Source organism: Chiloscyllium punctatum, chromosome 37, assembly GCF_047496795.1.
Source record: "Chiloscyllium punctatum isolate Juve2018m chromosome 37, sChiPun1.3, whole genome shotgun sequence".
NCBI classification, from domain to species: domain Eukaryota; kingdom Metazoa; phylum Chordata; class Chondrichthyes; order Orectolobiformes; family Hemiscylliidae; genus Chiloscyllium; species Chiloscyllium punctatum.
In genome coordinates, this window is record NC_092775.1 from 4,428,900 (window position 1) to 4,500,988 (window position 72,089).

General features: G+C 48.1%; 1 long non-coding RNA gene across 1 annotated transcript; it reads right to left on the bottom strand.

Moving 5' to 3' along the window:
* Positions 1 to 15,320: 15,320 nt before the first annotated feature.
* Positions 15,321 to 58,536, bottom strand: LOC140463210 (uncharacterized). Its single transcript, XR_011954629.1, has 2 exons — positions 58,448 to 58,536; positions 15,321 to 15,818 (listed from the first exon to the last, which is right to left on the bottom strand). It is a non-coding gene; the product is annotated as an uncharacterized lncRNA (long non-coding RNA).
* Positions 58,537 to 72,089: the final 13,553 nt, after the last annotated feature.

Here is a 72,089-nt window from a genome sequence, read left to right on the forward strand (position 1 = left end):
AAGGACTGATTAGGGATGTGCCTGGGAAATCATGTCTCACAACTTTGATTACGTTTTTTGAAAGGTTGACATTGTCGATATGGACTTCAGCAAGGCCTTCAACAAGATTCGCATGGAAGACTGGTTAATAAGGTTAGGTCACATGAAATCCAGGGAGAGCTAGCAATTGGATACAAAATTGTCTTGAAGGTTGGAAACAGAGAGTGGTGGTAGAGGATTGTTGTAAAACCTAGAGATCTGTGACCAGTGGTGCTCCAAAAGGATTGGTGCTGGGTCCACTCGTGTTTGTCATTTATATAAACCATTTGGATGAGAATATAGGAGGTATGGTTAATAGGTTTGGGGATTGTTGCCATAGTTGGTGGTATAGTGGGCAGTACAGAAGGTTGTCTAAGAGTACAGTGACATCTGATCCACTGGGCCAATGGGCCAAGGAAGAGCAGATGGAGTTTAATGCAGATAGATATAAGTTGCTGCATTTTGATAAGTCAAACCAGGGCAGGATTTACACAGAACCCTGGAGAGTCTTGTCAAACAGAGAGACCTAGGGGTTGCAGGTACATAATTCCTTGAAAGCAGTGTCACAGGTAGACAAGGTGATAAAGAAGGCATTTGGCAGTGCTGGCCTTCATTGGTCAGAGTATTGAGTATAGGATTTGGGATCTCTTGCTGAAGATGTACAAGGGAATGGTAAGGCAATGTTTGGAGTACTGTGACCAAATCTGGTCACCCTGCTATAGGAAAGTTGTTATTAAATTAGAAAGGGTACAAAAAAAGATTTAAAAGGTTGTTACTGGGAGTTGAAGTTTTGAGTTATTAGAAGAAGCTGATAGGCTGGAACTTTTCTTCCTGGAGCGTCGGAGGCTGAGGGGTGACCTTATAGAGGTTTGTAAAATCATGAGAGGCATGGATAGGATAAATAGACAAGGTATTTTCCACAGGGTAGGGGAGTCCAAAGCTAGAGGGCATAAGTTTAAAATGAGAGGGGAAAGATTTAAAAGGGATCCTAGCAGTAACTTTTTCACACAAAGAGTGCTGCATGTATGGAACGAGCTTTCAGAGGAAGTGGTAGAGGTGATACAGTTGCAGCATTTATGGAGTCATAGAGTCATAGAGATGTACAGTATGGAAACAGACCCTTCAGTCCAACCCATCCATGCTGACCAGGTATCCCAACCCAATCTAGTCCCACCTGCCAGCACCCAGCCCATATCCCTCCAAACCCTTCCTATTCTTATACCCATCCAAATGCCTCTTAAATGTTGCAATTGTACCAGCCTCCTCCACATCCTCTGGCAGCTCATTCCAAACACGTACCACCGTCTGTGTGAAAAGGTTGCCCTTTAGGTCTCTTTTATATCTTTCCCCTCTCACCCTAAACCTATACTCTCTAGGTCTGGACTCCCCGACCCCAGGGAAAAGACTTTGTCTATTTATCCTATCCATGCCCCTCATGATTTTGTAAACCTCTATAAGGTCACCCCCTCAGCCTCCAATGCTCCAGGGAAAACAGCCCCAGCCGGTTCAGCCCCTCCCTGTAGCTCAAATCCTCCAACCCTGGCAACATCCTTGTAAATCTTTTCTGAACCTTTTCAAGTTTCACAACATCTTTCTGATAGGAAGGAGACCAGAATTGCATGCAATATTCCAATAGTGGCCTAATCAGTGTCCTGTACAGCCGCAACATGACCTCCCAGCTCCTGTACTCAATACTCTGACCAATAAAGGAAAGCATACCAAATGCCTTCTTCACTATCCTATCTACCTGCGACTCCACTTTCAAGGAGCTATGAACCTGCACTCCAAGGTCTCTTTGTTCAGCAACACTCCCTGGGACCTTACCATTAAGTGTATAAATCCTGTATTTGCTTTCCCAAAATGCAGCACCTCGCATTTATCTGAATTAAACTCCATCTGCCACTTCTCAGTACATTGGCCCATCTGGTCCAGATCCTGTTGTAATCTGAGGTAACCCTCTTCACTGTCCACTACACCTCCAATTTTGGTGTCATCTGCAAACTTACAACTGTACCTCTTATGCTCGCATCCAAATGATTTATGTAAATGACAAAAGGTAGAGGACCCAGCACCGATCTTTGTGGCACTCCACTGGTCACAGGCCTCCAGTCTGAAAAACAACCCTCCACCACCACCCTCTGTCTTCTACCTTTGAGCCAGTTCTGTATCCAAATGGCTAGTTCTCCCTGTATTCCATGAGATCTAACCTTGCTAATCAGTCTCCCATGGGGAACCTTGTCGAATGTCTTCCTGAAGTCCATATAGATCACATCTACCGCTCTGCCCTCATCAATCTTCTTTGTTACTTCTTTAATAAACTCAATCAATTTTGTGAGACATGATTTCCCATGCACAAAGCCATAGTGACTATCCCTAATCAGTCCTTGCCTTTCCAAATACATGTACATCCTGTCTCTCAGGATTCCCTCTAACAACTTGCCCACCACCGAGGTGAGGCTCACCGGTCTATATTTCCCTGGCTTGTCTTTACCGCCATTCTTAAACAGTGGCACCACAGTTGCCAACCTCCAGTCTTCCGACACCTCACCTGTGACTATCGATGATACAAATATCTCAGCAAGAGGCCCAGTAATCACTTCTCTAGCTTCCCACAGAGTTCTTGGGTACACCTGATCAAGTTCTGGGGATTTATCCATCTTTAACTGTTTCAAGACATCCAGCACTTCCTCCTCTGTAATCTGGACATTTTGTGAGATGTCACCATCTATTTCCCTACAGTCTATATCTTCCATATCCTTTTCCACAGTAAATACTGATGCAAAATATTCATTTAGTATCTCCCCCATTTTCTGCGACTCCACACAAAGGCCGCCTTGCTGATCTTTGAGGAGCCCTATTGTCTCCCTAATTACACTTTTGTCCTTAATGTATTTGTAAAAACCCTTTGGATTCTCCATAATTCTATTTGCCAAAGCTATCTCATGTCCCCATTTTGCCCTCCTGTTTTCCCTCTTAAGTATACTCCTACTTCCTTTGTACTCTTCTAAGGATTCACTCGATCTATCCTGTCTATACCTGAAATATGCTTCATCCTTTTTCTTAACCAAACCCTCAAATTTCTTTAGTCATCCAGCATTATTCCCTATGCCTACCAGCCTTCCCTTTCACCCTGACAGGAATATACTTTCTCTGGATTCTCGTTATCTCATTTCTGAAGGCTTCCCATTTTCCAGCCGTCCCTTTACCTGCGAACATCTGCCCCCAATCAGCTTTTGAAAGTTCTTGCCTAATACCATCAAAATTGGCCTTTTTCCAAATCAGAACTTCAACTTTTAGATCTGGTCTATCTTTTTCCATCATTGTTTTAAAACTAATAGAATTATGGTCGCTGGCCCCAAAGTGCTCCCCCACTGACACCTCAGTCACCTGCCCTGCCTTATTTCCTAAGAGTAGGTCAAGTTTTGCACCTTCTCTAGTAGGTACATCCACGTTGTGGTTCTGTTCGCCGAGCTGGGAATTTGTCTTGCAAATGTTTCGTCCCCTGTCTAGGTGACATCCTCAGTGCTTGGGAGCCTCCTGTGAAGCGTTTCTGTGCTGTTTCCTCCGGTATTTATAGTGGCCTGTCTCTGCCGCTTCCGGTTGTCAGTTCGAGCTGTCCACTGTAGTGGCCGGTATATTGGGTCCAGGTCGATGTGTTTGTTGATAGAGTCTGTGGATGAGTGACATCCACATACTGAATCAGAAAAATTGTCTCATACACACTTAAGAAATTTCTCTCCATCTAAACCTTTAATGCTATGGCAATCCCAGTCGATGTTTGGAAAGTTAAAATTCCCTACCATAACTACCCTATTATTCTTACAGATAGCTGAGATCTCCTTACAAGTTCACTTCTCAATTTTCTTCTGACTATTAGAGGGTCTATAATACAATCCCAATAAGGTGATCATCTCTTTCTTCTTTCTCAGTTCCACCCAAATAACTTCCCTGGATGTATTTCTGGGAATATCCTCCCTTAGTACAGCTGTAATGCTATCCCTTATCAAAAATACACTCCCCCTCCTCTCTTGCCTCCCTTTCTGTCTTTCCTGTAGCATTTGTATCCTGGAATGTTAAGCTGCCAGTTCTGTCCATCCCTGAGCCATGTTTTCGTAATTGCTTTGATATCCCAGTCCCATGTTCCTAGCCATGCACTGAGTTCATCGGCCTTCCCTGTTAGGCCCCTTGCATTGAAATAAATGCAGTTTAATTTATTAGTCCTACCTTGTCCCTGCCTGCCCTGACTGTTTGACTCACTTCTGTTATCAACTGTACCAGTCTCAGACTGACCTCTTTCCTCACTATCTCCCTGGGTCCCACCCCCCCCACCACCTTACTAGCTTAAATCCTCCCAAGCAGTTCTTGCAAATTTCCCTGCTAGTATATTAGTCCCCTTCCAATTTAGGTGCAAACCGTCCTTCTTGTACGGTCACTTCTACCCCAAAAGAGATTCTATTGATCCAAAAATGTGAATCCCTCTCCCATACACCAGCTCCTCAGCCATGCATTCATCTGTTCTATCCTCCTATTCCTGCCCTCACTAGCTCATAGCAATGGGATTAATCCAGATATTACTACTCTTGAGGACCTCCTTTTTAAATTTCTGCCTAACACTCTGTAATCTCCCTTCAGAATCTCAACCTTTTCCCTTCCACTGTTGTTGGTTCCAATGTGGACAATGACCTCCTGCTGGCCCCTCTCCCCCGTAAGAACATTCTGCACCCTCTCTGAGACATCCTTGATCCTGGCACCAGGGAAACAACACACCATTCTGATTTTTCTCTGCTGGCCACAGAAACGTCTGACTGTACCTCGGACTACAGAATCTCCCAACACAATTGATCTCTTGGGAGCAGATGTACCCCTCGTTGCATTAGAGCCAGTCACCAGACCAGAACTTGGCTGTTCGTGCTATGTTCCCCTGAGAATCCATCACCCCCTACATTTTCCAAAACAGCATACTTGTTTGAAATGGGTATATCCACAAAAGACTCCTGCACTACCTGCTTACCTCTCTTACCTTTCCTGGAGTTAACCCATCTATGTGACTATGTCTCAGACTTTCCCCCCTTCCTGTAACTGCCATCCATCACATACTGTTGCTGTTGCAAATTCCTCATCACTTCTATCTGTCTCTCCAACCGATCTACTCGATCTGATAAGATTCGCAACCAACAGCATTTATGGCAGATATAATCCGCAGTAACCCTTAAACTCTCTTTAAACTCCCACATCTGACAAGAAGTACATATCACTGCAAAGGCCATTTTTGCTCCTTCACAATCTACAGACCCAGAAAATAACACCATCTTATTCCTCTACAAACACTGCCCCAGGTTAAATTAATAGCTATGGCTTGTATTTTCAGTTTAATCAAGAGACTTATTTCCAAAAACATATAATCAAGAAAGAACCCACTGTACTCACGAATACAGCCTTTCTCTTGGACAGACTTAAAACAACAATTAACTTATCTGATTCTATGTTGTGAACTTCACCCAAACCAGTTCCTCCAAGGTTAGTTGTAAAGTTCATTGTTTGTTAATTTTCTCAGACGCACTCCGATGTCCAGCGACACATGAATTCAGAAACAGCAAAGGCGGTAACTGTGCAGGGTCTCTCTCTCTCTCTCTTTCTTGCACTGTCTTCACCATGTGCTTCCTTTGTCTGTTCTTCTCCCTTTTAAAACTGCTGTTGTTTTGATTTCTTTTTCTAAAGTTCCGAAACAATGCAACAGCATATAAAAGAGGAATTGCTGCTCCTGGAATTCGAGGAAATCACCTCCGGCTCCTAAAATACTTCAAAAAAAGGAGCAGCTCTTACAGTCAGAAATTTTTCCCGTCCTCCATCTTGGATCACCCAGAATCCTTAAAAGCTATAAGGACAGATACACGGACAAGAAGGGTTTAGAGATATATGGGCCAAATGCAGATACATGGAACTTGTTCAGTTTAGGAAACCTGGCTGGCATGGATGAATTGGGCCGAAGGGCCTGTTTCTGTGCTGTAAGACTATGACTCTCCAGGTGAGCTTGATAGATACATCACCTGGAACCACTTCATTCCCTTTGCTGCCTTCAGAGTGTCAACAATCAGAAACAATGCAAGCAGCAAATTAATATTAGCCACAAACTTTTGACATCCAAAATTGTGCGTGTTGACTTTTGCCCTTCATAGAATCTTGCTGGTTAGACTCACTTCGGTTTCTTGTCAAATTGATTGTACTTTCCCTGTGCTTGCAGAATTTTCATACTGATTATTCTGAAAGATGTCAACACTGGGGATACAACATTTTTACTTGATGTTTGCCATATATTTCAAACTGTCTCGGGATGTTTGTAGCTCGGCTTAGCTTGTGCACGAATTAGCTCAAAATAAGGCCATGCAATATTAATACTGAATTTTTAATATATTTAATGGACTGAGCAATGTTTGTAAAGAAAGCAGATAGAAATTTCATCTGGAGAAATGAAGCCTGATCTTCATTCCTGAAGCTGCCTTTGAATTTCTCAATCATCCAATCTCAGGTGGATATCTGCCACGGTGCTGAATTAACTTTCTCTGCAGCAGCTATTAACATTTACTGGGATTGTTGAGTGAGTTCATTTAAACCTAACGCCAATTATTGTCATATTGTGGCCAGCTCCTTCAGTGCTACTTCAATGGTCCATCAACCAAGACAGTGAGAGAGTGAGAATGGGTACATGTGTGTGCATATGTCTTGTGTGGGTGCATTTGTGTCTAAGTATATGTACATGTGTTAGAATGTGCATATTTGTGTGCATGTGTGTATATGTCTCTGTGTGTACATATGCATGTGTACATTATTGTGAGTGCATGTGTATGTAATAGTGTGAGCTTCTGTGTGTGTCTGTTATTGTGAATGTGTGAGGATGAGATTGTGAGTATGTGTGAGAGAGTGGGAGCCTTTGAGAGAAAGCTATACACGCGGCCATGTGAATGTACAAATTGGGATTAAGAGTAAGCCTATTGAGCCTACTCCTCCATTAATATAAAGGTCAAGTTGGTATTGTCAAAGAACATAGAACAGTACAGCACAGCAACAGGCCCTTCAGCCCACATGTTGTGCTGAACATGACGCCAAATTAAACTCATCCCTTCTGCCTGCCCTTGGTCCATATCCCTCCATCCCTTGTATATCTATGGGCTCATCTAAAGGTCCCTGAAATACCCGAAAGTATCTGCCTCCATTACCACCCCTGGCAGCATGTTCCACACTCCTACCACTCCCCTAGACACTTCAACTCTGGGAAAACTCTGACTGTTAACCCTACCTATGCATCTCGTAATTTTACAGACTCCCCTCAGCCTTCACCGCTCCAGAGAAAACAACCTGAGTTTTTCCAGTCTCTCCTTATAGCTAACACCCTTTAATCCAGGCAGCATCCTTGCAAACCTCTCCTGCATCCTCTCCAAAATCTCCACATTCTTCCTGTAATGTGGTGACCAGAATTGAACACAATACTCTAAGTGTGGCCTAACCAAAGTCTTATAAAGCTGCAACATGACACTCTGACTCTTGGACTCAATTCCCCGACCAATAAAGACAGCATGCCATACACCTTTTTTAACCATCCTATCTCCTTATCTGGCCACTTTCAGGGAGCTATAGACTTGAACCCCAAGATCCCTCTGTCAGCTTTCCATAGGGACTGTTCCATCCGGAACACCCTTGTCCACTCCTCACTCCCAATACCTCTCCACAGCTCCACGGTACCTTCCCCGCAACCACCGAAGGTGTAATACCTGCTCATTTCCCTCCTCCCTCCTCAGTATCCAAGGGCCCAAACACACCTTCCAGGTGAAGCAGCATTTTACCTGCACTCCCCACAATCTAGTCTCCTGCATTCACTACTCACCATCTAGTTTCCTCTACACTAGGGCAACGAAGCACAGGTTCACTCCGGTGACTGCTTCACAGAACGTCTACATTCTGCCCACAAAAAAGACCCTGAGCTTCCAGTTCCCTGCCACTTTACCACCCCACCCTGTTCCCCGGCCAACATCTCTGTCTCAGGTTTGCTGCAGTGCTCCAGTGAAGCTCAGCACAAGCTGGAAGAACAGCACCTCATTTTCCACTTGGGGACCCTGCAGCCCCACGGACTCAATATCGACTTCAACAATTTGAGGTCTAACACCTGCTTCCATGTCCTTTTCCCCACCCCCATCCCCCAGGCCCCGTCAACACATGGGCTGCTTTCAACAACCAACCCATTCTCACCTCCACATGGTCCCCATTAGCAGCTTTTCTGTCTCCCTGGCTCCCCATTATCACATTTGTAAGAGGAGCATGCAATAAATCATAGATGGGAACGGGCTTTTGTACGAAGGGGCTTCAGCCATGGCCAGGGATACCACTGGCTCCAAGGGGGACACAGTGAATGGTCATACCTGGTACAGTCACCACGTGTGCCGGGATGGGGGTGAGGGCGAGGCCTGTCTTTCTCACTCTCTGGGCTCCAACTCTGCCTATCACACACGATGGGAGGTGACAGTGAGTGCTCTCATCAGTAGATTCCAGCCTCTGCCTGAGTGTGTTCAGTGAGACTCTGAGTTTCCAGACTCCCTCCATGATAGCCCTTCCTGTAAACCTCTCTGTGATAGCCCTTCCTATAAACCCCTCCCTGATAGCCCTTCTTGAAAACCCCAGAGCCTCCATACCCCTCCAGTCACCTCCCAACCCATCCACTTGAACCTTCACCTCGCCCTCACCCCCATCCTGGCACACGTGGTGACTGTACCAGTTATGACCATTCACTGTGTCCCCCTTGGAGCCAGTGGTATCCCTGGCCATGGCTGAAGCCCCTTCGTACAAGAGCCCCTTCCCATCCATGATTTATCGCGTGCTCCTCTTACAAATGTGATTGCCCCTTTCACTATTCTAACGAATCCCCGCCCCCGTCCTATCCCACCTTTAGTTCCCCAAACACTCCTTCACATGGTGTGAAACCACTCCTGGGAGATGTTAAGACAGTGCTGTTTGCTTGCTGCATACACAGAGTGTGTTTACTCTGTGGCCTGTTCCTGGCACATGGAGCGAGTGCCCCTGTGCACTGCTGCTCAGTAAGATGTTCCACCCACCTACCTGAGGGCTGCAGCTGCTGCTGTTGCTCAACAAGGCATGCTGCCTGGGAGCGTGACTGCGCTAATGGGTACACACAGACAAGGCAGGGATGCTGTCAGCGTGCAGGTAGGTGCTGAGCGAGTGAGTGAGTGAGAGCTGACAGAGCAAGGGAGCAACTCTGAGCTTCAGCATGGCCCAGTCGATGAGCTGGTTGCAGGGCCCAGACTATGAGCTGGGTGTTGGGTCTAGACTGTGAGCTGGGTGTTGGGTCTAGACTGTGAGCTGGGTGCTGGGCAGGGTCTGTGAGCTCGGTGCTGGGTCCAGTCTGTGAGCTGGGTGCTGGGCCCAGTCTGTGAGCTGGGTGCTGGGTCCAGTCTGTGAGCTGGATGCTGGGCCCAGTCTGTGAGCTGGGTGTGGGCCCAGTCTGTGAGCTGGATGCTGGGTCCAGTCTGTGAGCTGGGTGTGGGCCCAGTCTGTGAGCTGGGTGCTAGACCCAGTGTGTGAGCTGGGTGCTGGGCCCAGTGTGTGAGCTGGGTGCTGGGCCCAGTCTGTGAGCTCGGTGCTGGGTCCAGTCTGTGAGCTGGATGCTGGGTCCAGTCTGTGAGCTCGGTGCTAGGCCCAGTTTGTGAGCTGGGTGCTGGGCCGAGTGTGTGAGCTGGGTGCTGGGCCCAGTCTGTGAGCTGGGTGTGGGCCCAGTCTGTGAGCTGGGCACCTGGCTCAGTCTGTGAGCTGGGGTTTGGGTTCAGTCTGTGAGCTGGGTGCTGAGTGCTGGGCCCAGTCTGTGAGCTGGGTGCTGGGCCCAGTCTGTGAGCTGAGTGCTGGGCCCAGTCTGTGAGCTGAGTGCTGGGCCCAGTCTGTGAGCTGGGTGCTGGGCCCAGTCTGTGAGCTGGGTGCTAGGCCCAGTCTGTGAGCTGGGCACCTGGCTCAGTCTGTGAGCTGGGGTTTGGGTTCAGTCTGTGAGCTGGGTGCTGAGTGCTGGGCCCAGTCTGTGAGCTGAGTGCTGGGCCCAGTCTGTGAGCTGGGTGCTGGGCCCAGTCTGTGAGCTGGGTACCTGGGCCCAGTCTGTGAGCAGGGAGTTGGGCCCAGTCTGTGAGCAGGGTGCTGGGCCCAGTCTGTGAGCTGGATGCTGGGCCCAGTCTGTGAGCTGGATGCTGGGCCCAGTCTGTGAGCTGGGTGCAGGGCCCAGTCTATGAGCAGGGAGTTGGGTCCAGTCTATGAGCTGCAGCCTGCCCCAGTCTGTGAGCTGGATGTGGGCCCAGTCTGTGAGCTGGGGGTTGGGTTCAGTCTGTGAGCTGGGGGTTGGGTTCAGTCTGTGAGCTGGGTGCTGGGCCCAGTCTGTGAGCTGGGTGCTGGGCCCAGTCTATGAGCTGGGTACCTGGCCCAGTCTGTGAGCTGGGTGCTGGGCCCAGTCTATGAGCTGGGTACCTGGCCCGGTCTGTGAGCTGGGTGCTGGGCCCAGTCTATGAGCTGGGTGCTGGGCCCAGTCTATGAGCTGGGTACCTGGCCCGGTCTGTGAGCTGGGTGCTGGGCCCAGTCTATGAGCTGGGTGCTGAGCGCAGTCTATGAGCTGGGGACCTGGCCCAGTCTGTGAGCTGGGTATGGGCCCAGTCCGTGAGCTGGGTGCTGGGCCCAGACTGTGAGCTGGGTGCCGAGCGCAGTCATGAGCTGGGTACCTGGGCCCAATCTGTGAGCTGCAGCCTGGCCCAGTCTGTGAGCTGGGTGTGAGCCCAGTCTATGAGCGGGGTACCTGGACCCAGTCTGTGAGCTGGTTGTTGGGCCCAGTCTGTGAGCTGGTTGTTGGGCCCAGTCTATGAGCTGGGTACGGGCCCAGACTGTGAGCTGCAGCCCGGTCCAGACTGTGAGCTGGTACCTGGCCCAATCTGTGAGCTGGGTACAGGCCCAGACTGTGAGCTGGGTATGGGCCCAGACTGTGAGCTGGATGTTGGGCACAGTGTGTGAGCTGGGTACAGACCCAGATTGTGAGCTGGGTGCTGGGCACAGTGTGTGAGCTGGGTACAGACCCAGATTGTGAGCTGGGTACCTGGGCCCAGTCTGTGAGCTGGGTACCTGGGCCCAGTCTGTGAGCTGGGTACCTGGGCCCAGTCTGTGAGCTGGGTACCTGGGCCCAGTCTGTGAGCTGGGTGCTGGGCACAGTGTGTGAGCTGGGTACAGACCCAGATTGTGAGCTGGGTACCTGGGCCCAGTCTGTGAGCTGGGTACCTGGGCCCAGTCTGTGAGTTGGGTACCTGGCCCTGCATTAACAGTATCCTTGCCTGTGCCCTGCTATAAAGCTCTATGCTCCCTAAGCATCTGTCATGTATATTAGAGAGATTCCATGAGGATCCTGAGGGTTTGGCAAACACCAAATTTCAAGGGGAGTGTGCTGCATTACTTTATTTCAAAAATATACTTTATTCATAAAAATATCTTTATATGTCTAAACATAGTCACGAAAGGAGTTTGATTCTGTGCAGTAGCATACAAAGAAACAAACATCATAGTTTAACTTTATCCAACAAATAAACCACAGGCATGTTTTACTTTACAAGATTATAATTACAGATATTTCAGGTGTCGGGACAGGGTCCAATAACAGGTAAGGCCCCAATTTAACTTCACTGAGCTGGTGGTCTTTCCCCACTGCCCGTTAGCAGCAGCTGCCCCGAGCTTTAGTGCATCCCTCAGCACTTAGTCCTGGACCTTGGAATGTGCCAGTCTGCCACACTCAGTCAGGGTCAACTCCTTTCTCTGGAAAACCAGCAGATTTCAAGCAGAACAAAGAGAGTCTTTCACCAAATTGATGGTCCTCTAGGTGCAGTTGATGTTTGTCTCAGTGTGCTTCCTGGGGAACAGGAGGTAGGGAAGGGAGTCCCGCACCACAGAGCTGCTTGGGATGTGCCTCAACACAAAAACATACCACTGAGTCTTCCTCCAGACTTCCTTTGCGAAGGCACATTCCCAGATGGAGATGTGTGACAATCGGGATACACGCACGCACGCGCGCACACACACACACACACACACACACACACACACACGTACACGTACATACACACACATACACACACGTACATGTACACACACACACGCACACATACACACACGCGCACACACATGCGTACACACACACACACTCACACGTACACACACACATATACACAAACACATACATACACACATTCACACATGTGTATACACACACGTACACACACACATACACGTACACACACGTACACGCACGTACACACTTATGTATACACACACGTATATACATACACACGTACACACACATACACACAAATGTACACACACATACACACACACGTACACACATGTACACATACACACACGTACACACACTCTCATACACACACACCCATACACACATACACACACACCCATACACACATACGTACGCATACACACACTTACACATACACGTACACACATGTACACACACACGTACACACACATATATACACATACACATACTTACACACAAATAGACACACACGTACACACACATGTACACACACACATACACACGCACACGTACACACTCACACACACTCACACACACACGTACACACATACACACACACATGCACACGTACACGCACACACACAACACACACGCACACACATACACTCACATGCGTACTCACACATATATACACATACACATACATAGACACACACATACACACACATGTACACATACACACACATGTACACACACACCTACACATACACACATGTACACACACACGCCCACCCACACACACACCCCCCCACACACACACCCACACCCGCACACACCCACACCCACACACACACATACACACACATGCACACTCACACGTACACACACATACACACACACATACATGTACACGTACACACATGTACACACACACATACACACACATACATGTACATGTACACACGTGTACACACACACATACACACACACATGCACACACACGTACACACACACGTTCACACACCCATACACACATACACACAAGCATTCACATATACACACACAAACAAACATACACACACTCATACACACACACACGCACAGGCACACACACAGACACACACATACTCATACACACACATACACACACACAAACAAACATACACATACACACACAGAAATAAACATACACACACATACACACACTTACACATACACACACATACACAAACATACACACAGACACGCACCGACATAAACAAACATACACATACACACACATACCCATACACACACACATACATGCACACAAACAAACATACACACATACACACAGACACACACACACAAACATACACATACACTCATACACACACACAAACATACACACACAAACAAACATACACACACATACATAAACACACACATACACACACACAAACATACACATACACGCACAAACACACACACATACACAAACATACACACACAAACAAACATATGCATACACACAGACACACACACAAGCATCTACATACACACACACAAACACATACACTCACACATACACACACACATACACAAGCATACACATACACACAGACACACACAAACACACATACACACACACATACACACACATGCATACACACACATCCACGCACACATACACACACAGAGACACACAGAGACACACACATACACACACACGTACACACACACGTACAAACACACAGACACACACACACTCACGCACACATACGCACACACATACACACACACACTCATACACACACACGCACAGACACACACACAGACACACACATACTCATACACACACACGCACACATACACACACACACTCACGTACACACACAGACACACACGAACACACACGCACACATACACATACACACACACTCACATACACACACACATACACATACACATACACACATACACACACGTACACACACACGTACACACACACATACACACACACACTCACGTACACACACAGACACAGACACACACGAACACACACGCACACATACACATACACACACACTCACATACACACACACATACACATCCACATACACACATACACACACGTACACACACACGTACACACACACATACACACACACACGTACACACACACAAATACATACACATACACACACGTACACACACACACGTACACACACACACGTACACACACACAAATACATACACACGCACATACAGACACACACATACACATACACACAGACACACACACAGACACTCATATGCACATACACACACATGCACATACACACACATACACACACACGCAAGTACACACACACAAACACACATAGGACAAGCCAAACAGAGAACAGCCAGGGAATTCCTAGAGGCATGGCACTCATCCACAGACTCTACCAACAAACACATCGACCTGGACCCAATATACCGGCCACTACAGTGGACAGCTGGAACTGACAACCGGAAGCGGCAGATTCAAACCACTACAAATGCCGGAGGAAAGATCACAGAAGCGCTTCACAGGAGGCTCCCAAGCACTGAGGGTGTCACCTAGACAGGGGACGAAACGTTTGCAAGACAAATTCCTCGCTCGGCGAACAGAACCACAACAACGAGCACCCGAGCTACAAATCTTCTCACAAACTTTATCCACCCTCTCCTTTTCCCCCAGGGTCTGGAGGATGCGATGTGCTGACCACTTCCCCGATGGACTCCTGCTCAAAGATGCTTTTCTTTAAACATTTCTCCATGAAGGACAGGTGCTACAGAAAGGTCCAGACTGCTCACTGGATTCTGCCAGAAATCCCATCACAGTCCATGTTGTTCAACCCCCCATAAGAATCCATCAGAATACAGTTTATCTGTTTTTGATAATGAGATAAATGTTCTTTACTCAGAGTGGTAAGGGCATGGAATGCCCTGCCTGCCAATGTAGTTAACTCAGCCACATTAGGGAGATTTAAACAATCCTTGGATATGAACATGGATGATGATGGGATAGTGTAGGGGGGGTGGGCTTAGATTAGTTCACAGGTCGGCGCAACATCGAGGGCCAAAGGGCCTGTTCGGCGCTGTATTGTTCTATGTTCTATGTTCTAAATCCAGATGGAAATGTAAGCTGTGCGGAGGATATGAAGAGAATGGTTAGGGATATAGAACTGGGATCACAGCACTCCAATCAGTAACGTGTATTAGGTTGAAATTGTAGACTTACCCCCTCAAGGTTTATTGGTACAATTGTGTAAGCTACAAAGATGGAATCTATTATGCTTCTGCTCTAGCAGATTGGGAATGATTGATTTACAGAACACTCTCACATCTCTGGGGAGGAAAGCTGCCTGCTGTGATGGAAAGACATACTCAGTCTTTGGATGACAAGGCATAGTGCTGCATGTTTTCCATCATTCCCAGGGCTGCCTCATTACTCTGCTCTCTGTCACTTATCATATCTTAGATTTTACAGTGTGCTTTACTCTGGGATGAGTCCAAAAGTACAAGACATTTAATGGAACACGGAATTGATGCACTCAAGCTGAAGCTGATGAAATCCAATGTGGTTTGTCAGACAGAGATGGAAAATAAATCTCCTCGAGTAATTGAATCCAATCCAGGAGGTCCTATGGGTGCAGCATTGATTTGTAGGATCCATATCTTGTCTTTGCTGTGATCTCTGCTGCAGTCAGAAACCAGTCCTGATACCCTGTAGAAAGCAGAGAGTCAGGATTTACAACAAGACACCACTGGGGAAAAATGAGACCGTGATAGTGAGATCAAATGGTCAGCCATGCATTGTCAATTCATGACCAACTGGCCAGTCAGTCAAAATTCAAATGATCTCTCATGAAGCAGCCAAACCAGCCCCTTTCTTTGTACCTTAACAAGATGCCTCTCATTCCATACTGGTTTGAAGTAGAGATTCTGTAATTGCCCCAAGCTCATGATCCCTCTTCATTGATGTTAATGCCCCCCCCCCACCCCCCATGACTGCTGGTTTCAGTCTCCTTAGAAACAGGGACTTGACTGCACACAGCATGGGAACTGTGGCCTCTGTAGACTGATAAAAGCAATCCACAAACACAGAGCAAAAACATGCAGGAGTTTTATTTCAGTGAAGAATGTAGGAAGTTAAAAAAACCTTCTCCCTTTTGAGGTGAGCTGACAGTGATTTTGCAGACATCTCAGCCAATAAAATTCTCCAAGGAGCTCATTGCTTTGTAGAGTGTGGGATAAAATGTTAATGAACATGTCATCGATGATTGAGAATTTATTCCCAGCTTTGTGACTCCACTCGAAGCTGCCACTTTGTCACCCAGACTCTCAGCTGAAAGTGACAGTGCGATTTATAATACATAAATGCAGTAGTCTACACACTCATTAAATGTGTAGAAAATTAATTAAATCCCAGGGTCTATACAGATAAAGAAACTTCAGGTGTGCCTGAAAGGAGCAAGACAAAAGTCCAGATGTAATGGTTTATTCTTGGATGTGTTATTGTAACTGTTTCAATTCTGGATGAAGAATCTAAAGAGCAAGATTGATAATCCTGTGAGTGTAAGCTGCATGTCAATCTGTGAGGGGCTGGAAATCTCCAGAGGAAAAGCTGGATGTCAACTGAGCAAGTTGCTGTGTGTGCTCCTAACTCCATGAACAGTGCTAATGGCTGGGACACCACCCACCTCCAAGTTATGCAATGGCTATAATGAGCACTTCCGTGGAGACATTTCAGCTGCAGGAAACTGGATGTGTTCAGGATGGAGCTGGGCATCATCTGGGTTCGCAGTCAGAATGAGGAGGGACGGCCTTTCTCCCCATCAATCAAAGGAACAACCTTGGATCAGCTGGGATCCTACTGAATGGTGGAGCAGGCTCCAGGGACCAAATGGCCTCTTCTTATTCCTATTGCTTAGGGTCTTATCTTCCTTTGACCAAGGAGCTGTGGCTGGAGGTATAGCATTGTACCGTTTTAAAATAGTAATTTGCAGACGGTGCTCACTTTAAGCTGGCTCATAGATCGTGATTAGATTGAGCCGTAGAAAGCAAGTAAGACACTGGACCTAATTGTTCAGAAAAACAGCCAGCATCGTTGTATGAAGGTTTTGTCCGAAGCTGCAACCAAGTCACAAAAACCCGACAGGAGGTACCTGAGCAGCTGAAGAGTTAGAACCCAGCTGTTAAATCACAATGTAATTTGCTGGAGAAACTCAGCAGGTCTGGCAACATCTATGCAGAGAAAACAGAGTTAACGATTCCAGATTTTCAGAGCCTTAGGTCCCTGAGCTCTCCTCTTATCATCTGCAGGAGGAAGACCAAAGGGAGTTACAGTCTGATAACCAACAGGTTTCATTATGGCCCCTCTTTCTTGGCTGTTAAGCCCTGAGGTGGAACTCAAACGCATGAGTAGACAATATTGCCCTTTGAGCTTCCAAATATATGAACAAATCAATGGCACACCCATGGGCTCACCCATCTCTGGACTAATAGCAGAAGCAGTAATGCAAAGGTTAGAACAAACAGTCTTACCGCAAATTCAACCCAAACTCTGGGTCAGATATGTGGATGACACCTTTGTAATCATTAAAAACACAGAAATAGAGAACACACACCGGATCATCAACACCACACTCACAGGAATCCGATTCACTAGAGAGGAAGAAAAGGACAACCAACTCCCATTCCTAGACGTGATGGTACAGAGAACACCGAACGGAGAATTCACCACAAAGGTTTACAGGAAAGTCACACACACAGACCAAGTCCTAAACTACGAAAGCAACCACCCAACACACACAAAAGATAAAAATCACACACCAGGTTATAGTTCAACAGGTTTAATTGGAAGCACACTAGCTTTCGGAGCGATGCTCCTTCATCAGGTGATTGTATAACCTGGTGTTCTGTGATTTTTAACTTTGTACACCCCAGTCCAACACTGGCATCTCCAAATCATGACACACAAAAGAAGTTGCATCAAGACACTATTCAAAAGGGCCACAACACACTGCAGCACACCAGAACTGCAAAAAGAGGAAGAAGAACACCTTTACAATGTATTCGCCAAAAACGGATACCCCCGCAATTTCATCAACAGATGCCTAAGGGAAAGACAACGGAATGAGGACATGCCGCAACCCAAAGGACTAGCCACACTACCATACATCAAGAACATTTCTGAACTGACAGCCAGACTACTATGACCACTAGGACTCATAACAACACTCAAACTAACAGCCACACTCAGACAACAACTCACCAGGACGAAGGACCCGATACCCAGCATGAGCAAAATCAATGTAATGTACAAAATCCCATGCAAGGACTGCACAAAACACTACATAGGACAAACAGGAAGACAGCTAACGATCCGCATCCATGAACACCAACTAGCCATGAAACGACACGACCAGCTATCCCTAGTAGCCACACACGCAGATGACAAGCAACATGAATTCGACTGGGACAACACTACTATAATAGGACAAGCCAAACAGAGAACAGCCAGGGAATTCCTAGAGGCATGACACTCATCCACAGATTCTATCAACAAACACATCGACCTGGACCCAATATACTGGCCACTACAGCGGACAGCTGGAACTGACAACTGGAAACGGCAGATTCAAACCTCTACAAATGCCGGAGGAAAGATCACAGAAGCGCTTCACAGGAGGCTCCCAAACACTGAGGATGTCACCTAGACAGGGGACGAAACGTCTGCAACACAAATTCTTTCTGTATTTCTGTGCAGGTGAGTGAGATCTCCTGAGTATGTCACCTGTGACACCTGGGAAGGTATTAGCTGGTGGTAGATTCAAGTCTTAATTCCAAAACCTGAATTCACAATCTAAGTTGACATTCCCAGTGCAGCATTAAGTGATTGCTGTATGACCAGAGGTGTCTTCCTCCAGGTCAATGAACAAGCTAAGTACCTGTTGCCCTTTCAGGTGCATGATTTACTTTGAGAAAGACTCGGGGAGGGGAGGTGTTCTCAAATACTTATATCTCAATTACCATTGCTGAAGCAGATGTCCTTGTCAATGATGTCCTTCTTCTCTGTGGGAACTTACTGCGTGTAAATTGGCTGTGCATTTCCTCCATCATAACAATGCTGAGATGTTAAATAAAAGATGTAGGCCACTTTGGGAAGTCCTGAGCTGGTGAAAGGCTATATATTAATTTTAGATTTTCTTTGTTTGAAGGATATTGAGGGAAAGTAGAAGACAGGTTGAGATCAAAACACTGACTTACCAGTTTCCCTGGTCTGTCTATCACTGAGCAGCTCCAAAAAGTAGATTTGAAGGGTTATTCCTTATGGATGTAAGAAACTGCAAGCTAATTTCATCTTCATTTATCACCCATGACAAAGAGAGAAAGCTTATATATCTACATATCCATCATCTGTTTCATCAAGTTACAATATTGACATGTGTGTATTGTACTTTCAAAACGGTTTGAATATTTCATATTACAGGCATCTTGTTACAGTTTTGCCGAAGGGGCTCCACAGGGAATGCCTTATTTGAGAAATGTAACTGGTAGACATTGCAAAAACTCTGACACCACAACAAAGACTTGCATTCATATGGCACCTTTAAAACTTCAAAATATCTGAAAATGTTCCACAGGAACTTTGTCAATTAAAGTGTAACACTGACTAATGTGAGGGGCATGTGCCCTGATGGAGGGTCATTGACCTGAAGAATTTTCCCAGCTCCTGAATGAGATGGGCATTTTTAAAGTTTATTTGGCAATGACACGATAGAGAGTGAGGGATTAGGAGAGGTCTGCTCCTGGTTCGCAGCCATTGTGCTGCGAGGCAGGATTACATAAGAACAGCAGAAATACGAGCATAGAACATAGAACATTACACAGCAATACAGGCCCTTCGGTCCTCAATGTTGCGATGACCTGTGAAACCGATCCGCAGCCCATTTATAAGGTGACCATATAGAGGTTTATAAAATCATGAGCGACACGGACAGAATAAATCGGCAAGCTCTTTTCCTGAGGTGGATGAGTCCAGAACTAGAGGGCATAGGTTTAGGGTGAGAGGGGAAAGATATAAAAGGGATCAAAGGGGCAACTTTATCATGCGGAGGATGTTACACGTGTGGAATGAGCTGCCAGAGGAAGTGGTGGACGCTGGTACAATTATGTCATTTAAAAGGCATCTGGATAGATATATGAATAGGAAAGGTTTGGAGGGATATGGGCCAGGTACTGGCAAATGGAACCAGATTAATTTAGGATATCTGGTCGGCATAAACAAGTTAGACTGAAGGGTCTGTTTCCGTGTTGTACATCTCTATGATGCTATATTACAGCCTAATATTGGCTAATTCCACATTGACCTGGGCACCCCATCAGCAGAAGGTCTGAGGAAATACAAAACCCAGTGATGTTACCAGGGAAGTGGTCTGACAATTGAAAATGGATGAAAGGATGGAGTCAGGTGTGGTTCTGATGTCAAGGACTAATAAATAAAAGATGTGCATTTATATAGCGTGATTCACACTCTCAGGATGTCCCAGACTGTTTTCTTGGAGACCATGAGACTTAAGAGCAGAAGAAGACCGTTCAGCTCCTCAGGCCATTTCCTCTGCCATTCAATGAGGTCATGGCTGACCTGATCATCCTCAACTCCAGTTTCCTGCCTCTTCCCCATAATCCTCGATCCCCTTCCTGATTAAAGATCTGTCTCTCGAATGTACTTAAGAACCCAACTTTGACAGACATCTGTAGCAAAAGTATGGTCAATACTGTTCTTTGAAGTTTATTCACTGTTAGACCATGAGACCACAAGCAATAGGAACAGGGGTAACCCATTCAGCCCCTTGCTCATGGCTGATCTGACATTTCTGACATTCACTTTCCTGCCCTTTCCCCTGGATTCCCCGACTGAACAAGAATCTGTCTCCTTGGATGCTCCCTGAACTGCTGTGCTCTTCCAGCACCACTAACCCAGAAGAATCTGTCTCAGCCTTAAATACTGTATACACAAGCACTCTGACCCACAACTCTTTGTGGCAAGGAGTTCCAAAGACTCTCAACCCTCTGAGAGAAGGAAGCCTCCTCATCTGACTCTTAAATCGATGCCCCTTTATTCAGAGACTCTGCCCTCTGGTTCTAGAGGTGAAACCACCTCTCAGCAGTTACCCCTGTCAAAGCCCTTCAGGATCCTACATGAAATCACCCCCCATTCTGTTAAACTCCAGTGAGTAGAGACCCAACATGTTTAACTTTTGCTCATAAGACAAACTTTCCAAAGCAGGGATTATCCTCATGAACTTTGTCTGGATTGCCTCCATGAAATAATATCTTTCCTTAAATAACGGGACTAAAACTGCTCACAGTGCTCCAGATGTGGTCTCACCAGCCCCTTGTACAGTTGCAGTAAGGCTTCCCTACTCTTATACTCCAACACCCTTGAAATAAGGGCCAGCATTCCATGACCCTTCCTGATTCCCTGCTGCCCCTTTGTGCTGGCTTTTTGTGTTTCATGCATAAGTTCCTCCCAAGTCCCAGTGTTGCAATTTTCTTCAGTCTTTAACATTTACATAATATTCTGTTATTTTGTTCTCTCTTCCAAAATGAACAACTTCACATTTTCCCACATTATGTTCCATTTGTCAGTTATTTTCCTACTTCCTTAACTTATGACTATGTCTCGATAAATTGTTTTTATACTGTTCACAACTTGCCCTTCCACCTAGTTTTGTGTTGTCTGCAAACATGATTATAAAACATTCTTTCCTTCTTCCCAGTCATTAATGTATATTGTAAAGAGTTATGGTCTCCGCACACTGGTCACAGGTACCCTTCCCATTTATCTCTCGGCCCCCCCAGGCCCACAAACCTCATTCCTGATGAAGGGCTTATGCCCGAAACGTTGATTCTGCTGCTCCTCGGATGCTGCCTGACCTGCTGTGCTTTTCCAGCACCACGCACTCGACTCTGCATCTGCAGTCCTCACTGTCTCCTAGTTGATTATAACCTCACAATGAAGCTTCTTCCAAGGATGCCAACCTTGAAGAAGTTATCCTCCTCTCTCTACAAGGATCTCAGGGAGTCTCTCTCTCACTGCACCCTCCACCCCCCCCCACCCCCTCCACACAAGTTGTCTCCTCTGCCCTGAAACTCTTCAGCCACGTCCTGAACCAGACTCGCTACCACAGCCACATCTCCTTCCTCAGTACCTGCCTACAGAACCGACTGATCCTGCATGGAATCTAGACTACATTCAGACCAACCAACTTGGACCTAAACAGGATAACCAGTACGTACTACAAATCCAAAACCTTCAGAAACGGTTCTCCTTCTGGATCCTCCGCTCCACACTCACAGCCTTGCATAGCCACCTAATCTCCCTGCAGTCAGTCCGACCTCAGCTGAGGGCCTCAGTCTCCCAGACCTGCAAAGGACCTCTGCTGTTTTACATCCTCAGGAGAATTCACATGCTCAACAAAAGCTTTTTCTTCACCATATCGGACATAAAAGAATGTAAGTTAAACAACCGTTCATGTACCTACCTCAATACTCAGGTATCCTGGACCATTCCAGAACCTTCTCCAGGCCTCTGGAACAGCTCAGATGCCATTAGCCGCCTCAGCCACCACCACCGCGGTGAATGATGACATAATTTCCCCTCCTGCCGCCCCACAAACTGCTGCCACTGCTGACCGTGCCACCTCTGTGATTGCCAGGAAGACACCCACCTCTGCCACCGCCACAAGATCTACCACCACTGGCACCAATGCGATACCTACTCTACATGTCACTCCTGCACCCCTGCAGTTGCCGCCATTTCTGAGACTTCTGTCCCCTGAAATGCCACTCACCTGGACATGGATAGCACCATCGCCGATGTCACTTCCACCACCAGTGACGTTACTCACCAGAACTCAGCCACTGACATCACGCATTACATCACCTCTGCCCCCTCGGGCACTGCCATAGGCTCCACTACCGCCCCCATGGTGACCATCACTTCCATTGGTGATGTCACTCCTGCCCCATAACCACACCCACCCAAGGAGCAGTCTCCGTCCCCACACCCAGCTCCAGCCTCATCCTAGGTCCTAGCTCCCAGCCCTGTCGAGTTTTTACAATACCCCCAGACCTCCCCCTCACTGAGGATGATAGTCCTCAGCAAAGGCTTCACCTTCACCCCTCTATGTTCCTGAATTAAAGAGTTCAAAGCGCGTTGCGATGTTGAACATTTCTTTCGCCACCTACACCTCCGGGCCCACTTTTTCCACCAAGACTCCCAACCACGCACCAAGGATCCCTTCCCTCACCTCCAACACACCCCATCCACCTGGACAACCCATGCTGGCCTGTTACCTGCCCTTGACCTCGTCATTTCAAACTGCCGCAGTGACATAGACTGCCTCAACCTGCCCATCTGCCTCCTCTACTCCAACCTCTCACCCTCACAATGTGCAGCCCCCCCACTCCCTCCGCTCCAACCCCAACATCACCACCAAACCTGCAGACAAGGGGGGCACTGTGGTAATTTGGCGAATTGGTCCTCACCCTCAACAACTTCTCCTTCCAAGTACAATGCATATACTGGTTCCCCGCTGTCATTTCAGGTTCAGACTTCCTGGTATAACTCCAATAAGTTAGTCTGATTTGATTTCCCTTCCATGAAGCTGTGCTGACTCTGTTTGATTAGATTATGATTTTCCAAATGTTCCATTATTACTTCCTTAATAATTCATCCTAATGCTTTTCCAACAATAGATATTAGGCTAACTGACCCATAGTTACATGTTTTTTCAATGGGCTCTGACATTGCAATCCTCTGGTTCTTCCTCAGAATCCAATAATTCCCAGAAAATTACAACCAATGCATCCACTATCTCTGTACTCCCTCGTTTAGGATCCTAGGATACAGGCCATTACCTTTAGCTCCATTAGTTTGTCTAATACAACTTCACTACTGATGGTGATGGTACTTAATTCCTCCCTTGTATTCTTCCATATTAATGAGATGCTAGGATTATCTTGAGTCATAACGTCTGATGCAAAATACCTGCCATTTCCTTGTTCCCCATAACTGTCTGCCCAGATTCACTTTCTAAGGGGCCTGTTATAATGTAGGAATTATGGCAGCTAATTTGCACTCAGTAACGTGATAATAATTAGATCATCAGTGTTTGCTGACATTGGTTATGGGATAAATGATATGCAGGGCACGATTTGAAGTCTTCTGTTCTTGTTTGAATAATATATGTGAACCAGAAAGGATAGGCAGTGACTCAGTGACTCACTTGGGCCCACATCCATTGGTATTTCTGATTGAAGAATTATATGCAGGATCATATAGAGATTTATGATTTGAAAGATGGTCCTGCTGTCACACTACCAGACATCTAGAATTTGAGGTTCGATAACACTTATCAATTACTGAGTATGCATATATTTTCAAGGCTCTTATTATCTTCATACTTCAATTGGGGCCAACTGGCATTTAGAGACATAGACATGTACAGCATGGAAACAGACCCTTTGGTCCAACCCGTCCATGCCAACTAGATATCCCAACCCAATCTAGTCCCACCTGCCAGCACCCAGCCCATATCCCTCCAAACCCTTCCTATTCATATACCCATCCAAATGCCTCTCAAATGTTGCAATTGTACCAGCCTCCACCTCATCCTCTGGCAGCTCATTCCATACATGTACCACCCTCTTTTATATCTTTCCCCTCTCACCCTATACCTATGCCCTCTAGTTCTGGACTCCCCCACTCCAGGGAAAAGACTTCATCTATTTACCCTATCCATGCCCCTCATAATTTTGAAAATCTTTATAAGGTCATCCCTCAGCCTCTGACCTCCAATGAAAACAGCCCCAGCCTGTTCAGCCTCTCCCTGTAGCTCAAATCCTCCAACCCTGGCAACATCCTTGTAAATCTTTTCTGAACCCTTTCAAGTTTCACAACATCTTTCCGATAGGAAGGAGACCAAAATTGCATGCAACATTCCAACAGTGGCCTAACCAATGTCCTGTACAGGTGCAACATGACCTCCCAACTCCTGTACTCAGTACTCTGACCAATAAAGGAAAGCATACCAAACGCTTTCTTCACTATACTATCTACCTGCGAGTCCACTTTCAAGGTGCTATGAGCCTGCACTCCAAGGTCTCTTTGTTCAGCAACACTCCTTAGGATCTTACCATTAAGTGTATAAGTCCTGCTCTGATTTGCTTTCTCAAAATGCAGCACCACGCATTTATCTGAATTAAACTCCATCTGCCACTTCTCAGCCCATTGGCCCATCTGGTCCAGACCCTGTTGTAATCTGAGGTAACCCTCTTCGCTGTCCACTACACCTCCAAATTTGGTGTCATCTGCAAACTTACTAACTATACCCCTCAAGCTCGCATCCAAATCATTTATATAAATGAGAAAAAGTAGAGGACCCAGCACCGATCCTTGTGGCACTCCACTGGTCACAGGCCTCCAGCCTGAAAAACAACCCTCCACCACCACCCTCTGTCTTCTGCCTTTGAGCCAGATCTGTATCCAAATGGCTAGTTCTCTCTGTATTCCATGAGATCTAACCTTGCTCATCAGTCTCCCATGGGGAACCTTGTCGAACACCTCACTGAAGTCCATATGGATCACATCTACTGCTCTGCCCTCATCAATCTTCTTTGTTACTTCTTCAAAAAATCAATCAAGTTTGTGAGACATGATTTCCCACGCACAAATCCATGTTGACTATCCCTAATCAATCCTTGCCTTTCCAAATACATGTACATCCTGTCCCTCAGGATTCCCTCCAACAACTTGCCCACCACCGCGTCAGGCTCACTGGTCTATCATTCCCTGGCTTGTCTTTCTTAAACAGTGGCACCATGTTAGCCAACCTGACAATATACTATAATGGCTAGAAAGAGAAAGAAGGTCAGCACTTTCGTGGTCCAGTCCTTTTGGCCTTGGTAGTATTGTGTAGCAAAGAGATATAATTTATTCACTCTTTGCCACAGTGTGGGATTTCATAATAATTTCAGATCTGTTCCCCCTTATCAAGAAAGAGACTCTATCAAGTTGTGGGCAATATGTGAGATTCTACCACTCAAGAAAGTGAAGTAACTTTTGCTGAACACAATACAAGCCAAAGGGAAGGCAAGTATTTTGGATACAGATCAATAGATTCCCAGGATGCAGCCAGAGTCTCCAGTCAGCCCTCTGTGTCTCTGGTTTTTCATTCCACCTGCACTTTCCTTATTGGCCTGCAATGCTTTTCATTCATATATTTAGTTAATTATCTTTTGGAAGTTAATATTAAATCTGCTTCCACTGTCCTTTCAGGCAGTGTATTCCAGATCGCCCCAACTCATTCTAGATACACTCCTTTCCTCAAGGGGAGTTGATTGGCCAGTGGTATTATTGCTACACTATTAATCTAGAGACCCAGGTAATCTCTGAGGACCTGAGATAGAATCCTGCTGTGGCAAATGGTAGAATTTGAACACAATCGATAAAAAAAATTTGGAACTGGGAGTCTAATGACGACTATGAATCGATTGTTGGGAATAACCCGTCTTCAAAGTTTGGGAGAAGATTTGTAGCTCGGGTGCTCGTTGTAGTGGTTCTGTTCGCCGAGCTGGGAATTTGTCTTGCAAACGTTTCGTCCCCTGTCTAGGTGACATCCTCAGAGCTTGGGAGCCTCCTGTGAAGCGCTTCTGAGCTGGTTCCTCCGGCATTTATAGTGGCCTGTCTCTGCCGCTTCCGGTTGTCAGTTCCAGCTGTCCGCTGTAGTGGCCAGTATATTGGGTCCAGGTCGATGTGCTTGTTGATAGAGTCTGTGGATGAGTGCCATGCCTCTAGGAATTCCCTGGCTGTTCTCTGTTTGGCTTGTCCTATAATAGTAGTGTTGTCCCAGTCGAATTCATGTTGCTTGTCATCTGCGTGTGTGGCTACTAAGGATAGCTGGTTGTGTCGTTTCGTGGCTAGTTGGTGTTCATGGATACGGATCGTTAGCTGTCTTCCTGTTTGTCCTATGTAGTGTTTTGTACAGTCCTTGCATGGGATTTTGTACACTACATTGGTTTTGCTCATGCTGGGTATCGGGTTCTTCGTTCTGGTGAGTTGTTGTCTGAGAGTGGCTGTTGGTTTGTGTGCTGTTATGAGTCCTAGTGGTTGCAGTAGTCTGGCTGTCAGTTCAGAAATGCTCCTGATGTATGGTAGTGTGGCTAGTCCTTTGGGTTGCGGCATGTCTTCGTTCTGTTGTCTTTCCCTTAGGCATCTGTTGATGAAATTGCGAGGGTATCCGTTTTTGGCGAATACCTTGTACAGGTGTTCCTCTTCCTCTTTTTGCAGTTCTGGTGTACTGCAGTGTGTTGTGGCCCTTTTGAATAGTGTCTTGATGCAACTTCGTTTGTGTGTGTTGGGGTGGTTGCTTGCATAGTTTAGGACTTGGTCTGTGTGTGTGGCTTTCCTGTATACCTTTGTGGTGAATTCTCCGTTCGGTGTTCTCTGTACCATCACGTCTAGGAATGGGAGTTGGTTGTCCTTTTCTTCCTCTCTAGTGAATCGGATTCCTGTGAGTGTGGTGTTGATGATCCGGTGTGTGTTCTCTATTTCTGTGTTTTTAATGATTACAAAAGGTGTCATCCACATATCTGACCCAGAGTTTGGGTTGAATTTGCAGTAAGACTGTTTGCTCTAACTTTTGCATTACTGCTTTTGCTATGAATCCAGAGATGGGTGAGCCCATGGGTGTGCCGTTGATTTGTTCGTATATCTGGTTGTTGAATGTGAAGTGTGTTGTGAGGCACAAGTCCAGTAGTTTAAGTATGCCGTCTTTGTTGATAGGTTCAACGTCCTGTTGATCTGTTCTGTATGTCCAGCAGGTTGGCTATTGTTTCTCTGGCTAGGGTTTTGTCGATAGAGGTGAACAGTGCCGTTACATCGAATGAGACCATGGTTTCTTCCTTGTCTATGTGTATATTTCTGATGATGTCCAAGAATTTCTGTGTTGACTGTATTGAGTGTCTGGATCCGCTGATCAGGTGTTTCAGTTTCTGCTGTAGTTCTTTAGCCAGTTTGTGTGATGGTGTCCCTGGTAGTGATACTATGGGTCTGAGTGGGATGTCTGGTTTGTGCACTTTAGGTAATCCATAGAATCTGGGTGTGTTGTTGCTTTCAGGTTTCATTCTTTGTAGATGAAATGTGGTTATCTGTCCGTTTTTTTGTAGATTCCTCAGTGTGTTGTTTATCCTATTGGTGAGCTGTCGGGTGGAGTCAAATTCCCTCTTTTGGTAGATGTTGGTATCTGCAAGTAGTTGTTGTGCTTTTTGGATGTAGTCTGTGTTGTCCAGGATGACCGTCATTCTGCCTTTGTCTGCTGGTAGTATGATTATGTTCTTATCAGTTCTGAGTGAATTTAGTGCTTCCCTCTCCTTGGTGTTGAGGTTATGTGTTTGTCTTTTTCTTGTTATCAGCAGTACGATATTTTGTCTCACTGTTTGTTGTGTCTCTTCTGTCACTCTTAACTGCCCTCTGGGTAATTAGGGACGGACAATAAATGCTGGGCAGCTCATGATGTTTATGTCCCATAAATAAATTATAAAGAAGTCGCGTTTGGTTCTTTTTACCATTTACAGAAGTTATCTAAAATCTGTGATCCCCAATTGCTGACCTTCTTATCACTTCCATGGTATTTAAGTAAATAAAACCCATTAACATTGTCATCCCCTCTGTCAAATCTCTGCTAAACTTTCTCGGCTCTAAGGAGGGCTATCCCTGTTTCTAGGTTTGCGCCTGGGATAAGGGATTCCTCCTTCAATAAGAGGCCAAGTAAATTGGATCTATGCCTTCTGGAGTTTTGGAGAATGGGAGGTGATCTCAGTGAAACATAGAAGATTTTGAAGAGGCTTTGGAGGACAGTCACTGAAGACGTCTTACCAGTTGCTAGGGAATTTAGAACGGGCAACACAGTTTCAAGATAAGAAGTAGATTGCTAAGAATCATTAAGTTCACTGAGGGAGGCAATGACCAAGATGTATTCTCGCTCGACTATTAAACCAGAAAGCCACCTAATGTTCTGGGGATCTGGGTTCAAAACCTATCATGGCAGATGCTGAAATCTGAATTCAATGGAAAAATACCTGGAATTAAGAATCTATGGATGACCACGAAACCATCTCAAATGTGCACCTGGTCCTTCAAGGAAGGAAACCTGCCTCTTCACCTGGTCTGGTCTACATGTGATTCCAGACCCACAGCCATGTGAGTAACTCTTAACTGTCCTCTGAAAGGGCCTAGCAAGCCAATCAATTCAAAGGCAATGAGGGCTAGCAGGAAGCAGATAATGGGGATAAAAGTGTCCTTCTCAGGTGAAGTCACTTCCTGTTCCTTTTCTCAGGGGTTGGTAGGTGGGGTCTAAATTGATGTGTTTGTTGATAGAGTTCCAGTGGTGTTCCTCAAGGGTTGGTAGTGGAACCATAACTTTTCACTTTATACATTAATGATCTAGATAAAGGAACTGAGGGCATTCTGGCTAAGTTTGCAGATGATACAAAGATAGATAGAGGGACAGGTAGCACTGAGGAGGCAGAGAGGCTGCAGAAGGATTTGGACAGGTTAGGAGAATGGACAAAGACGTGGCAGATGGAGTACAACGTGGGCAAATGTGAGGTCATGCACTTTGGTCAGAAGAGTAAAGAGAGATGGACTATTTTCTAAATAGGGAGAAAATTCAGAAGTGTGAAGTGCAAAGAGACTTTGGTGGGGGGGGGGTTCTAGTCCAGCATTTTCTCAAGGTAAACTTGCAGGTTGAGTCAGTCGTTAGGAAGGCAAATGCAATTATGGCATTCATTTTGAGAGGACTTGAATATAAAAACAGGGATGTACTTCTGAGCTCTGTAAGGCTCTGGTCAGACCACATTTGGAGCATTGTGTGCAGTTTTGGGCTCCATGTCTCAGGAAGGACGTACTGGCCCTGGAGTGTGTTTAGAGGAGGTTCACGAGAATGGTCCCAGGAATGAAAAGCTTTACATATGAGGAACATTTGAGGATTTGGATGTAGGTTTGGTCGCTGAGCTGCAAGGTTCATTTCCAGATGTTTCGTTATCCTACCAGGCAACATCTTCAGTGGCATTCCAACTGGAACTCTATCAACAAACACATCAATTTAGACCCCATCTACCAACCCCTGAGAAAAGGAACAGGAAGTGACTTTACCACAGGAAATAGCATCATCACAGGAAATGACATCACCAACCCAAAGAAGCCCAAACATATAAATAGAAAGCAGGAATTTTCAGCATTGCTTCGCCTGAGGCCCACTGAAGACGTTGGAGAATTGACATTTTGGGCATGAGCCCTTCTTCAGGAATCCTGAAGAAGGGGTCATGCCCGAAACGTCGATTCTCCTGCTCCTTGGATGCTGCCTGACCTGCTGCGCTTTTCCAGCAACACATTTTCAGCTCTGATCTCCAGCATCTGCAGTCCTCATTTTCTCCACTGAAGATGTTGCCTAGTAGGGTAATAAAATGTCTGAAAATGTACCTTGCAGCTCAGCTAGCAAACCAATATCCAAAACCTCAACCTGAGCTATAGATCTTCTCAAAACTCACTAGAACATTTGAGGACTCTGGGTTTATACTCAATGGAGATTAGAAGAATGAGGGAAGATCTCATTGAAATTTGCAGAATACTGAATGACTGGACAAGAGTGGATGTTGGAAAGATGTTTCCATTGGTTGGAGAGACTAGGTCCCGAGGGCACAGCCTTAGAGTAAAGGGAAAACCTTTTAGACTGGAGTTAAGGAGAAACTTCTTCAGAGAGTGGGGAATCGATGGAATTCATTGCCACAGAAGACTGTGGAGGCCAGGTCATTAAGTATGTTCAAAACTGAGAAAGATAGGTTCTTGAGTATTAATGGGATGAAGGGTTATAGGGAGAAAGCGGGAGAATGGGGTTGAGAAACTTATGATTGAATGGCAAAGCAGACTTGATAGGCTGAATGGTCTAACTTCTGCTCCTGTGTCTAATGGTGTTATGGTCTTATGGATGGGTGATAAATGCTGGTCAGTTAATGAATAATTTAAAAAAATCTACAATGAGGAGAAATTTCCTACTCTGAGGGTTGTGAGTCTTTGGCATTTCCACATATGTAGGAACAGCAGTAAGTCATTCAGCCCGTCAAGTCTGCTCCATGGCTGATCTGATTATCCTCACCTCTACTTTCCTGTCTGTTCCCTATAACTCTTGATTCCCTTATTGATTAGAAATCTGTCTGTCGCTACTTTGAATACATTTAATGACCCAGCCATAACAACCCCTGTGGTAAAAGATTCCACAGATTCATTACCTTCTTACAGGAGAATTTCATGTTATTTTCAGTCTGCATGTAGCTTCTTACTCTGAGAAGCTGGTTGTAGACTCTCCCACGTGGGTGAACAATCTTCCACGTCTACACTGTCAAATCTTCTGAGAATCTTGCACATTTCAATAAGATCACCTTCCAGATCAAAGAGACCTTGGAGTGCAGGTTCATAGCTCCTTGAAAGTGGAGTCGCAGGTAGATAGGATAGTGAAGAAGGCGTTTGGTATGCTTTCCTTTATTGGTCAGAGTATTGAGTACAGGAGTTGGGAGGTCATGTTGCGGCTGTACAGGACATTGGTTAGGCCACTGTTGGAATATTGCGTGCAATTCTGGTCTCCTTCCTATCGGAAAGATGTTGTGAAACTTGAAAGGGTTCAGAAAAGATTTACAAGGATGTTGCTAGGATTGGGTGATCTCAGCTACAAGGAGAGGCTGAACAGGCTGGGGCTGTTTTCCCTGGAGCATCAGAGGCTGAGGGGTGACCTTATAGAGGTTTATAAAATTATGAGGGGCATGGATAGGATAAATAGGCAAAGTCTTTTCCTTGGGGTCGGGGAGTCCAGAACTAGAGAGCATAGGTTTAGGGTGAGAGGGGAAAGATATAAAAGACACCTAAAGGGCAACTTTTTCACGCAGAGGGTGGTACGTGTATGGAATGAGCTGCCAGAGGATGAGGTGGAGGCTGGTACAATTGCAACATTTAAGAGGCACCTGGATGGGTATATGAATAGGAAGGGTTTGGAGGGATATGGGCCAGGTGCTGGCAGGTGGGACTAGATTGGGTTGGAATATCTGGTCAGCGTGAACGGGTTGGACAGAAGGGTCTATTTCCATACTGTACATCTCTATGACTCTATGACTAAGCACAGACCCCACCTACTCAAACTTTCAGTATAAGACGGTCCCTCCATACCTGGTATCTGCCAGGAGCATGTTCTCTGGACTGCCTCCAATGCCAGTGTAGGAGAAAGTGAGGACTACAGATGCTGGAGATCAGAGCTGAAAATGTGTTGCTGGAAAAGCGCAGCAGGTCAGGCAGCATCCAAGGAGCAGGAGAATCAACGTTTTGGGCATGAGCCCTTCTTCAGGAATATTCTTGACACCTTGACTGCTTTTTGAGTCCAGATACTTTTCACTCAAGAGAATTAAAAGAGGCCAGTGCCAGTGTAGTCTTCCCTAGATAAGGGACCCAAAACTATTTGCAGTATTCCAGCCACAGCCTGATTATGTTTTTAGCAAAACCATACTCCATTCTTTTTGAACTATCTCAGGACGTTGTGGCTGGTCCATCATCCAGTGGTTTCAAGGCAAAGATGGATATATCTTTGGTTTCTTGAGAAATCAAGAGCTAAGGGGAATGGGTGGGAATCAGATAGGAGATTGATCTTGATCAAACTGAATGGTGGAGTAGGTTTCATTGGTCAAATGGTCAACTCCTGCTCCGACTATTTTATATTTTCTTAAGTCTCTTTGGAAATAAAATCTTTCATCATCAGTACCATTCTCATAAATCCCTTCCTGTAGTCTGAGACATCCTTCTACAGCATTGTTATATAAAGGTTCAGCACCATATACTCAATACAAATCTTTATATAACTAATACTCTCCTCACACTAAATAAGCTTGTACCTCACCTACACAATTTTCACACTGGCTTCTTTTAATTCCCTTGAGCGAAAAGTATCTGGACTCAAAAAGCAGTCAAGGGGTCAAGAATATTATTTTACCTTCCCAATTGTTTCATTCTGTTCTCCAGCTTGCAAGCTCCTTTGTCATTGGCATTCTTCCATCTCATAAGATGTGAGTTATGTTGTGGTGGCCAACTCTGAGTTGATGCAGTGCCCATAGCAGAGTCGGCTGCAGAGAAAGACAGTGAGCTGTGAAAGTGCATGATTCACTGGCCTCCCGTCTGCATTGGCCTCTTGTCATAGAAATATTGAAATTAGATTACTTACAGTGTGGAAACAGGCCCTTCGGCCCAACAAGTCCACACCGACCCGCCGAAGCGTATACCACCCAGACCCATACTCCTACATTTACCCCTTCACCTAAAACTATGGACAATTTAGCATGGCCAATTCACCTGACCTGCACATTTTTTTGGATTGTGGGAGGAAACCGGAGCACCCGGAGGAAACCCACGCAGACACAGGGAGAATGTGCAAACTCCACACAGAGAGTCGCCTGAGGCGGGAATTGAACCCAGGTCTCTTTTCAGTCCTTTTCTGACATGACCATTCAGCCCTTCAAAGACCACCCTGCATTCAATATGACCATGTTGATTATCCAACTCTTATATCCTTTTCCCTCCTTACCCTCCATACCTCTCTGTTCCCTTTGGCCCTGAGAAGACAAGAACATAAGAAAGGAATATAAGAGCTAGGATCAGAAGTAGACCATTCAGCCCCTCGAGCCTGTTCCTCCATTGAATGGTTGATCTTACGTCTGACTCAACTCTATTTTCCTGACTGTTCTTCATAATCACCGCCTCCCTCACCTCCATTTATGGTCTAAAAGAGTCCTTCCAGGTAAGACAGAGGATCACCTGCCTCTCCTCCAACCTAGTTTACTGCATCAGGTGCTCCCAATGTGGTCTTCTCTACATTGGGGAGACCAAACATGAACTTAGGGAACGGTTCACCGAGCATCTCAGCCGGGCCCACAGGAGCCAACCAGATCTCCCAGTCACCACCCATTTTAATTCCCCTTTCCAGTCCCTTTCTGACATGACCATTCTTGGCCTCCTCCATCGCCACTGAAAATCAGACCGCAAGTTGGAGGAACAACACCTTATCTTCTGCCTGGACAGCCTACAGCCCAGAGGACTCAACATTGAGTTCTCCAATTCCAAATAACCTCCTTCCCATCCCTCGACTCCATTCCCAGCCCCCTCCCACTCTCTATCACTGCTTCCAGCCACCAACTGGATCCATTGCTTCCATTGACCAACCAGGTTGTACCCTCTACCTGTCTTCACCACCCCCTTTATCTGCAGCTCCCCCCATCCCGCACCCCCAGTCCTGAAGAAGGTTACACCCGAAACATTGACTTCTCCACCTCCTGATGCTGCCTGGCCTGCTGTGTCCTTCCAGCCTCCTGCTTGTCTACTTCATAATCTTTAAACCTGTTACTGATTAAAAATCTATCTCCTCTTAAACTTATTCAGTATTCCAGCATCAACCGCACTCTGGGGGAGCGAATTCCACAGATTCATGGCCCTTTGAGAGAAGTAATTTCTCCCGATCGCTGTTTGAAATTTGCTACTCCTCATCCTAAATGATCACCTCCAGATTGCCCCACACGATGAAGCACCCATTCTACATGTACTTGGTGAATCCCCTTTTGCATCCTATACAACTCAACCATATCTCCTCTCAACTCAAACTATTCTGGCAGTACAGACTAGATGGACTGAAGGGCCTTGCCGTACTATATGACTATTATTGCAGCTCCTTTTGGAAAATATTCAATGTTGTGACGTCTGTGCTCATAAGTGATAACAATGATAAAGGGTTTGACTCATGTGAATAACTAATCTGGCCTACATGTGATTCCAGACCCGCAGTGATGTGGTTGACTCTCAACTGCCCTCTGGGCAAATTAGGGTTGGGAAATAAATGCTGACTTAGCCAGCAGAGCCCGTATCCTGTGCATGAATTTCAAAAAAGAGACAGTGGCAGGAAGGTCAGTAGTCAGAGGATGTGAGATAATTAATTGGTGACAGAACCAGAGACCACTCGAGAAAAGGAAGGTTTCTGCAAAATATTACAATGTACGAGAACATGCTGCCAGTGGAAGCAAATGCAACCACAACTTTGAAAAGCGAATGGGATAACCTTTGAAGGAAAAACATTATAGGCCGATGAGAAAAGAGATATAGAGGTAAACCAGCAGCGAGTCAAATGGCTGAATGCTATAATTGTATTCCATTGAACAGTGTTCAGAACATTGGTCTTCTGTTTGTCTTCCATTCTCAGTCAGCTGTGCTTTTCGAATTTGCTCACCTCTTACAATGCCCCTTCAAACAGCCAACCTCCAGACATTATATCTGCCAGTCACTGTCTCCCAATTGTCAATGTCAATGGCCACCCAGATTTCAGGGGCTCTTCTGGCAAGGGATTGGGTGCTGAGGTGATAGTGACCCAGGGGTACTTGTCTGGCTGTAGTAACTGATGAACGAGGCTGAGGCAGTGCTGATCTCATTGGCTTTGTAATGAGTGCAAACCTCACATCCATTCATATTTCATGCGTAGCTCAGCAATCGCAGAACAATGAGCAGTTAAATGAGTCTCTAACACAATATGTGCATTACACGGCCTCCCTCAGTGCAGGGAACATTTACATGCTAGTTGACATGTGAGTGCTATTGACTGAGCCAAGCTGGCATTTCACTCACAGTGTCCCCGGCAGAGTCCACCAATCTCATTGTAATTAGGTATGATTGATGTCTTGATCATAAATAATCCTGTAAGCAGTAAACTGCTGTTTATAATTTCATTATTTGGACTAAAATCATTCTTTGAGGCACAGGGTAGATTTTTTTCCTGGGAAGACTACGTTTTGGCCAGACACAGAAATTAATCATCAAGATTTTACTGCTTTTCTGAAGAAAGTGCTTTACAAGATTTTAAGTTGCCTTATTGCTGAATAAACAACCCTGTTCGATACCTGCTAACACAAAATCCTAAAGTAGTCCTGGCCATCTGAACAGCAAGTTCAAAAACTGAGGAATCAAATCATCTGGGGATAACACCATCTGTGGTCAACATTTTAATCATTGCACTGAACAACCCAGATCTGTTAGAGTCAGAGAGTAATACAGCATGGAAACAGGCCCTTCGGCCCAAACTGGTCCATGTTAACCATGGTGCCCAATCAGCTAATTCCAATTGCCTACATTTGGTCCATATCCCTCTCAACCCTTCCCATCCATGTCCCTATCCAAATGTTATTGATACGTTTCTACTGTACCTGCCTCAACCACTTTCTCTGGCAGCCCATTCCATATGCGCACCACTCTCTGTGTGAAGAAGTTGCCCCTCAGGTCCTTCTTAAATCATTCCCCTCTCACCTTAAACCTATGCCCTCGAGTTTTTAATTCCCCATCCTTGGGAAAAAGACTATTTATGCTCCTCATGATTTTATACACCTCAATAAAGTCACCCCTCATTCTCCTACATTCCAAGAAATAAAGTCCTATCCTAAAGTAGTCCCGGCCCTATAGCTCAGGCCTTCTTGGGGAAAACTCTGAATAGAAGGATCATGTTACCAATTCCATGTTGAGGCTTGTTTCTGTTACAAGAGGAGGGTGGGAGGGCAGGGTACATGAAATTAATGGCAGTTATATTTTGGATGAAGTATCTTAATTCTAAGGGTCTGTATTCCAACTTGCACCAAATCCCATTCACTTGATACACTATGCTTGTTGACTTGCAATGGATCCTGGTTCATTACCACCTCATTTTAAAATTCATATTTTTTTTATGATATGGAGATGCCAGTGTTGGACTGGGGTGGGCAAAGTCAGAGCTTAAAATGTGTTGCTGGAAAAGCGCAGCAGGTCAGGCAGCATCCAAGGGGCAGGAGAATCGACGTTTCGGGCATAAGCCCTTCTGTTCCTTGGATGCTGCCTGACCTGCTGCGTTTTTCCACGAACATATTTTCAGCTCTGATCTCCAGCATCTGCAGTCCTCACTTTCTCCTGGGCAAAGTCAGAAGTCACATGACACCAGGTTTAGTCCAAAAGATTTGTTTGAAATCACAAGCTTTTGGAATGCAGCGCTTTGAAAGCTTGTGAATGAACTATAACCTGGTATTGTGTGACTTCCAACCTCATACTTGCAAGTCCATCCTTGGCTTTTCCCCTCCTCTCCCTGTAATCTCCTCCAGGCCCACAAATCACTGGAACAGCTTCAATTCTTCTGTTTTTATTGGATTTCCTCAATTCCCTTCACCCCACTAAGAAGCTAAGAGCACATGGATTCCAGGGCAATTTGGCAAATTGGATCCCAAATTCACTCAGTGGCAGGAAACCGAGGGGGTGATGGTTGAAGGGTGACGTGGTGACTGGAAGCCGGTGTCCTGTGGTATACAACAAGATTCAGTGCTGGGTTTCTCACTGTTCATTATGTTCTTTAAAGATCTAGACATGAACACAGGAGGTTGACTCAGTAAGTTTGCAGATGACTTGGAAATTGGTGGTAAGGTAAACAGTGAAGAGGAAAGCTCTAGGCTACAGGGTGATATAAAAGAAAAGAAGTCCAGCGCAGGAACAGGCCCTTCGGCCCTCTGAGCCTGTGCTGATCATCATGCCTGAACTAAACTAAAAAACAAACCTTCTGCAATTATTCGGTTCATATCCCCCCAATCATGTAACCATCCAGATGCCTCTTAGATGTAGCCAACGTGCCAGCTTCCACCATCTCTTCTGGCAGTGTGTTCCAGGCTCCTATCACTCTCTCCGTGAAAACCTTCTCTCGCACATCTCCCCTAAACTTTCTCCCTCTTACCTTGAACCTGTCCTCCTTTGTAATTGAAATTGAAACCCTGGGAAAAAGCCTCTGACCATCTACCCTATCTAGGCCTCTCATAATTATGTCACCCTCTATCAGGTCTCCTCTCAGCTGCTGTCTTTCCAGTGAAAACAATCCCAGGTGTGTAAACCTTTCCAAGGCAGGTTGGGCAGATAGAGTGAACAATAGCAAATATAATTTAATCTGGAAAAGTGAGAGGTGAGGCATTTTGGAAGTCTAGCAAGGAAAGAGAGGACACATTGAATGATATGACCTAGCAACTACAGAGGATCACAGGGACGTTGGTGTGCATGTCTATAGATTCTTGAAGGTAGTGGGGCAGATAGCAAAGATGGTTAAGGTGGCAAATGGGATAGTTGGATAATTGAAGACAAGAGGCAGGAGGTTATGATGGAGCTGTAGGTAACATTAGTTGGGCCACAGCTGGAATACCATGTGCAGTTCCGGTCAACAAATTATTGGAAGGATGTGATGGCACAAGAGAGAGTGTAGAGAAGATTTACAAGAATGTTGACTGGGCTAAATCGATTCAGTGATTAAAAGCACCTGGACAGGCTAGGGTTCTTTCCTTCGAGGAGAGAAGGCTGAGGAGGAATGTGGCTGTGGTGTATAAACTTCTAATGTGCACAGATGGGTTGATAAGGAGAAGTTTTGTCCCCTTAGTAGAGGGGTCAATAACCAAACAGGTTAAAGAGCAGGAGGTTCGGAGAGAACTTGTGGAAACACCATTTTGCCTAGATTGTTGTGGGTATCTGGAACTCAGTGCCTGAAAGGGTGGGAGAGGTGGGAACCCTCAAGTCATTTAGGAATCACTCAGATGAGCATTTGAAATGCCATATCACACAGAGCTAATGGCTAAGTGCTGGAAAATGGGATTAGAGTAGCTAGATGTTTGATGAATGATGGGGACATGATGGGCTGAAGGGCCTCTTTCAGTGCTTTAAACATCTTATGAATCTATGACCTCTGGCAACTTGAAGAGTTAATACAAAGAGTGGTCCCACAGAAAATAAATCTGGTAAATTACTGAAAAATAAGGAGCTGGTAATGAATTGAGCAGGTAGTTTGCATTGGTCTCCATTCCAGAGGATACAAGCTACATTCCAGAAATAGCTGTAAACCAAGAAATGATAGGGCAGGAGGAACGTGATAAAATTATAATAGCACTGAGCAAAATGTTGGGCTAACAAATTCCCAGGACCTGATGGACCTCACTGTGGGGTCTTAGAAGAAGTGAGATAGATGATAAGCTGGTTCTCATTTTCCAAAATTCCCTCAATTCAGGAAGGTACCAATAGATTGAAAGATAATGAATGTAATTCCTTCATTCCTTCTTTACAGTCTGGTGAATCCATAGAATTCTTTCCCACTGAGGGTTATTGAGGCTGGGTCATTAAGTGTATTCAAACCTGAGGCAGACAGATTGTAAACTTGACCAGGAAACAAGGGCTATGGGGGAAAGGGAGGAAAATGGAGTTGAGGATTTCAAATGGAGTTGAGGAGTTGGAAAATCTCTCAGAATGGTGAAGCAGACTCGATGGGCTGAATGACCCACTTCTGATCTGACATCTCATATTCAAAAAGGCAAGGAGATAGAAAGCAGGAAATGACAGGGTGGTTTGTTAAACATTAGTCATTGGGAAATTATTAGAAAATATTATTAAAGACATAAGTGCAGGAGCAGCACACTTTGAACAATTCGTGGTAATAAGGCAAAGTCAACATGTTGTTGTGAATTTTGATGAAAAGATGAAATCGCAGTTTGGGGAAGAGACAGAAAGCTTCATGTGGTCTTCCTCCTATTTCTATTCCTGCTGATCCCCTCATTAGGATAAAAAATTCTGAAACTCTCAATTATGTCAAATTGGGACTTTGATCTGTGCAGATTTGAAAAGGGTTGGAAAATGAGGCTGATAATACTCTCCAGCTTGAAAACTGTCAACCAACACAAACAAGAAGGTGACTGAACCCCAAACACTCAGCTCCCAGTTCAACCTCCGCTAGAAAATGGATTCTCCCTGGGGCTCATGACCAATTGAGCAGGTTACAATGCTACGATAATGGAAAAGATTGCCAAACTCTCATACCAAGTCCAGTTTAAAATTCTAAGGGAGATTTACTCAAAAAAACTATGTGCATGAATGGTCAAAAGCACAACTATCAGGAACTAAGAATAGAAAATCAGAGAAAAGTTTGGAGAGATTGTTTTCCCACTCTCAGGTTACAAGGGTAAAGATGGTGAATAATTATCATGGTGATACGCTTTCCTGTGCATGTGCCCCAGGCATAAACTCATTTATTTTTAAAGTGAACAAATAGCAGACAGAAGAATATGTTAGGAATGGGTCAATTTGTAGAGTTAGTACTTAAGTTAGACAAGAGCAGTTTAAGGTGATAATTGAAAAAGTTTATGGAAATATTTTCAGGAGAGACAGAGTTTGGGCCATAGGAATGACATCAATGGATATGGGATTATGTAGGGAAATGGTGGAGAGACCATAAGACTGAAGATGTTAGAAGGATGGGTTAGTAAATTTGTGGACGACACTAAGGACGGTGGAGTTGTGGATAGTGATGAAGAATGTAGTAGGTTGCAGAGAGACAAAGATAGGATGCAGAGCTGGGCTGACAGGTGGCAAATGGAGTTTAATGTGGACAAGTGTGAGGTGATACACTTTGGACGGAGTAATCGGAATGTAAAGTAGTGGGCTAATGTAGATGAGCAGAGAGATCTCGGTGTCCATGTACACAGATCCCTGAAAGTTGCCACCCAGATTGACAGGGTTGTTAAGAAGGCATACAGTGTTTTGGCCTTTATTAATAGAGGGATTGAGTTCTGGAACCAGGAGGTTGTGCTGCAGCTGTACAAAGCTCTGGTACGGCCACACTTGGGAGAATTGTGTACAGTTCTGGTCACCGCATTATAAGAAGAATGTGGAAGCTTTGGAAAGGATTCAGAGGAGATTTACTAGGATATTGCCTAGTATGCAAGGAATGTTTTATGAGGAAAGGCTGAGGGCCTTGAGGCTGTTCTCGTTAGAGAGAAGAAGGTTGAGAGGTGACTTAATAGAGACATACAAGATAATCAGAGGGTTAGATAGGGTGGACAGGGAGAGCCTTTTTCCAAGTATGGGGACGGCAAACACGAGGGGACACAACTTTAAAGTGAGGGGAAATAGGTATAAGAGGTGTGGGAGTGGGTGTGGGAGTGGGAGTGTGTGTGGGAGTGGATGTGGGTGTGGGTGTGGGAATGGCAGTGGGTGTGGGAGTGGGTGTAAGCTTTGGAGTGGATGTAGGAGTGAGTGCGGGAGTGGGTGTGGGAGTGGGTGTAGGAGTGGGACTGGGAGTGGGAGTGGGTGTGGGTGTGGGTGTAGGAGTGGGTGTAGGAGTGGGTGTGGGAGTGGGTGTGGGAGCGGGATCGTGTGTGAGAGTGGGTGCAGGAGTGGGTGTGGGTGTGGGACTGGGTGTGGTTGTGGGAGTGGGTGTCAGAGTCGGAGTGGGTTTGGGAATGGGTGTAGGAGTGAGTGTGGGAGTGTGTGTGGGTGTGGGAATGGATGTGGCTGTGGAAGTGGGTGTGGGTGTGGGAGTGGATGTTGGTGGGGGAGTGGGAGTGTGTGTAGTAGTGGGTGCGGGAGTGGGTGTGGGAGTGGGTGTAGGAGTGGGTATGGGAGTGGGTGTGGGTTTGGGCGTGGGTGTGGGTGTGGGTGTGGGAGTGGGTGTTGCTGTGGGTGTTGCTGTGGGAGTTGGTGTGGGAGTGGGTGTGCGAGTGGCAGTGGGTGTGGGTGTGGGAATGGGAGTGGGAGTAGGAGTGGGTATAGGAGTGCGTGTGGGAATGGATATGGGTGTGGGAGTGGGCCTGGGTGTGGGCGTGGGAGTGGTGTAGGAGTGGGTTTGGGAGTGCGTGTAGAAGTGGGTGTGGAATTTGGAGTATGTGTAGAAGTGGGTGTAGGACTGGGTATAGGAGTGTGCGTGGGAGTGGGTGTGAGAATGGATATGGGTGTGGGAGTGGGCCTGGGTGTGGGAGTGGGAGTGGGTGTGGGAATGGATGTGGGAATGGGTGTGGGAGTGGGAATGCGCGTGGGAGTAGGTGTAGGACTGGGTGTAGGAGTTGGAGTGAGTGCAGGAGTGGGTGTGGGAGTGGGTGTGGGAGTGGGTGTGGGAGTGGGTATAGGAGTGGGTGTGGGTGTGGGAATGGGTGTGGGAATGGGTGCAGGAGTGGTAGTGGGAGTGGGATTGGGTGTAGGTGTGGGAATGGGTGAGGGTGTGGGAGTGGGTGTGTGTGTGGGAGTGGGTGTGGGAATGGGTGTGGCAATGGGAGTGGGAGTGGGAGTGGGTGTAGGAGTGGGTGTGGGAGTGGGATGTGTTTGGGAGTGGGTGTGGGAGTGGGAATGGGTGTGGGAATGGGTGTGGGAGTGGGAGCGGGAGTTGGTGTGGGAGTGGGTGTAGGAGTGGGTGTGGGAATGGGTGTGGGAGTGGGTGTGGGAATGGGTGTGGGAGTGGGAGTGGGAGTGGGAGTGGGTGTGGGAGTGGGCGTGGGAGTGGATGTGGGTGTGGGAGTGGGTGTGGGTGTGGGAGTGGGTGTGGGAATGGGTTTGAGAGTAGGTATGGGAGTGGATGTGGGAGTGGGTGTGGGTGTGGGAGTGGGTGTGGGTGTGGGAGTGGGTGTGGGTGTGTGTGTGGGAGTGGGAGTGGGTGTGGGTGTGGGTGTGGGAGTAGGTGTGGGAATGGGCGTGGGAATGGGTTTGAGAGTAGGTATGGGAGTGGATGTGGGAGTGGATGTGGGTGTGGGAGTGGGAGTGGGTGTGGGAGTGGGTGTAGGAGTGGGTGTAGGAGTGGATGTAGGAGTGGGTGTAGGAGTGGATGTGGGAGTGGGTGTGGGTGTGGGAGTGGGTGTGGGAGAGGGTGTGGAAATCAGAGTGGGTGTGGGATTGTGTGTGGGAGTGGGAGTGGGTGTGGGAGTGGGAGTGGGTGTGGCGGTAGGTGTGGGTGTGGGAGTGGGTGTGGGAATGGGTGTGGGAATGGTGTTGAGAGTAGGTATGGGAGGGGATGTGGGAGTGGATGTGGGAGTGGGAGTGGGAGTGAGAGTTGCATTGGGCGTGAGTGTGTGAGTGGGAGTAGGTGGTGGTTATGTTTGGGAATAGGAGTGCGTGTGGGACTCGGAGTGGATGTCAGTGTGGGAGTCGGTGTGAGAATGGGAGTGGGAGTGGGTGGTAGAGTGCGTGTGGGAGTCTGTGTGGGAGTGTGTTTGGGTGTGGGAGTGAGAGTGGGAGTGGGTGTGTGTGTGGGTGTGGGTGTGGGAGTGGATGTGGATGGGGAAGTGGGAGTGGGTGTAGGAACGGGTGCGGGAGTGGGTGTGGGATTGGGTGTAGGAGTGGGTATGGGAGTGGGTGTGGGTGTGGATATGGGAGTGAGTGTTGGAGTGGGTGTGGGAGCAGTTGAGGGAGTGGGTGTGGGAGTGGGTGTGGGAGTGGGTGTGGGAGTGGGTGTGGGAGTGGGAGTGGGAGTGGGTGTAGGAGTGGGTGTGGGAATGGATGTGGGTGTGGGAATGGGTGTGGGAATGGGTGTGGGAATGGGGTTGAGAGTAGGTATGAGAGTGGATTGGGAGTGGGAGTGGGAGTGGGAGTTGCATTGGGCGTGAGTGTGTGAGTGGGAGTAGGTGGTGGTTATGTGTGGGAATAGGAATGCTTGTGGGACTCGGAGTGGATGTCAGTGTGGGAGTGGAGTGGGAGTCGGTGTGAGAATGGGAGTTGGGGTGCGTGGTCGAGTCGTGTGGGAGTCTGTGTGGGAGTGTGTTTGGGTGTGGGAGGGAGAGTGGGTGTGGGAGTGTGTTTGAGTGTGGGTGTGGGTGTTGATGTAGGTGTGAGAGTGTGTTGGAGTGGAAATGGACGTGGGTGTGGATGTGAGTGTGCTCGTGGGAGTGGTTGTAGATGTGGGAATAGGGGTGTAAGTGGGTGTGGGAGTGGGTGTGGGAGTCGGTGTGGGAGTCGAAGTAGGAGTGGGAGTGGGAGTTGGTGTGGGAGTGGGTGTGGGAGTGGGTGTGGGAGTGGGTGTGGGAGTGGGTGTGGGAGTCAGTGTGGGAGTCGGTGTGGGAGTCGGTGTGGGAGTCGGTGTGGGAGTCGGTGTGGGAGTCGGTGTGGGAGTGGGAGTGGGAGTGGGAGTGGGAGTGGGTGTGGGAGTCGGTGTGGGCGTGGTTGTGGGATTGGGTATGGGAGTGGGAGTGGGAGTGGGAGTGGGAGTGGGAGCAGCCTATTCTCCTCTCCTACTTCCCAATTGATACCGTCCTCATGTCTTGCATGGGCTTAGATAACTGGAGATGTTGTGCAGGTGATGCACAACTCAGCTGAAGTGTAGAAGTGTTTTGAAGATTTCAGTGGCTTTCTTCCATGAGTGATAGAAACACGGGAAGAGGTGTAGGCCATTCAGCCCTTCAGTCCTGCTCCACCATTCAAGATCAAGACTAATACTCCATGGAGTTTCGATGGATGCAGAGGGATCATATTGAAACATAAACAATACTGAATGGCATGAACAGACTAGATGTTGGGAAAATGTTTCTACTGGTAGGGGAGACATAGGAGCCGAGGGCATCATCTCAGAGTAAATGGAGGATCTTTTCAAACTGAGAAAGCGTTGGTGTGGACTTGTTGGGCCGAAGGGCCTGTTTCCACACTGTAAGTAATCTAATCTAAAAGGAGAACTGTCTTCAGCCAGAGAGTGGCGAATCTATGGAATTCACTGCCCAGAAGGCTGTGGAGGCCAGGGCATTGAGTATACTTAAGACTGAAATAGATAAGTTCTTGACTATCAATGAGATCAAGGGTTACAGGGATAAAGCGGGAGAATGGGATTGAGAAACTTATCAGCCATGATTGAATGGCAGAAGAGACTTGATGGGCTGAATGGCCTAATTTGTGCTCCTATGTTTTCTGGTCTTATCATGGCTGGTCTTCCACCCAGAGAAGTTTTGCGAGGTTGATACTAGTTATAGAGGGATTTGTTGATGAGGGGAGGTTAAGGAGATTGAGCTGGTTCTGATTGGAATTTTGAAGAATGAGATGCAACTTTATAAGATTCTTGGGGTTTGATGGTTTGATGGGGTTTGATTCTTGGGGTTTGATGGGGGAGATGAGGTTATTTCCCCTTGTGGAAGGGTCTAGACCTAACAGGTATAACCTGAGTTTAATGGACTGCCCATTTAAGACAGAGTTGAGGAAGAATTTCTTCTCTACAGAAGTGAATCTGTGAAACTCTTTACGACAGAGGCTGGTTTGTGAAGTATATTCACGGCTGAGAGAGACAGACTTTTAGTCAGTAAGGGAATAAGAGGTAAAAAAAGCACGGAAAATGCAGTTGAGGATGATCAGATCAGCCTTGGGCTGATTGAATGTCAGAGCAGATTCAATGGGCTGAATGATCTTCTCCTGCTCCTACACAGAACATAGAACATTACAGTGCAGTACAGGCCCTCCGGCCCTCGATGTTGTGCTGCCCTGTCATACTAATCTGAAACCCATCCCACCCACACTATTCCATGTACGTCCATATGCTTGTCCAATGACGACTTAAATGCACTTAAACTTGGCGAATCTACTACCGTTGCAGGCAAAGCATTCCATACCCTTACCTACTCTCTGAGTAAAGAAACTACCTCTAACATCTGTCTTATACCTATCTCCCCTCACTCTAAAGTTGTGTCCCCTCGTGTTTGCTGTCCCCAAACTTGGAAAAAGGCTCTCCCTGTCCACCCTATCTCACCCTCTGATTATCTTGTATGTCTCTATTAAGTCACCTCTCAACCTTCTTCTCTCTAACGAGAACAGCCTCAAGGCCCTCAGCCTTTCCTCATAAAACATTCCTTGCATACCAGGCAATACCCTAGTAAATCTCCTCTGCACCCTTTCCAAAGCTCCCACATCCTTCTTATAATGCGGTAACCAGAACTGTACACAAAGCTACTTGGATGCTGCCTGAACTGCTGTGCTCTACCAGCACCACTAATCCAGAATCTGGTTTCTAGCATCTGCAGTCATTGTTTTTACCCTGCACACAATACTCCAAGTGTGGCCGTACCAGAGCTTTGTACAGCTGCAGCACAACCTCCTGGTTCCAGAACTCAATCCCTCTATTAATAAAGGCCAAAACACTGTATGCCTTCTTAACAACCCTGTCAATCTGGGTGGCAACTTTCAGGGATCTGTGTACATGGACACCGAGATCTCTCTGCTCATCTACATTCCCAAGAATCTTACCATTAGCCCACTACTTTACATTCCGATTACTCCGTCCAAAGTGTATCACCTCACACTTGTCCACATTAAACTCCATTTGCCACCTTTCAGCCCAGCTCTGCATCCTATCTATGTCTCTCTGTAACCTACTATATCCTTCATCACTATCCACAACTCCACCGTCCTTAGTGTCGTCCACAAATTTACTAACCCATCCTTCTAACATCTTCAGTCTTATGGTCTCTCCACCATTTCCCTACATAATCCCATATCCATTGATGTCATTCCTATGGCCCAAACTCTGTCTCTCCTGAAAATATTTCCATAAACTTTTTCAATCATCACCTTAAACTGCTCTTGTCTAACTTAAGTACCAACTCTACAAATTGACCCATTCCTAACATATTCTTCTGTCTGCTATTTGTTCACTTTAAAAATAAATGAGTTTATGCCTGGGGCACATGCACAGGAAAGCGTATCACCATGATAATTATTCACCATCTTTACCCTTGTAACCTGAGAGTGGGAAAACAATCTCTCCAAACTTTTCTCTGATTTTCTATTCTTAGTTCCTGATAGTTGTGCTTTTGACCATTCATGCACATAGTTTTTTTGAGTAAATCTCCCTTAGAATTTTAAACTGGACTTGGTATGAGAGTTTGGCAATCTTTTCCATTATCGTAGCATTGTAACCTGCTCAATTGGTCATGAGCCCCAGGGAGAATCCATTTTCTAGCGGAGGTTGAACTGGGAGCTGAGTGTTTGGGGTTCAGTCACCTTCTTGTTTGTGTTGGTTGACAGTTTTCAAGCTGGAGAGTATTATCAGCCTCATTTTCCAACCCTTTTCAAATCTGCACAGATCAAAGTCCCAATTTGACATAATTGAGAGTTTCAGAATTTTTTATCCTAATGAGGGGATCAGCAGGAATAGAAATAGGAGGAAGACCACATGAAGCTTTCTGTCTCTTCCCCAAACTGCGATTTCATCTTTTCATCAAAATTCACAACAACATGTTGACTTTGCCTTATTACCACGAATTGTTCAAAGTGTGCTGCTCCTGCACTTATGTCTTTAATAATATTTTCTAATAATTTCCCAATGACTAATGTTTAACAAACCACCCTGTCATTTCCTGCTTTCTATCTCCTTGCCTTTTTGAATATGAGATGTCAGATCAGAAGTGGGTCATTCAGCCCATCGAGTCTGCTTCACCATTCTGAGAGATTTTCCAACTCCTCAACTCCATTTGAAATCCTCAACTCCATTTTCCTCCCTTTCCCCCATAGCCCTTGTTTCCTGGTCAAGTTTACAATCTGTCTGCCTCAGGTTTGAATACACTTAATGACCCAGCCTCAATAACCCTCAGTGGGAAAGAATTCTATGGATTCACCAGACTGTAAAGAAGGAATGAAGGAATTACATTCATTATCTTTCAATCTATTGGTACCTTCCTGAATTGAGGGAATTTTGGAAAATGAGAACCAGCTTATCATCTATCTCACTTCTTTGAAGACCCCACAGTGAGGTCCATCAGGTCCTGGGAATTTGTTAGCCCAACATTTTGCTCAGTGCTATTATAATTTTATCGCGTTCCTCCTGCCCTGTCATTTCTTGGTTCACAGCTATTTCTGGAATGTAGTTTGTATCCTCTGGACTGGAGACCAATGCAAACTACCTGCTCAATTCATTACCAGCTCCTTATTTTTCAGTAATTTACCAGATTTATTTTCTGTGGGACCACTCTTTGTATTAACTCTTCAAGTTGCCAGAGGTCATAGATTCATAAAATGTTTAAAGCACTAAAAGAGGCCCTTCAGCCCATCATGTCCACATCATTCATCAAACATCTAGCTACTCTAATCCCATTTTCCAGCACTTAGCCATTAGCTCTGTGTGATATGGCATTTCAAATGCTCATCTGAGTGATTCCTAAATGACTTGAGGGTTCCCACCTCTCCCACCCTTTCAGGCACTGAGTTCCAGATACCCACAACAATCTAGGCAAAAAGGTGTTTCCACAAGTTCTCTCCGAACCTCTTGCTCTTTAACCTGTTTGTTTATTGACCCCTCTACTAAGGGGACCAAACTTCTCCTTCTCAACCCATCTGTGCACATTAGAAGTTTATACACCACAGCCACATTCCTCCTCAGCCTTCTCTCCTCGAAGGAAAGCAACCCTAGCCTGTCCATGTGCTTTTAATCACTGAATCGATTTAGCCCAGTCAACATTCTGGTAAATCTTCTCTACACTCTCTCTTGTGCCATCACGTCCTTCCAATAATTTGTTGACCAGAACTGCACATGGTATTCCAGCTGTGGCCCAACTAATGTTACCCACAGCTCCATCATAACCTCCTGCCTCTTGTCTTCAATTATCCAAGTATCCCATTTGCCACCTTAACCATCTTTGCTATCTGCTCCACTACCTTCAAGAATCTATGGACATGCACACCAACGTCCCTGTGATCCTCTGTAGTTGCGAGGTCATATCATTCAATGTGTCCTCTCTTTCCTTACTAGACTTCCAAAATGCCTCACCTCTCACTTTTCCAGATTAAATTATATTTGCTATTGTTCACTCTATCTGCCCTACCTGCCTTGGAAAGGTTTACACACCTGGGATTGTTTTCACTGGAGGGGCAGCAGCTGAGAGGAGACCTGATAGAGGGCGCCATAATTATGAGAGGCCTAGATAGGGTAGATGGTCAGAGGCTTTTTCCCAGGGTTTCAATTTCAATTACAAAGGAGGACAGGTTCAAGGTAAGAGGGAGAAAGTTTAGGGGAGATGTGCGAGGGAAGGTTTTCACGGAGAGAGTGATAGGAGCCTGGAACACACTGCCAGAAGAGATGGTGGAAGCTGGCACGTTGGCTACATCTAAGAGGCATCTGGATGGTTACATGATTGGAGGGATATGAACCGAATAATTGCAGAAGGTTTGTTTTTTAGTTTAGTTCAGGCATGATGATCAGCACAGGCTTGGTGGGCCGAAGGGCCTGTTCCTGCGCTGGACTTCTTTTCTTTTATATCACCCTGTAGCCTAGAGCTTTCCTCTTCACTGTTTACATTACCACCAATTTCCAAGTCATCTGCAAACTTACTGAGTCAACCTCCTGTGTTCATGTCTAAATCTTTAAAGAACATAATGAACAGTGAGAGATCCAGCACTGAATCTTGTTGTATACCACAGGGCACAGGCTTCCAGTCACCACGTCACCCTTCAACCATCACCCCCTCGGTTTCCTGCCACTGACTCCCGCACCCACTCCTACACTCACACCAAATTCCACACCCACTCTCACTCCCACCCATTCCCACACCCACACCCACATCCACTCCCACTCCCACACATACTCCCACTCCCTCTCCCACACCCACTCCTACACCCACCACCCACATCCATTCCCACTCCCACACCCACTCCTACACCCACTCCTACACCCACTCCCACCCCCACACCCACTCCCACTCCCAACCCCACTGCCACTCCCACACCCACACTCACACCCACTCCCACACCCACTCCTACACCAACTCCCACACCCACCCCCACACCCACTCCCACACCCACTCCTACACTCACTCCTACACCCACTCCCACACCAACATCCATTCCCACACCCGCTCCCACACCCACACCCACACCCGCTCCCACACCCACTCCCACACCCACACCCACACCCATTCCCACACCCAGTCCCACACCCACACCCACTCCTACACCCACTCCCACACCCACTGCCACTCCCACACCCGCTCCCACACCCACTCCCACACCCACACCCACACCCATTCCCACACCCAGTCCCACACCCACACCCACACCCGCTCCCACACCCAGTCCCACACCCACACCCACTCCTACACCCACTCCCACACCCACTGCCACTCCCACACCCACTCCCACACCCACTCCCACACCCACTCCCACAGCCACACACATGCTCCCACACCCGCTCCCACACCCACTCCCACACCCACTCCCACTCCTAAACCCACACCCGCACCCACACCCACACCAACATCTACACCCACACCTACACCCACACCCACACCCACTCCTACACCCACTCCTACACCCACACGCACACCCACACCCACTCCCATTCCCACTTCCACACCCACTCCCAACACAAACTCCCAATCCCACACCCACTCCTACACCCAATCTCACTGCCACTCTCACTCCTACATCCATCCCCCACAGCCACTCCCACACCCATTCCCACTCCCATTCCCACACCCACACCCACACCCACACCCACTCCACTCCCACTCCCACTCCCACACCCACTCCCACACCCATTCCCACTCCCACACCCATTCCCACTCCCACTCCCACTCCCACTCCCACACCCACACCCACACCCACTCCATTCCCATTCCCACTCCCACACCCATACCCACACTCCACCCACTCCGACACTCCACCCACTCCTACACTCACTCCTGCTCCCACTCATCCACACACACCCACTCACACTCCCACTCCCGCTGCCATTCCCACTGCCACTCCAACACCCACTCCCACTCCTACACCCACTCCCACACCCACTCCCACACCCACTCCCACTCCTACACTCACTCCCATTCCCATACCCACTCCCACTCCCACCGCCACTCCTTCACCCACTCCCACTCACACTCGTACACCCACTCCCACACCCACACCCACTCCCACACCCACTCCAACACCCACTCCCACTCCTACACCCATTCCCATTCCCATACCCACTCCCACTTCCACCGACATTCCTACACCCACTCCCACACCCACTCCTACACCCACTCACGCAACCTCTCCGACACCTAAACCCACTCCTACACCCACTCCCACTCCCACTCCCACACCCACTCCTACACCCACTCCGACTCCTATACCCACTCCCACTCCCACTCCCACACCCACTCCCACACCCACTCCTACACTCACTCCTACACCCACTCCCACACCAACATCCATTCCCACACCCGCTCCCACACCCACACCCACACCCGCTCCCACACCCACTCCCACACCCATACCCACACCCATTCCCACACCCAGTCCCACACCCACACCCACTCCTACACCCACTCCCACACCCACTGCCACTCCCACACCCACTCCCACACCCACTCCCACACCGCTCCCACAGCCACACACATGCTCCCACACCCGCTCCCACACCCACTCCCACACCCACACCCACACCCATTCCCACACCCAGTCCCACACCCACACCCACTCCTACACCCACTCCCACACCCACTGCCACTCCCACTCCCTCTCCCACACCCACTCCTACACCCACCACCCACATCCATTCCCACTCCCACACCCACTCCTACACCCACTCCTACACCCACTCCCACCCCCACATCCACTCCCACTCCCAACCCCACTGCCACTCCCACACCCACACTCACACCCACTCCCACACCCACTCCCACACCCACTCCCACACCCACTCCTACACTCACTCCTACACCCACTCCCACACCCACACCCACTCCTACACCCACTCCCACACCCACTGCCACTCCCACACCCACTCCCACACCGCTCCCACAGCCACACACATGCTCCCACACCCGCTCCCACACCCGCTCCCACACCCACTCCCACTCCCACTCACACTCCCACTCACACTCCTACACCCAGTCCTACACCCACACCCGCACCCACACCTACACCCACACCCGCACCCACACCTACACCCACACCCGCACCCACACCTACACCCACTCCCACACCCACTCCCACACCCACTCCCACTCCTAAACCCACACCCGCACCCACACCCACACCAACATCTACACCCACACCTACACCCACACCCACACCCACTCCTACACCCACTCCTACACCCACACGCACACCCACACCCACTCCCATTCCCACTTCCACACCCACTCCCAACACAAACTCCCAATCCCACACCCACTCCTACACCCAATCTCACTGCCACTCTCACTCCTACATCCATCCCCCACAGCCACTCCCACACCCATTCCCACTCCCATTCCCACACCCACACCCACACCCACACCCACTCCACTCCCACTCCCACTCCCACACCCACTCCCACACCCATTCCCACTCCCACACCCATTCCCACTCCCACTCCCACTCCCACTCCCACACCCACACCCACACCCACTCCATTCCCATTCCCACTCCCACACCCATACCCACACTCCACCCACTCCGACACTCCACCCACTCCTACACTCACTCCTGCTCCCACTCATCCACACACACCCACTCACACTCCCACTCCCGCTGCCATTCCCACTGCCACTCCAACTCCTATTCCCACTCCCACTCCTACACCCACTCCCACACCCACTCCCACACCTACTCCCACTCCCACTCCAACACCCACTCCCACTCCTACACCCACTCCCACACCCACTCCCACACCCACTCCCACTCCTACACTCACTCCCATTCCCATACCCACTCCCACTCCCACCGCCACTCCTTCACCCACTCCCACTCACACTCGTACACCCACTCCCACACCCACACCCACTCCCACACCCACTCCAACACCCACTCCCACTCCTACACCCACTCCCATTCCCATACCCACTCCCACTTCCACCGACATTCCTACACCCACTCCCACACCCACTTCTACACCCACTCACGCAACCTCTCCGACACCTAAACCCACTCCTACACCCACTCCCACTCCCACTCCCACCGCCACTCCTACACCCACTCCCACTCCCACTCCCACACCCACTCCTACACCCACTCCGACTCCTATACCCACTCCCACTCCCACTCCCACACCCACTCCCACACCCACTCCTACACTCACTCCTACACCCACTCCCACACCAACATCCATTCCCACACCCGCTCCCACACCCACTCCTACACCCACTCCCACACCCACTCCCACACCCACTCCCTCTCCCACTCCCACACCCACTCCCACCCCCACCCCCACCCCCACTCCCACTCCCACTCTCACTCCTACACCCCACCCACTCCTACACCCACTCCTGCTCCCACTTCCACACGCACTCCTACACCCACTCCTACACCCACTCCTACACCCACTCCTACACCCACTCCCACACCCAATCCTACACCCACACCCACACCCACTCCCACACCCACTCCGAATCTCACTCGTACACCCACCCCCGCTCCCACTCCCACACCCACTCCCTCTCCCACTCCCACTCCCCCTCCCCCTCCATTGCCCACACCCACTCCCAAACCCACCCCCACCCCCACTCCCACTCCCACTCCTACACCCACTCCGAATCTCACTCCTACTCCCACTTCCACATGCACTCCCACACCCACTCCTACACCCACTCTCTCACCCACTCCTACACCCACTCTCTCACCCACTCCTACACCCACTCCTTCAACCACTCCCACATCCACTCCTATACCCACTCCCACGCCCATTCCTACACCCACCCCACACCACTCCCACACCCACTCCGAATCTCACACCTACACCCACTCCCTCTCCCACTCCCACACCCACTGCCACACCCACTCCCACACCCACTCCCACTCCCACTCCTACACCCACTCGCACACCCACGCCTACACCCAATCCAACACCCACTCCCTCACCCACACCCACTCGCAAACCTACACCCACTCCTACACCAACTCCCACTCCCACAACCACTCTCAATCCCACTCCTACACCCACTCCCACTCCCACACCCACTCCCGCTCCTACACCCACTCCCACTCCCCCTCCCCCTCCATTACCCACACCCACTCCCAAACCCACTCCCACACCCACTCCCACACCCACTCCCACTCAAACATGCACTCCCACACCCCACCCACTCCTACACCCACTCCTACACCCATTCCCACTCCCACTCCCACTCCCACTCCCACACCCAATCCTACACCCACTCACACTCACACTCCCACTCACACTCCTCCACCCACTCCCACACCCATTCCTACACCCACACCCACACCCACTCCCGCACCCACTCCGAATCTCACTCCTACACCCACTCCCACACCCACCCCAATCCCCACTCCCACTCCCACTCTCACTCCTACACCCGCTCCCACACCCATTCCTACACCCACACCCACACCCACTCCCACACCCACACCCACTCCCACACCCACCCCCACTCCCACTCCCACTCTCACTCCTACACCCGCTCCCACACCCATTCCTACACCCACACCCACACCCACTCCCACACCCACTCCCTCTCCCACTCCCACACCCACTCCCACACCCACCCCCACTCCCACTCCCACTCTCACTCCTACACCCGCTCCCACACCCACACCCACTCGCAAACCTACACCCACTCCTACACCGACTCCCCCTCCCACTCCCACAACCAGTCTCAATCCCACTCCTACACCCAGTCCCACACCCACTCCCACACCCACTCCCACTCCTACACCCATTTCCACTCCCACTTCCACACCCACTCGCACACCCACTCCTATGCCCACTCCTACACCCAATCCCACACCAACTCCTTCACCCACTCCCACACCCACTCCTACACCCACACCCTCACCCACTCCCACACCCACTCCGAATCTCACTCCTACTCCCACTCCCGCTCCCACTCCCACACCCACTCCCACACCCACTCCCACTCCTACGCCCACTCCCACTCCGAAACCCACTCCCACACCCACTCCTTCACCGACTCCCACTCCCACTCCCACTCCCACTCCCACACCCACTCCCACACCCACTCCGAATCTCACTCCTACTCCCACTCCCGCTCCCACTCCCACACCCACTCCCACTCCCACTCCCACTCCTACGCCCACTCCCACTCCGAAACCCACTCCCACACCCAATCCTTCACCCACTCCCACACCCAATCCTTCACCCACTCCCATTCCTAAACCCACTCCCACACCCAATCCTTCACCCACTCCCACTCCTACACCCACTCCCACACCAACTCCTTCACCCACTCCCACACCCACTCCTACACCCACACCCACACCCACTCCCACACCCACTTCGAATCGCACTCCTACTCCTACTCCCGCTCCCACTCTCAATCCCACTCCTCCACCCAATTCCACACCCACTCCTACACCCACTCCCATTCCCACTCACACTCCTACACCCACTCCCACACCCAAGCCTTAACCCACTCCCACTCCTACACTCACTCCTACATCCACTCCCACTCCCACTCCTTCTCCTACACCCACTCCTACACCCATTCCCACTCTCACTCCCACACCCACTCCCACACCCACTCCTACACCCACTCTCTCACCCACTCCTACACCCACTCCCACACCAACTCCTTCACCCACTCCCACACCCACACCCACACCCACTCCTACACCCACACCCACACCCACTCCTACACCCACTCTCTCACCCACTCCTACACCCACTCCCACACCAACTCCTTCACCCACTCCCACACCCACACCCACACCCACTCCCACACCCACACCCACTTCGAATCTCACTCCTACTCCCACTCCCGCTCCCACTCCCACACCCACTCCGAAACCCACTCCCACACCCACTCCTACACCGACTCCCACTCCCACTACCACACCCACTCCCACACCCACTCTCAATCCCACTCCTCCACCCAATTCCACACCCACTCCTACACCCACTCCCATTCCCACTCACACTCCTACACCCACTCCCACACCCAAGCCTTCACCTACTCCCACTCCCACACCCACTCCCACTCCCACTCCCACTCCTATACCCAGTCCTACATCCACTCCTACACCCACTTCCACACCCACTCCTACACCCTACACCCACTCCCACTCCCACTCATACACCCAGACCCACTCCCACACCCACACCCACTCCCACTCATACACCAAGTCACTCCCACCCCTACCCACTCCAACATCCTCTTTTACCTCGTACTCCCACTCCCACTCCCACACCCACTCCTACACCCACTCCCACATCCACTCCCACTCCCATTCCCACTCCCACTCCCACACCTACACCCACTTGCACACTCACTCGCACTCCTATGCCCACTGCCATCCCACACCCACATGCACACCCACATCCACTCCCTGTCACACACCTATACCACACCCACACCCACTACCACACCCACTCCTACTTCCACACCCACCCCGAAACCCACTCCCACACCCACTCCCACACCCACTCCTACACCGACTCCCACTCCCACTACCACACCCACTCCCACACCCACTCTCAATCCCACTCCTCCACCCAATTCCACACCCACTCCTACACCCACTCCCATTCCCACTCACACTCCTACACCCACTCCCACACCCAAGCCTTCACCTACTCCCACTCCCACTCCCACTCCTATACCCAGTCCTACATCCACTCCTACACCCACTTCCACACCCACTCCTACACCCACTCCCACTCCCACTCATACACCCAGACCCACTCCCACACCCACACCCACTCCCACTCATACACCAAGTCACTCCCACCCCTACCCACTCCAACATCCTCTTTTACCTCGTACTCCCACTCCCACTCCCACTCCCACACCTACACCCACTTGCACACTCACTCGCACTCCTATGTCCACTGCCATCCCACACCCACATGCACACCCACATCCACTCCCTGTCACACACCTATGCCACACCCACACCCACTACCACACCCACTCCTACTTCCACACCCACTCCGACACCCACACCCCTCCAACTCCCACACCCACTCCGTCTCCCATTTCTATGACCACACTCATACCCACTCCCACACCATTCTCCCTTCCAATCCCACTGGCCCCCTCTACCCTGTGTCTAAAACGATGTGCCAAATCCAGCCCGCATTAACCGCACCCTGGATATCATTCGCTAATTCTGAGCAGGAATTCCATGCTCATATGTTAATGGCAATCTGATTGATTGCCAGTGCCAACAGTGTCACAGTGCTGGGAGCTGGGTAGTGGGCACTGATGGTACTGCAGGAAGCCATGGAATCCTGGGACTGGGTAATTTGGGGGCATTTGGCAGGAAGAACTAGACCAGGTTGGTGCAGGGTGGGTTGGTGAGGGGGTGCTTTGGAAAGCAAGTGAGTGGTAATGAAGAAAAGCTCCATTTGGTTGGAGTAGGGGGTACAGTGAGGGGGTGCCAGCATTGAACAAAGGGTACTCCACGGATATTGTATAATGCTAACATCAAGCTTCTCAAAACCTTTTCCAAATACAGGCTTCCCAATCCTGCCTAGCTGTCCAGACCAATCGTCATTCAGTCTGTTATTGGGGTCAATTGAACTTTTAATGAAACCCAGTTGATTCCTTATTATTTATTGTAATATGGCCGGGGATCCGCTAACCTCCCATCTTCATCATTACGGAGATGACCCAGGGTTAGAGTTGAAAGGTCATGGACTTGCCTCCAACCTATAACATCAGGGTGGGTGGGATTAAAAAATCTAACCCTCGGTCCTTGTCGGTACAATTGACAGCTAAAGAGACAACGTACATTTATCCAGTGACTTTCCCAACCTCAGGACTTTCACTCTTCACACTAAATAAAGTAGCTTTGCAGTACTGTTTAATGTAGGCACAACATCCAACTGCATACAGCAAGACCCCACAAGCAGCAAAGAGACAATGGCCCAGGTTGAGGTGTTTTCCCAGATGACCACTCCTGGCACCTTGGAGTTTTTGTCCCTCTCCCGGTTTATAGAACTGGGGAAGGATTGTTTGAGGTGGTTCAATCCCTCCTTGTCTTTGTTTTGTCTTGGGTCTATCTAGAGATTAGCTGTAGAAGTATCTGCTGAAGAGACTGTATTCTGAGAACAAGAGTTTTTTTTCACAATAGCAATAAGAACAATTCTATTTGATTGGGTATAATGACTGGGACTTTCAGGAGCTGATCCAGACCCATGTGCTCCCTCTGAAAGCTCGAGAACAACTTGTTATGTCCAGCCTCAGACTGTGTGTGATATCAGTAGAATGGGTAAAGTCAGTATAACATGAACATTAATACCTTCCAAACCATTACTTTATACAGCACCGATATTTTAATGATGTTAGTTAATATTACCAAGAGGCAATGGCCTAGTGATGTTACCTCTGGACTGTTAATCCAGAGATCCAGAATGTTCTGGGAACCCGGGTTTGAATCCTGCCATGCCCATGGTGGGAGTTGAATTCAATAAATACCTGAAATTAAGAGTCTCATGGCCATGAAATGACAGTTGGAAAAACCCATCTGGTTCACTCATGTCTTCGAAGGTAGGATACTGCCATCCTTACCTGGTCTGGCCCACATGTGACTCCAGACCCACAGCAATGTGGTTGACTCTTAACTGCCCTCTGGGTAATAAATGCTGGCCTAGATTGAGATGCACACATCCTGTAAATGAATAAAGAAGTTAAAAGATAAATATTGACTCAGGTCAGCAGGAAGAATTCCCCCTAGATAATACCTTTCATGTAAAAGAAGTGTTAAAGTCACCATAAGGTTGCTCTCTGATTGGAGAAAGATGACCTGGTGGTGGTTTAACCTGAAGGTCACCATGTCCTAGGAGAAAGGTGAGCCCTTCATAGTAACTTCAGCCAGGGTTGGGAATTGGTGTCACATTGTATCGCAACCCAGATTGAGCTAAGCGACCTCCCCATTGTGTGACGTGAGGGGAAAATGGAATCCATGTTTAATATCTCACACAAAATGGCAGCAATAACAGTGCAGCACACCCACAGTACTCTCACTGGATTATCATCTTAGATTCTGGGCTCACAGAGTGCAGGTTAGAGGCAGGATTTGTATCGTAACCATAGCTGGCACACAACACTCTGCTTGAAATATTGAAGTCATAAGATCTGAAAAATCTAAAGGAAAAATGATTCCAACTTGAAACCTTGAAAATAACATGAGTTATGCTGGCCCAGCATTAGAACTGGGAAACTTAATCACATCAAATGACACAGAATTACAGAAACTGCACATTCAGCCAAATTAATCCATCAAATGTTTAAGCTCCACAGAAGTCTCTCCTACTCCTCTTTGGGGAGGTAAAAACAATGACTACAGATGCTGGCAACCAGATTCTGGATTAGTAGTGCTGGAAGAGCACAGCAGTTCAGGCAGCATCCGAGGAGCAGTAAAATCGATGTTTCGGGCAAAAGCCCTTCATCAGGAATAAAGACAGTGAGCCTGAAGCGTGGAGAGATAAGCTAGAGGAGGGTGGGGGTGGGGAGAAAGTAGCATAGAGCACAATAGGTGAGTGGGGGAGGGGATGAAGGTGATAGGTCAGGGAGGAGAGGGTGGAGTGGATAGGTGGAAAAGGAGATAGGCAGGTAGGACAAGTCCGGACAAGTCATGGGGACAGTTACTGAGCTGGAAGTTTGGAACTAGGGTGAGGTGGGGAAAGGGGAAATGAGGAAACTGTTGAAGTCCACATTGATGCCCTGGAGTTGAAGTGTTCCGAGGCGGAAGATGAGGCGTTCTTCCTCCAGATGTCTGGTGGTGAGGGAGCGGCGGTGAAGGAGGCCCAGGACCTCCATGTCCTTGGCAGAGTGGGAGGGGGAGTTGAAATGCTAGGCCACAGGGCGGTTTGGTTGATTGATGCGGGTGTCCCGGAGATGTTCCCTAAAGCCTCCGAGCTTACTTTCACAATCAGGACTCCCGCCCACCTTCCAAGGACCCCTTCGCCCACCTCCAACACACTGCATCCACCTGGACACCCCGCGCTGGCCTATTACCTGCCCTCGAACTCTTCATTTCCAACTGCCGCCGGGACATTAACTGCCTCAATCTGTCTACCCCCCTCCCCCACTCCAACCTCTCACCCTCACAACGCGCAGCCCTCCAATCCCTCTGCTCTAATCCCGACCTCACCATTAAGCCAGCGGATAAAGGGGGTGCAGTGGTAGTCTGGCGCACTGACCTCTACACCACTGAAGCCAAACGCCAACTCGAGGACACCTCTTCCTACCGCCCCCTCGACCATGACCCCACCCCCCATCACCAAACCATCATCTCCCAGACCATACAGAACCTCATCACCTCAGGAGATCTCCCACCTACAGCTTCCAACCTCATAGTCCGGGAACCCCGCACTGCCCGGTTCTACCTCCTTCCCAAGATCCACAAGCCTGACCACCCTGGCCGACCCATTGTCTCAGCATGCTCCTGCCCCACTGAACTCATCTCTACCTACCTTGACACTGTCCTATCCCCCCTAGTCCAGAAACTCCCCACATACGTTCGAGACACCACCCACGCCCTCCACCTCCTCCAAGACTTCCGTTTCCCCGGCCCCCAACACCTCATCTTCACCATGGATATCCAATCCCTCTACACCTCCATCCACCATGACCAGGGCCTCCAAGCCCTCCGTTTTTTTCCTCTCCAGACGTCCCCAACAGTACCCTTCCACTGACACTCTCATTCGTTTGGTCGAACTGGTCCTCACCCTTAACAATTTCTCCTTCGAACCCTCCCACTTCCTCCAGACCAAAGAGGTAGCCATGGGCACACGTATGGGGCCCAGCTATGCCTGTCTCTTTGTTGGCTATGTAGAACAGTTGATCTTCCGTAATTACACCGGCACCACTCCCCACCTCTTCCTCCGCTACATTGATGACTGCATTGGTGCCACCTCGTGCTCCCGCGAGGAGGTTGAGCAATTCATCAACTTCACCAACACATTCCACCCTGACCTTAAATTTACCTGGACCATCTCTGACACCTCCCTCCCCTTCCTGGACCTCTCCATCTCCATTAATGACGACCGACTTGACATTGACATTTTTTACAAACCCACCGACTCCCACAGCTACCTGGATTACACCTCTTCCCACCCTACCTCCTGCAAGAATGCCATCCTGTATTCCCAATTCCTCCGCCTCCACCGTATCTGCTCCCAGGAGGACCAGTTCCACCACAGAACACACCAGATGGCCTCTTTCTTAAGAGACCACAATTTCCCTTCCCACGTGGTTAAAGATGCCCTCCAATGCATCTCGTCTACATCCCGCACCTCCACCCTCAGACCCCACCCCTCTAAACGTAACAAGGACAGAATGCCCCTGGTGCTCACCTTCCACCCTACCAACCTTCGCATAAACCAAATCATCCGCTGACATTTCTGCCACCTCCAAACAGACCCCACCACCAGGGATATATTTCCCTCCACCCTCCACACCCCTTTCCGCTTTCCGCAAAGACTGTTCCCTCCGTGACTACCTGGTCAGGTCCACGCCCCCCTACAACCCACCCTCCCATCCTGGCACCTTCCCCTGCCACCGCAGGAACTGCAAACCTGCACCCACACCTCCTCCCTCACCTCCATCCAAGGCCCTAAAGGAGCCTTCCACATCCATCAAAGTTTTACCTGCACATCCACTAATATCATTTATTGTATCCGTTGCTCCCGATGCGGTCTCCTCTACATTGGGGAGACTGGACGCCTCCTAGCAGAGCGCTTTAGGGGACATCTCCGGGACACCCGCACCAATCAACCACACTGCCCTGTGGCCCAACATTTCAACTCCCCCTCCCACTCTGCCGAGGACATGGAGGTCCTGGGCCTCCTTCACCGCCGCTCCCTCACCACCAGACGCCTGGAGGAAGAACGCCTCATCTTCCGCCTCGGAACACTTCAACCCCAGGGCATCAATGTGGACTTCAATAGTTTCCTCATTTCCCCTTCCCCCACCTCACCCTAGTTCTAAACTTCCAGATCAGCACTGTCCCCATGACTTGTCCTACCTGCCTATCTTCTTTTCCACCTATCCACTCCACCCTCCTCCTTGACCTATCACCTTCATCCCCTCCCCCACTCACCCACTGTACTCTATGCTACTCTCTCCCCACCCCCACCCTCCTCTAGCTTATCTCTCCACCCTTCAGGCTCTCTGCCTCTATTTCTGATGAAGGGCTTTTGCCTGAAACATCGATTTTACTGCTCCTTGGATGCTGCCTGAACTGCCGTGCTCTTCCAGCACCACTAATCCAGAATCCTACTCCTCTCCAGTCCATCCTGTCAATATTATCTACCTCCCCTCTCATACACATCCCGAGCACCCCCCTGTATAACATTGGTGTGACTGAACCATGCCACTCCCTGGGGGAGTGATTTCCTCTTTGTGCAAACGTGTTTGACCTGAACTCTCCATTGCTCTTGTTGGTGAGTGTATTTGTGGCCTTTATAAGTCTGGTTTAGGAGCTCGTCCAAATCTTGACTATTGTTGAGAAAACAGGCACATTTAGTCGAACCTTTTCAACTTACATTCAGAATGACAGAATTTCAGAGTCTCAGAATTATTATTCTTTAGAAAGAGGCAATTCAGCCCATCGCCTCCTATTGCCTTGTGCTAATTTCCTGCCTTTTCCCCATATCCCTTGCACATTATTTCTTTCCAAATAACCAGCCAATGCCCCTCTTGAATGTCTTATGTGAACAGGTTTCACCATATTTGGAGGCAGTGCAGGTCCCTTATTTCATTTGTACGTGACTATATATCTACATCCTCTGGTACTTGTACCTTTAACAACCAGGAACAGTGCACAGGAGAGCAAGCCCTCGTGGGGACAATGAGCCCAGTGCGGGGGGAGAGTGACATCAGTGCAGGGGGAGAGCCCAGTGTAGGGGGAGAGTGAGCCCAGTGCAGGGGGTGAGTGAGCCCAGCGCAGGGGGAGAGTGAGCCCAGTGCAGGGGGAGAGTGAGCCCAGTGCGGGGGGAGAGTGACATCAGTGCAGGGGGAGAGTGAGCCCAGTGCAGGGGGAGAGTGAGCCCAGTGCGGGGGGAGAGTGAGCCCAGTGCGGGGGGAGAGTGACATCAGTGCAGGGGGAGAGTGAGCCCAGTGCGGGGGGAGAGTGACATCAGTGCAGGGGGAGAGTGAGCCCAGTGCAGGGGGAGAGTGAGCCCAGTGCAGGGGGAGAGTGAGCCCAAAGAGGAGGAAGAGTGAGTCCAGTGCGTGGGGAGAGTGAGCCCAGCGCAGGGGGAGAGTGAGCCCAGTGCAGGGGGAGAGAGAGCCCAGTGCAGGGGGAGAGAGAGCCCAGTGCAGGGGGAGAGAGAGCCCAGTGCAGGGGGAGAGTGAGCCCAGTGCAGGGGGACAGTGAGCCCAAAGAGGAGGAAGAGTGAGTCCAGTGCGTGGGGAGAGTGAGCCCAGTGCGTGGGGAGAGTGAGCCCAGCGCAGGGGGAGAGTGAGCCCAGTGCAGGGGGAGAGAGAGCCCAGTGCAGGGGGAGAGAGAGCCCAGTGCAGGGGGAGAGTGAGCCCAGTGCAGGGGGACAGTGAGCCCAAAGAGGAGGAAGAGTGAGTCCAGTGCGTGGGGAGAGTGAGCCCAGCGCAGGGGGAGAGTGAGCCCAGTGCGGGGGGAGAGTGACATCAGTGCAGGGGGAGAGTGAGTCCAGTGCGGGGGGAGAGTGACATCAGTGCAGGGGGAGAGTGAGCCCAGTGCGGGGGGAGAGTGACATCAGTGCAGGGGGAGAATGACATCAGTGCAGGGGGTGAGTGAGCCCAGTGCGGGGGGAGAGTGAGCCCAGTGCGGGGGGAGAGTGACATCAGTGCAGGGGGAGAGTGAGCCCAGTGCGGGGGGAGAGTGACATCAGTGCAGGGGGAGAGTGAGCCCAGTGCGGGGGGAGAGTGACATCAGTGCAGGGGGAGAGCATGCCCAGTTGGGCAAAAGCCCAGTGTGGAGTGACTGCAGGCCCATGGCTATGGAGGGACTGTAATGTTGAACATTTAACTGTATTTCTTTATCTTGTTATATTATACCCAGTTACCTTCGTACCTAAGATGGCGACTTGAATACTTTTCACTTTGCTCCTGTAACTCTTTACTTGAATTCATCTGCCAATAAAACCTAATTCTAATTCTTCTCTGTACTAACACTCTCGTGATTTTGAAAACATCTGTCAAATTTCTTCTCAGCCTTCTACTTTCCAAACAGAACAATCCCAACTTCTTCAATTTATCCCCATCACTGAAGTTTCTCATTCTTGTGAATCTAATGCATTCCAATCTTTCCAAGAATGTGATTTCCAGAATTGAGCCCATTACCTCAGCTGAGATCTGACTTGTATCTTGTACCAGATAAACATCATGTCCCCACCTCTTGTACTTTATACCTCTACTATTACAGTCAGACACGATATACTCATTAAGACAATTTTGAAGAAATACCAAATTAAAGGGAAAACACAACATTTATACCATTCAACAGGAGCGTGCTGATTGGGTAGCAAGTGGATTCTGATTGGCAGAGGCATGGCATGGGAAATGCACCAGTTAATGATGACTAACAATTAACTTCCAGGCTTTGCTTGAATTTTATATCAGGATGGTTGACTCTGATTGGTGAAGGCATTGCCAGGAAAAGGAACAAACGTACAGTTGTCAACTATTTCAGTAAGTCAAAACAGTTACAATGCATGTAAACTTTTTTTCCATCTGTAAGGAACATGGCCTTGTGTATTTACACATGTACCTTCCAGGACACACAAGTAACTAATAATCCTAAATTCAAATCACTTTGGTGCAAATATCCTTTTATAATTTTAACGCCATCAATCTGGTCACATCTCAGCCTTCTTTTGTCAAATGTAAAGATCCACAGCCTGTTCAGTATTTCCTGCAAGTTAATTATTCCTGCTTATGTTTCTCCTTTAGAAGTACAGAAGCATCTATTAGTCTGGTACAGACATGAACTTTGAATTATGTTCTTGCATGATGGGTCCCAGAGCCACATTAATATCTTCATGCAGATTATAATAATAAAACAGACGTACCTCTGGCCTTGTGACTCATCCCTGGTGACATTATCTGGCGATATCAGTTGTAAGGAAGTGCAGACAGTTAGCACTCCCAGTTACCCTAGACAGTCTCATTGTATTTGAGAAATGACACATAATGAAAAACAACAAAGCAGCGGTATTGCCTTTGAATCCAACAGGAACAAAAAAAAATCCTATTCCAATGCAAAATATGGTAGAGTTAGCGGTAACCTTAGGGTTAACCCTAAACCTAATGCTAACCCTAGCCCTTACCCTACCAATCACTGTGGGTTGGATAATTGAAAGCTGAGCATTGTAGATGAATTAAAAACCATAAACACATCGATATCTTTCTCCCAGGTTCCACTGTATACTTTGTTAGACTGATAGGATCAATCAGAGAAGCCAAAGAGTGAATGGACTTGCTATTGGAAATACTTGGTACAATTTCAATAAAGGATTATGAAGCATGTTGTGAGAGAGCAGCAACTGGAAGCTTCTGCAAGCACTGCTTGAGAGTGTAGTGGAGGTAGTCAGTACTGTGGAGGGAACTTTATTCTGGTATATCTGTGCTGGGAATGTTTGGTGGGGACAATGTAGAGGGAGCTCTACTCTGAATCTAACCCTGTGGTTTACCTGTGCTGGGAATGTTTGTTGGGGAACATTGTAGAAGGAGCTTTACTTTGATCTAACTGTGTTCTGTTCCCTGTCCTGGGGGTGTTTGATGTTGACAGAGGAGAGAGTGCTTTACTCTGCATGCAGCCCCATGCTGTCCCTGCATTTCGAGTGTTTGAAGGAAATAGTGTAGTGAGAGCTTTACTGTCAGTTTAAAAGAACCAAGGAAGCTTTACTCTGTATCTTACCTGTTCTTGGACTGTTTGATGGGGACAGTATGGAGGGAGCTTTTCTTTTAGTTTAAAACTGTAGAAGAAGGGATCTAAGATGGCGGCGATCTGAGGGGATCACGTCAGAGCTCCACACCACAGCATAAGCAGGACAAACATTTAACTCACCCATCCTGGACCATCGCGATATCCTGGGACTCCAGAAAGGTAGTGGAGTACCAGGAAACTGAAAAGTTAACTTACCTGTTTTTCTTGCTGTCCAGAGATGACAAAGAAGGGAGGAGGAGTGACAGAGGCTAGGCCTGTGGCCCAGGCTGCAGGATCCTTGGAATCGATTACTTTCTAGGCCCCAGTGAAGGAGCTTGAAAAATCTTGTGAGATGTTGGGGAAACAAATAGAGGAGGAGCTGGCCCCGATCTCTCTCATGCTGCAGAAGCATAAACACCAGCTGGGAGACCTGGAAAAGAGGACAGATGAGGTGGAGCACAGGGTCACAGTGGTGGAAGCTGATGCCAGTTCCTCTAAAGATAGGATCAAAGCCCTGGATATGCAGGTCTGTAATTTGCACGACCAAGTGGATGATCTTGAGAACAGGGGCAGAAGAAAAAACATTTGGATCATCGGTCTGCCTGAAGGTAAGGAAGGTGAGCGGCCTGGAGAATTTGATGAGGACTGGCTGCCGAAATTCCTTAATTTGGAGGCTGGCATGAGAGGATTGAAGATAGAGAAGTCTCACTGGGTCACAGCGCGGAGATTGGGTCTGGGTCAACCTCCTCGTCCTCTCCTGGTGCGGTACGATCATTATAGAGACAAGGAGAGAATCGTGGAAGCTTTCAGAATCCAGGGGAAGGATCTAAAAGCCCTAATTTATGAGGGCTCTAAGATCATGTTCTTCCAGGACTTCTCAGCAGCTGTGATCCAGAAAAGAAAATTTTTGCAATGTTTGTGAAGGTTTGTAGCTCAGGTTGAGGTTTAGGGTGTAGGTTTGCTCACTGAGCTGTAGGTTTGATACCCAGATGTTTCATTACCTGGCTAGGTAACATCATCAGTGGCGACCTCCAAGTGAAGCGAAGCTATTGTCTCCTGTTTTCTATTTATATCTTTCTCTTGGATGGGGTTCCTGGGGTTTGTGGTGATGTCATTTCCTGTTCATTTTCTGAGGGGTTGATAGATGGTATCTAGATCTATGTGTTTGTTTATGGCGTTGTGGTTGGAGTGCCAGGCCTCGAGGAATTCTCTGGCATGTCTTTGCTTAGCCTGTCCCAGGATAGACGTGTTGTCCCAGTCGAAATGATGGTTTTTTTTTATCCATGTGTAGGGCTACGAGGGAGAGAGGGTCGTGTCTTTTTGTGGCTAGCTGGTGTTTGTGTATCCTGATGGCTAAATTTCTTCCTGTTTGTCCTACGTAGTGTTTGTGGCAGTCCTTCCATGGAATTTTGTAGATGACGTTGGTTTTGTCCATGGGTTATACTGGGTCTTTTAAGTTTGTTAGTTTTTGTTTGAGAGTGTTAGTGGGTTACTTAATACCAAATACTTAATTACACCAGCAACAATCCCAACACACACAAACGAAGCTGTATCAGAACACTATTCCAACTAGCCACCACACACTGCAGCACAGACGAACTTCGGAAAACAGAGGAGAACCACTTATACAACATATTCAAGAAGAACAGACACTCAAAAAATACAGTCCGCAGATTCCTCAAGAACAAACCACGACAAGCAGACCCGACACAGCCAGAAACCCTAACCACCTTACTATACATCAAAGAAGTTTCAGAAATGACAGCCAGACTACTAAGACCCCTCGGAATCCTAGTAGCACACAAACCCACCAACACTCTCAAACAAAAACTAACAAACTTAAAAGACCCAGTACAACCCATGGACAAAACCAACGTCATCTACAAAATTCCATGGAAGGACTGCCACAAACACTACATAGGACAACAGCTTCGCTTCACTTGGAGGTTGCCACTGATGATGTTACCTAGCCAGGTAATGAAACGTCTGGGTATCAAACCGACAGCTCAGTAATAGGGTATGTCTTTGTCGTTTGAGGAAGTCCAGTTGGAGCTTTCTTTGTCTATTTTTTTCCTATTGGTAATAATTTGCTTTAAACTCTGTTTGGCGGTGGTTGAGATGTGTACTTTCAATTTCCAAGTTAAGTTATACCGAAGGATGGGTGGAGTATTTACCCCCTTCCTTGTTTTATTAAAAAAATATATTTTCTTTATTCATATAGTCATTTTATGGAACATTTACTTTCTTTTTCTGCTTGTGTTTATAATGTGGCTTAAGCTAGGAGGAGTGAAAACAGTTTGGATGGCTAGATGCCTACTTATGGGCAGTTTGGGATGGGTCCCGGCACATCATTATTGGGGGAGATTTTAACTGTCTCACGGACCCCACAGTAGACAGGTTGCCCAACGGCCCCTTGATACCCTCTGTACAAACTAAACAATTAGTCGATCTGTGTGTAGAGTTAGGGTTGGTGGATGTCTGGAGGCGTCTCCACCCTACAGGCAGGGATTTTACATTTTTCTCCAGTCCGCACAAATGTCACACCAGGAATGATTTTTTCTGACCCCTGTGGCAAACCTGGATGTGGTGGCATCTTGTACAATTGGTAATATTACCGTGTCCGATCACACTCCAGTGTACCTGTTGGTTAAGATTAAAGACACCATATTGGGCCCAAGGCACTGGTGAATTGAACCCTTATCTTCAAAGATAACAAGTTTGTGGAGTATTTCTCTTGGGATTTTTGGGCATTCTTAGACATTAACTTAGGCTCGGTTAGTAGTCCATCCTTTGGGAAACTGCCAAAGCATATGCCAGGGGGTTAGTTATTTCCCACTCTGACAGTAGGAAGAGGCAGAAGGGTGAGCAGCAATGTCTTCTCGAAGCATGGTTGAAGGCAGCAGAGAAAGCTTACTTTGAGAGGCCCTCATTGGTCAAACTACAGAGGATTATGGTGCTGCAGTCTGCATTGAATTCCATGCTCACGCAGACAGCAACAAAGGAACTTTTACAAAGCAAAGGTTATATGAGCATGGTGACAGTCCAGGAAATACTTAGCGTATCTCGCCAGGAAAAGTAGTGCCCCCTCAAGCCATTACGACAATTAGGGAAGGGTCTCAGAACCGAACATGTGACTCCAAAAAAGATTAATGTGGCATCCCAGAGATTTAATTCTAAATTATACCAATCTGAGGATTGTGAGGAGGAGCGGGCCAAAATGGAATCATTTTTAAGTATCTGAAGCTCCTCGGCATGACCCCCGAACAAGAGTCCTTTCTCAATGCCCAGTTATCAGATCAAGAAGTGCAGGAAGCTGTGAAGCAGCTTCAGAGTGGAAAGGTGTTTGGTCCTGATGGACTTCCCAGTGAATTCTATCAGGAATTTATAAATATATCGTCAGGCCCGATGCTCAATGTGTTTAATGACTCATACACATGACTGTCTCCTGCCATCTCTGAGAGAGGCCAATATTTCACTTATTCTTAAAAAAGGGGAGGTTGCAGAGGTCAAGAGTAGTGGGGAGGCTGGAGTTGATTAATGCTGTGACCAGCTTTTCAAAGCACTTCATGCCCACCGAGGTTAGGGTCACAGGGCGGTAGACATTGAGACATGCTGCATGAGCCTCCTTAGGCACAGGGATGATGTTGGCCCTATTGAAACAGGCCGGGACAGGGGCCTGCTGCAGGGAGAGGTTGAAGATGTCCGAGAGGATCTCTGCCAGTTGATCTGCGCGTGCTCCAAGTGCACGGCCTGGTACTCCGTCTGGTCCCATTGCTTTCCTTGGATTCACATGAAGGAAAACTGATCTGACCTCTGATGCAGTGACTGTTGGGATAGGTTTGTCAGGACTTGTTGGAATAGGTGTTACCTCTCCACCGAAATTCTGCTCAAAGCGAGCATAGAAAGTGTTGAGATAATCTGGGAGGGATGTGTCATCGTCTACTATCTTGCACTGTCTCTTTTTTGAACCTGTGATATCATTCAGTCCTTGCCATAGTCGCCGGGTGTCTGTCTGGGTCTCTAGTTTGGATCAGTATTGGTCCTTGGCTGTCCCTTAATGGCTCTGGATTCCTTATATTTCAGTGGGTCTCCTGATCTGAAGGTCTCTCACCTGGTTTTTAGCAGGTTCTGGATGTCCTGATTCATCCAGGGTTTCCAGTTGGGGAACACTCGGATTGACTCCCTCGGTATGCAGTCCTCCACACACTTGCTGATCACGTCTGTGACGGTGGTGGTGTACTCGTCCAAGGTACCTGTGGCCTGTTTGAACATGGCCCAATCAGCTGATCCCAGACAGCCCCGGAGTTGATCCTCTGCCTCCTCCGACCAGCGCTGGACCTGTATTTGCGAGGGGGCGGGGGGGTTCCTGCTTGAGCTTTTGTCTATAAGCCGGGAGAGAAACACGGCATTGTGGTCGGAGTTCCTGGAATGAGGGTGGGGGATGGGGCGGTAGGCATCTTTCACAGTGGGTGGAGCAGTTGTCTAAAATGTTCAGGCCCCTGGTGGGGCAGGTAATGTTCTGGTGGTGGATTCTGGATTAGTGGTGCTGGAAGAGCACAGCAGTTCAGGCAGCATGAGAGGAGCAGCAAAATCGACATTTTGGGCAAAAGCCCTTCATCAGGAATACAGGCAGAGAGCCTGAAGGGTGGAGAGATAAGTGAGAGGTAGGTGGGAGTGGGGAAAATGGCTACTTTCTCCCCACCCCCCACCCTCCTCTCACTTATCTCTCCACGCTTCAGGCTCTCTGCCTTTATTCCTGATGAAGGGCTTTTGCCCGAAACGTCAATTTTGCTGCTCCTCGGATGCTGCCTGAACTGCTGTGCTCTTCCAGCACCACTAATCCAGAATCTGGTTTCCAGCATCTGCAGTCATTGTTTTTACCTAATGTTCTGGTGGTACTTGGGCAACACCTTCCTTCGATTGGTTTGATTGAAGTCACCAGTTACAAAAGGGCCTCGGGGTGTTCCATCTCCAGGGTGTTAGTGGTGGAGTACAGCCCATCCAGAGCTTCCTCAGCCTTTACTTGTGGCGATATGTACACAACAATTAGTGTAGCAGCGGGAAATTCCCGTAGTAGATAGAAGGTGCAGCATTTGATGGTGAGGAATTCAAGGTTTGGGGAGTAATGGCTGCCTAGGGTCACCCAGGGCGGGTGAAAGGAGAGGATTTTGGGTGTAAGGGTGGAGAAAGACCCAATTTCTTTTCTTCTGGGCCTGCCCGTTGTGTTCCCTGCAGATGCGCATAAGAAAAAAAACTTTTCAATATCCTTACTTTTTGCGCAAGAAAGAATATCTTGTTAGGTTGGATATCTGAAAACCCCCGGGCCTGTTCGGGTTGGCGGATGATTGTTATGGAGCATATCCCCTTGGATTTTCTCACAAATATGGTACACCACAAAACTGAGAATTTTTATAAGACATGGCAGCCCTTTTTGGAATATCTGGTCACAGATTTATCTGCCAAACTAAGAAGGGCTTTCATATAGCCATAATGATAGTGTTTTATGAGTCCAATATCCGGGGAGCAAGAACTGTTAACGTATGAGTGTCTTGTTTGGCTGAGTTGTGTTATTACTATTTATAAGTTTGCTCTTGGTTATTATTTAATTTAATAGTTAGGTTTTTTAATTCTGTATTTTTCTATATGTATTTATATGTTTGTACATGAGGGTGGGCTGGGTTTTTTTTACATTTTTTTCTTGTGATTTTTTTGTACTGTTTTGAATTGTATTGTTTTATATTTGCTGTAATATTAAAACATCTATTTTTTCCATAAAATTTATTTTTAAAAAGTGTAGAGGAAGCTTATTTTTTGTATCTGTGTGTTGTCCTGCCCAGTGAGTGCTCAGTACCATTACCCGTTCGGTTTGTGAAGACATTTTCAACCGCTAGAGGGTCGGGTGGAGGAGAACAGAACAAGACGGAGTAAGATTAGATGTGGAGATGCTAAATCAAGTCAAGTATCAATCTGAATACTTGATATTCAGAACAAAATAATCAAACAAATGCCCGAACTTGTAGATCACTGCAATATTCTGTGTTAAACACTGTCTCAGCCTCAACTGGACGATGATGTTCAGCTCCTGGCACCACAGATTAGCAAAGATGTTAAGGCAGAAGATGAGCAGCATGTGCCAGGCTCAGCTAGTCCACTGAGGCAGTGACACTAGCTACCTGGGTTCAAATCCTGCTCTGCCTAAGGTCATCCCTCTTGACCTTGTCCCTCATTTGAGGTGTGGTGATCCTCAGGCTAATCTCAGCACCACTCATTCCTCTCTAATAAGAGAGCAGCCACTGGGAACTT